Source organism: Aedes albopictus, chromosome 1, assembly GCF_035046485.1.
Source record: "Aedes albopictus strain Foshan chromosome 1, AalbF5, whole genome shotgun sequence".
NCBI lineage: Eukaryota > Metazoa > Arthropoda > Insecta > Diptera > Culicidae > Aedes > Aedes albopictus.
In genome coordinates this window covers 101,807,423-101,879,511 of record NC_085136.1, presented here as the reverse complement: position 1 = coordinate 101,879,511, position 72,089 = coordinate 101,807,423, and the positions used below count along the sequence as shown (strand labels likewise).

The following is a 72,089-nucleotide window of genomic DNA, read 5'->3' as shown; positions in this document are numbered from 1 at the left end:
CGTCTACTGTAGACGCTACAGCTAGCGCTACAGCGACAGAAACATGTTTGTGTATCAAAACGAGTTAGATTATCCATTTACTCAGCATGAGAGAAAAGAATGAAGACTACATATCACTTTGCCTTTATTTGCGAACATTTAATTTTGAATCTCAGATTTTGAACTTTCGTTACATACAACCAGGGAGGGTGCAGGCACGTCAAACTCGAACAAACTACGCCTACCTAACATGCATCGAGCGGGCCTTCCCAAACAACACAATGCGATTTCGCGGGCCACCCCCATCGACAAAACAAACCGATTTCCAAGCAGGATTCGACTAGGCTTCTGGTCGCGTTGCCAGTCACACTAACACACTCGCAAAAGATGAGCAGTAGGCCTACCTTGCCGCATGCGGGTCCCCTGCATACAACTCAGTATTTGACGTATACGGCCTTATGAAAATTGTCGAAATTTCAGAGATTTTGCCCATCCGATACAACATATACAAGCGCACACGCAGGTGCTAAATGTTTCAGTATTTACCCTTGTCATTTTATGTCGTTTTCGTTTTTGATTCAGTTCCAACCTGCACTCAGAATAAATAACACATTAAATTTAAAAGTTCTGCACTTAGATTGTGACCAATTGCTTTTGCACTTGAAAAATGTGTGCAGCGCTATCAAATTTTTGTCGATTCAATCATGATAGAATTTAAGTGCGTCACTTTTGGTTTTTAATCGTTCAGCGCATAGTTTCCATTGGAAAGAATAATACAGCTATTTACACGTGGGATTGATTTTAAAATAGAAATAAATGCCAAATTTGAATAATCAGTGATCGCGCTGGTTTTATTTGTTAAACGAATCAATGCTAAAGCTATTATTGGGGAAGAGCATAAAGTGCCTCGTCGTGCGCTCCGCCAGTTCCTTCAGCGGTTGGGATAATTGCCTCGTGATCCACTATGGGGCCGTCTCGGTGGCCGGATGGTTGTGTTGGCATGACGGAACTTGCGTTGGCGATCACCAGGAATGAACTTACAGACTGTAATCCGGTCATGCAATCCGTTCCAGTTTCAACTTCAGATGGATGTTCGAGAATCCTCAGTTCTTCTTTCCTTGTAGTTCTGAACTCGGTTCTGAAGCGATGGATTCCAATTCTGAAAAATAAATTACCCACTGTTTTAATCACTTAAAAATTTAATGAACGCAATATGTTATAATTACCTCTGAAAACTTCCAATTTTCCGATTATTCAACTAACAACACGTTTTCGAGCAAAACATTCACGCGCCATTGTGTTTTCTTGTGGTCATTCTATCTTTTAAATTTTATGTGCGCAAGATTGTGTGTTATGCTGCTACACTTGAAATGTATTTCAGTGATAATAAAAATCATTTATCTTACTTATAGATTTTATTACTTGCACATAAACGGGCGATTCTCTCTCTCGCCGGCAATCTATGTGGTTAGCGCACATATAATCTATCAGTCAATTAATTTGAGTGTGGGTTGGAACTGGATGAGATCACATGCCGTTTTTCTTTATTATGCAGTTCCAACCTGGGTTGGAACTGGATCAGATCACAGTTTCAACCCCAACCCGACTTCGGTTTCGCTTGTACTAAAGTTTGTTTGACGTTGTTTGTTTACACATTTTCCGCCAATCCAGCTGGGACGGGACCCGTCAGGTGCTAGTGCAAATACGAAACCATTTGCCTGTCAAAAAAGACCACTTCTGATTGGTCGATTTGACAAAAGCAGCGTTGCGCCGCGTTACGTTCGTTTACAAGAGGGCACTCTGTTGTTAAGTTAGCCGTGTTGCTAGTATTCACGGGTTTTTTAAACCTCGTATGATTGAAAATTAACAACTAACAAGATTAATCGTTTTTCTCACTTTCTGCGCTGTTTTTACCCGGAACTTAACATGGTGAAATGAAGTGCAAAACGATACATTATGGGCACAGTGATGTGTATCATTCTGGGCTTCATTTTTACTCATTTTCGAAGAATCCGAAGGTTTGCCGGCAAGGGATGGAAGTCTGTGTGTGAGATCCAAACGAGTAAGATCAGATTGTTTTCAAACTCATTCTTTGAAGTAGAATGCTAAATAAAACTAGTCAACAAGTTTTGATTGATTTGCATATGAAAAGTGTTGGCAACACTAGAGCTAGAAATCCTCTACATAGAGATAAGCGGAAGTTACATATGTCGATTCGGCAACGCTGTTTATTTTGTTTACATCAGCTGCCAACACTTGCTGCAAAGCTAGATGTTCAAACTTTGTGCGTGACTTCGTAGTGGTTCAAGTTGTTTTGTTTACATTTTCTAATTATGGTAGATTTTTTTTTTCAAAATTAAAAAAAAATAGCGGAGCAATCGATGAAATCTGAAATTTATTGCAAAGTGTTAAGCTAAACATGTCGGCAGGAATGAGGCAAGAAGCAGCAATGAAAGTTTTTTCGAGAAGTGCAGCAACAAAAGTTTCGTCATAAGCTTGAGCTTTTGAAAGCAGAATTAATTAAATTCTATCTAGTTACTAAACTTACATATACCGTCAATTTCTCGATACTAAAAATAAATAATTTTAATTTATTTAGTTCGGATTGCAATACCGTTCAATCGACGCCTTCTTACAAACGATCAGCCTGTTCATTTGGCTCACACTTTGACAGTTCTTTCTGCACGATTGGCTTACAATGGCCGCCTCCGCAGATCTCTATAATGTAGGATTACTAACTAGAGCAGCCCCCGTATGAACAGTAACAAAAAGAATAAGAAGGCTTGTACCGCAGACAGACGTTCTAGCTCGAACAAATTTATTCAAATTTTCTATGTAAATTTTCACTAGCGACACCTAGACAACCGATTGCCACAGTGCAGTCGCGAGCAGTTGACAGTTTGAGAAACCACGTGCTTCCAGCCGCTTACTTACCACCCAATTCACCACCCACCGAAAAATAAAATCAAAACAAACACTGTCAAAATCATTCCTACATTTGCGTCACATTCACAAAGATTTCCAAATGCGAGTGAAGTTCATCCAAATGCAGTTTTATTCAAGCAAATCTATGTAACATAAAAGTAATAATGTGTAAAATATTTTACAAGAGTCCTGCGCTAATTTGTGCAAAAGATTTTAGACATTAAATAAAAGTCATTTACTCTGCACAAATTATGTGGAAACATTATTAGCGTGCAACAGGGGGTGGGAAACTCGGCACAATGCGCCCGGCACACTTTCGGCACACTCGCCGGCACATTTATGAAGCAAGCTGTCATCAAACTGGCAACACTTTTTAATTTATTTTTTCAAAAAAGAAAATAATGAAGACAACTTGTATCAACATCCAACACTTTGATAACAAAAAATGCAATTATTCCGGGTGTTGCTATTGCAATCAAATTCCTAATCTCATATATATTCAATCTCTACTATGCAAGACTGGCTTGATGACGGAGTTATCAGAACGGTTTAAAGGCAATCCAAAACGGTACCAAATGTTTAACCTGAGAGAGCTACAAATCCTTTGGAAGATTTGGGACGCATGCATGATTAGAACGAGGCACTGAAGTTGGAGATTTGTAGAGCCAAGGCCATGATATTTTTCATTCCGTCAATTTCTGGGGAAATATTATCCTGGAAAGAACGTAGCCAGTGGAGGATTTTATACACGCAGAAAAAATAATTGTAAACACAATTAAATTCTAGTTCAAATCAACCGATTTTTCAGTTTGCTATACCGACAAACTGATTTCTAGGTTAAACTGAACTGTTCCCATTGTTAGATAATACAAATATTTTCATTTGACGAAATTTTTGACAGTTTGTTAGAACAAACTGAGATTTGGTACAGTAGACGTTCGATAAGTGCAACATGTTTACGTTTCAGTTACCGAATGAAATTCGCTAACTGCAACGACTGACAGCCGTCAAACAGTTGTCAAATGCTGTTGGACGCAGCCAAAATGCAATCAAAAACATCGCAATGCAGCTGTAGTGCATCTGAAAAACATCGCAACTCTGTTGACGTTACGTTTTTGACAGATAGCGGTGCGATAACTGCAAAATTGTTGCACTTAGCGGACTTGCAGTTAAAAAGCATTGCAGTTAAACAATAGAGTTAAAAAACTATAGAGGACGAATGTCGCTGCTGTTCCCTTTGTTCTCCTTCGCAAACATCCCGGGTATCTATCTGTCAAACTGCATACTTTTTCGCTTTGACACTTATATCCCTGTCTATCCCCGCCAGCAAAAGATGTTGCGGCAGCGACGCCAGCGACATTCTTCCTCTATAGTTTATTAACTCTATTAGTTAAACCGTTTGCACCGAGCGAACGTCTACTGTAGTTTCAACATAAAATGACAGATGGTTTTAAACGACTGCACTTTTGGTGCTAACAAAACCGAAATGTGATTGTCTTGGTGACGGTAGCTCCTGCGGCAGCTCGGAAATCTATTTTTAGACACTCGGCAAGCGGATGGAAGCGAGAACGAATAAAAAAGGCAAAAAAGCGAAACCGACCAACTTTTTGAGGATTCTGTCTTGAGTACCAGCGCGTTATCCATCACGGCCAAAACTGCACTTGGAAGTTGGAGTGATGGATTTGCTACACTTTCTTCGTTGTGGCGATGTTGGGGTAAGAATTTTAAAGATGTGTGAGTGCATCCGGGCCATGTTTATGGTCCCCATTTTGTTGAAACAAATGAAGTTTTCATCGTTATATGGAATGATGAGAATTGATTGTTTTGATCGATAAACTCTAAGCAAGAACAAAGAAATATAACTTTGGAATAAGCAATTGCTCAGTTTGAAAATCAACCATGCGTTTTATTGTTTTAAACAAGCCTCTTTTTTCTGCGTGTACGGTACTGATATGTTTGTGCCGAAAAAATCATTGCAGGAATGCCTTAAACGAGGCCTAAGATGCAGCAGAATCAGCGAACTTTTTGGTTTTGATGATAAAGCATCGGACACATCAAAGCGAAATCAAAACAAGAGAAAGGTTGCCAGAGGCATTGATTTAACTGACAGCATAACTGACAGCACGCCGGCACACTTCGGCACATCACCGGCACGTTTGGCACAAAATCAAGTGTGCCGAGTTTCTCACCCCCTGGCGTGCAACAGGTGCGGTCTTTTCCCGCCATCCGGCTGGAAGACGACCGTGGTGACAGTTGTTGGTCGCAACGCACATGTGAGGCAGCGATTGTATATGAACGCCGCTAACGCCATCTGTTCGCTGATTGCCACTTGGCAATTTGTGGCGGCCATGTTTTTTACACAAGCTGCTGAGTCAAACTTGAACGTCTGTCTGCGCTTGTACCAATGAGCTGTCACGTCCCGTCCCAGCAATCCAGTTCCAACCCAGGCTAAAAAAGAAAAACGGCAACAGTTTCAACCCCAACCCGACTTCGGTTTCGCTTGTACTAAAGTTTGTTTGAGTTTGTTTGTTTACACATTTTCCGCCAATCCAGTTCCAACCCAGGTTCAAAAACGAATTCGACATTAGTTTGTATATCAGAAAGAGCAAGCACTTCTAGATTGAGTTTAAATAAGGGCGAAAGTAACATGAGAGAGTTCTCTTCATCGACTCACTCTTCTTCAAATTAAAGTGACAAGATGCAAGTATTGTTGAACTTTTTGGTCATAAATCGCTAGGTTGCGATTGAATTTGCATCTTGTCACTTTAATTTGCAGAAGAGAGAGTCGATGAAGAGAAATCTCTCATGTTACTTTCGCCCTTATTTAAACTCAATCTAGACTTATCTTATAATAATGATACTGTAAATTATAGATAGTAGAGTAAACATAGATCCGTGATGATGAATCCGTTGTATCCAAACGAACTGTCAAAATCTGTATCCAAACGAGCATGACGTCATGATTCCAACAACACCAATGGGGCGCATGACGTCATATTCAACCGTCGCACTCTTGAAAAATACTATTCACACGCTTGAGACATTTCACTCAGCGATGTCCGCGGATCTATGTTTACTCTACTATCTATACTGTAAATTAGCGCGGGCGAGCTGCTGTTAGGCCCTTCTCTAGATTGAGTTTAAAGAAGGGCGAATGTAACATGATCAATTACTCTTCATCGACTCTCTCTTCAAAATAAAGTGACAAGATTCAAGTTTGACTATTTTTTTACGTTTAGACGTAAGATTGCGTCGCAACCTAGCGTTTAATGCCAAAAAATGCAACCATACTTGCATCTTGTCACCTAAATTAGAAGAGTCGATGAAGAAAAATCGATCATGTTACGTTTGCCCTTATTCAAGATCAATCATATTCGTCCTTGGGACAAGACACTGTGCTGGAGAGTACATTTTCCTTCGAGCTCTGAAGACACCAAGTAGATTGGATGCAATCGCGCACTTTTATTTGCGCTTTCGCACTCGTGAAATCAAGTGCGACAGTCCAGTAATGAACAAAATGCGCTATATTTGCGTAATTGCTAATTTTAATACAAAATGCAGTCAATATTACTGCATAGTATCAAATTGCAGGATTGTTTATAATACTTTTTGTTATTTAGGACTTCAAAGCCTGCTTCTGTTATGAAATGTGATGGTTTTCTATAGAAACCCTGATTTTTTAGGCGTTAGGCCCTTTAAAAGGGCTAACTCAAAATTTTGTTTCACGATTTACAAACAAATTGTCCAGAGGTGTGGAAATGATAAAGAAAGAGAATGGCGTGTCAGGTTTTCACGGAAAATCCAAACCTGAGAGAGAGGAGACAGCTCACTGACCTTGGGGCTAGACACTGTGCTGGAGAGTACATTTTCCTTCACAGAGTTGCTCAGAATTCCTCCGGATTGCTCCCGTTTTTGCTTTGGTGTTGCCTGATTCATCGCAAAATCAAAACAATATTGCCCGATATCTCGTCTTTCTTGCAGTTTTAGGGGTGTTTTTCAACAAATTTCGTCGATCATTGGTGAAAAGAGTTACTCAGAATTTCTCAGAGTTACGCTTGTTTGCACAGTGTCTTGCCCCTAGGTTTGACATGCAGATTCAGAATATATTGAGTATATATTTTTAGCTGAGGGTAAAGGCAATCTACCTAGCGCTAGGGGCAAGACACTGTGCAAACAAGAGTAACTCTGAGAAATTCTGAGTAACTCTTTTCACAAATGATCGACGAAATTTGTTGAAAAACACCCCTAAAACTGCAAGAAAGGTGAGATATCGGGCAATATTGTTTTGATTTTGCGATGAATCAGGCAACGCCCAAGCAAAAACGGGAGCAATCCGGATGGGAAATGTGTCAAACTACTGTCACGCACACGCAAACGGATGCATTGTGTGGGGCACTTGACTCAAAATTGACTTCCCGCACTAGTTCCCGCACGCAGCCTTAAAGTTGGTTGGAATGAACTCACTTTTGGGTACTTTTGTTTCTCCGTGTACCTATTTTCTACACGCTAACCCTCAGTTACCCAGATTGGTGTCAAAGCGACCCAGATTGAGCAAAACTGCAGTTACTCTAATCTGAGTAAAGGCACCTTTACTCAAATCTGGGTTACTGATGCTGGTGGCAAAATCTGGGTAACCGATACTCAGCTCCTCCGGGGCCTTGATTTTGTTAATTTATTTCAAATTTAGATTTTTTATGAAAAGTTCCCAATTCCCATGTGCTGTTTACTTACCTGATGCAGAAAAACAGTTCTCCAGAAGATTTTCACTGTTTTTCCGTCATTTATCCTCATATTTGTCGTCGAAACTGTAGGGTTTGTGATGCGGTGAATAATTAAAACACTATTTTTCCATTAATTTTCACCAATCTTTTCTCTTTCTATTTTCAATATACTTTTCATTCCACTCAAAACACAACTTTCCTTTTCAAATTCCGTTTCAAAACTGACTCGTCATCACCTCTGTCCTTTTTCTTTTTCTTTCTTCTTCTCTCCGCACGCCGATCGTACTTCCTTCTTGCTCTCGGACTCTCACAGCGTATACGTATACTATAGTCATGCTCCACACCGTGTTTTGCAGAATTCTCCTATCTTATTATACACTGATACAAAACGTACCGCCACTTTTAGCACTTATAGTGTATCATTATTGATTTCCTATTTTAATATAAATATACATATCAACTATCTATCCTACATCCTCCTCCTCCCCTACTCTTAAAACAATGAAAGTATTGTATGTAATGCTTTTGTACATTCTTCAATTTTTATTATAATTTATCATAGATTGATTTCAAAGTTATATAATATATATGGCATGTTAAAAATATGGGTGTATTTAAAACAAAACAAAAACCTGTGAATAAAAGAAAATAATTATTACATAATAGAAGTATTAATATAAAATAACCGTTATTCAACCTAAACATACTTACATTTTTTATTGGGATTTTCAGGGATATTAAGGCTATGTAAATTTTCTTCCTACACTTCGCTCCTCCATCTCACCATCTCAATGCTCGATTCATTTAATGTTAAATGTTTTCATTACAAATTCTCATCATAACATCTAGTTAAATCATTTTTATCTCAATGAAACTGTCATGGATTAAGATGTTCAGGCTCAATATGTCTAATCAACCATTTAATTCAGAGGATATTCAAATTTAATATTTCTCTCCGAATATTCACTATCACATCTACGGTAAGTGTGCCCATCATTGTGCTAATATTTATTTATTTATTTAATAACTAATTATAATAATTATTATATGATGATTCTCAAAGTATACACACTAAGATTCTGATTTTCCAGCTCAGTAATTTTTTCACTGAATTCAGTATTTTTTCCATCTTTTTACTGAGTTCTCAACAGCAGATTTAACTCGGTACACTCGGTAATCATATTTACCGTTCACCAGTAACGATATTTACCGTACATCTGTAATTTTTGACAGTTCATTTGCAGAGCTCGTTAACTTATTTACAGAGTATTCAGCAAAAGGGATAACCGAGCGTACCGAGTTAAATCTGCTGTTGAGAACTCGGTAAAAAATGGGAAAAATACCGAGCTGATCTTAGTGTGTATGTTGCTATTACTAAAACAACCCAATTGTACCAATTAACTAACACTAAAATATAATAGTGTGAGTTAATTTAAAAATGACTGTACAGTGCCGACTCGTTAATTGGGTGCTCGTTAGATAGGCTGTCTCGATGGTTGGATGTTCACTGGGCAAAATTCAACTAAAAAGCACTGTCAATGTCAAAATCGATGTCAAAACGAATTTGACATCTGACCGCCGTCGCATCGCACCTCCCATATACAAAACGTTTGTGCAAGTATGTGAGTGTTTCGTGACGTATTTCTCGTCACTTGCATTTGTCTAGAGCATTTTTATCAGTTATCAGTTGCCCCGACGAACGAACACGATTCGCTAATCTGGATGCAGTCGTGACCCAACCAACGAATCCAGGCTGTACTACCTAATGGAGAGTGTTAAATCGTCAGTCGAAAGTATGCCATCAAAATTTACTTATTTACTTTACATTTACTTATTTACAACATTTACTTATTTACTTTATTTACTTACAAAATTTACTAAAAAATGTGAAAACTATCGTTTCTCTCTGTTTTCAATAATGAATCGCTTGCACAAACATTAGGTACTAACGCTATGAAGGAAATTATTGGTCTGTAACAAATATCTCTTAAGACAAAGGCTTTCATCATCAATTATTAATACTGGAGCTCGATTTGAATAGGTCGTATGTGCTTTTGTCGATTAAAAATTCGATCAGTTGGATTCGCTTATTGTAGCGAAAACCGTTGAAATTAAACAAAGTTGATACATACAGCAGAATCCTCACAAAATAAGCTTTCCGTTTCATCATTAAAAGTCTCAAAAATGTCTTCCATATTGCTACAATAACTAAAATAAACTGATCGAATTTTATATCGACAAAAGCACATACGACCTATTCAAATCGAGCTCCAGAATAGTATCTCCATTTTCAACTATTCCTTATTTTCGGATCTCAAATACACTATCATTGATTGAGGTGTTCAGGCTCAATGTGTCCAACCAAGTATCGATGCCAGAAAATATTCAAACTTACTCAACGTTGCTTTCCAGAGGTTTTTCTCCAATGGTTCACTACCACAATTATCATTTTATACAAATCTTTTCATCGTGTACTAACATTACAATCTCTATTTCAACTATGCCATATTTCCTGATCGCAAATGCACTATCATGGATTGAGGTGTTCAGGCTCAATGTGTCCAATCAAGTATCGAGTCCAGAAGATATTCGAACGTATTCAACGTCACTTTCCAAAGATGTTTCCCAATGGTTCACTACCACAATTATCACTTCATGCAAATGTTTTCATCGTCAACTATCAATACAATCTCCATTTCCAACTATACCATATTTTCTGATCTCAAATGCACTACCTAGGGGCAAGACACTGTGCAAACAAGAGTAACTCTGAGAAATTCTGAGTAACTCTTTTCACCAATGATCGACGAAATTTGTTGAAAAACACCCCTAAAACTGCAAGAACGGCGAGATATCGGGCAATATTGTTTTGATTTTGTGATGAATCAGGCAACACCCAAGCAAAAACGGGAGCAATCCGGAGGAATTCTGAGCAACTCTGTGAAGGAAAATGTACTCTGCAGCACAGTGTCTTGCCCCAAGTGCACTACATATCATGGATTGAGGTGGATTTTTTCTTTTTAGACCACTTGGATCAAACGCCTCCTCAAAGACTCACCATCCCACTCGAGGGTATGGATAACCTTATCAGATCCACTTGGATCGAACGCCTCCTCAGAGACGCACCAACCAGCTCGAGGGTATGGATTTCCTCTTATCAGATCCACTTGGATCGAACGCCTCCTCAGAGACGCACCAACCCGCTCGAGGGTATGGATTTTCTCTCATCGGATCCACTTGGATCGAACGCCTCCTCAGAGACGCACCAACCCGCTCGAGGGTATGGATTTTCTCTTATCAGATCCACTTGGATCGAACGCCTCATCAGAGACGCACCAACCCGCTCGAGGGTATGGATTTTCTCTTATCAGATCCACTTGGATCGAACGCCTCCTCAGAGACGCACCAACCCGCTCGAGGGTATGGATTTTCTCTCATCAGCTCCACTTTGATCAAACGCCTCCTCAGAGACGCACCAATCAAAACCAGAAAATATTCCTTCGCATTGCTCCGAATCATGCTCCGAATTCGTTGCCACAAATTCATCCATTCGCAATCTCTCTTGGATTGAGGTTATCAAGCTCAATTTTACCAATCAAGACTCAAAACCTGAACATATTTCTTCGCATTGCTCTAAAATCCTTACAACAGATTCATCCATTTTGAATCTGCGATCTAGAAACTCTCTTGAATTGAGGTTTTTAAGCTCAATATTACCATTCGTTGCTACCGATCAAGAATCAAGTATCAAAACCAGAAAATCCATCCATCGTTCAGTTTTTTTTTATTTGTCACAGATTCATTAATTCACAATCTCCTATCTTAAAACTCTTTTGGATTGCAGAAAAACCAGAAAATATTCATCCATATCGTTCAGTTTTTTTTTTTTTTTTGTCGCAGATTCATTCGTTCCCAATCTCCTAACTTAAAACTCTTTTGGTTTGAGGTTCTCAAGCTCAATGTTGCCAATCATGTATCAAAACCAGAAAATATTCATCCACATCGTTGCTACAGATTCATTCATTCACAATCTCCAATCTTAAAACTTTTTTTGGTTTGAGGTTTTCAAGCTCAATGTTGCCAATCAAGTATCAAAACCAGAAAATATTCATCCATATCGTTCAGTTTTTCTTGCCACATGTGCATTCATTCACAATCTCCGATCTTAAAACTCTTTTGGTTTGAGGTTATCAAGCTCAATGTTGCCAATCAAGTATCAAAACCAGAAAATATTCATCCATATCGTTCAGTTTTTCTTACCACAGATTCATTCATTCACAATCTCCGATCTTAAAACTCTTTTGGATTGAGGTTTTCAAGCTCAAAGTTGCCAATCAAGTATCAAAGCCAGAAAATATTCATCCATATCGTTCAGTTTTTCTTACCACAGATTCATTCATACACAATCTCCGATCTTAAAACTCTTTTGGTTTGCACGCTAACCTGAAACTACCCATCGACTGGGTCGATTCGACCCGGATTTTTATGTTGTTAGCAGTTGTCAAAATCCGGGTAACCCGAAAACTCAGATTCGCTGAATTTGGGTAAAGATCTGGGTAATCGGCACTTTGTCACTTTTCGGCTTGAGAATATGGCGGCGGTCAGGAGAACGCTGGAAGCTATGAATGTTTTCGCGAAAAATATGCCGATAAATGACGGGAAAACAGTGGAATTATTCCGGGGAACTGTTTTCCAGTGAATAGCACGTGGCAACTGAGAGCTTTTTAATCAAAATCTAATTTGGAAATAAATCAACAAAATCAAGGCCCCGGAGGAGCTGGGCATCGTTTACCCAGATTTTGCCACCAACATCGGTAACCCAGATTTGAGTAAAGGGGCCTTAACTCAGTTTAGAGTAACTGCAGTTTTGCTCAGCATTCATTCACAATCTCCGATCTTAAAACTCTTTTGGTTTGAGGTTTTCAAGCTCAATGTTGCCAATCAAGTATCAAAACCAGAAAATATTCATCCATATCGTTCAGTTTTTTCTTGCCACAGATTCATTCATTCACAATCTCCGATCTTAAAACTCTTTTGGTTTGAGGTTCTCAAGCTCAATGGTGCCAATCAAGTATCAAAACCAGAAAATATTCATCCATATCGTTCAGTTTTTCTTGCCAAAGATTCATCCATTCACAATCTCCGATCTTAAAACTCTTTTGGTTTGAGGTTTTCAAGCTCAATGGTGCCAATCAAGTATCAAAACCAGAAAAAATTCATCCATATCGTTCAGTTTTTCTTGCCAAAGATTCATCCATTCACAATCTCCGATCTTAAAACTCTTTTGGTTTGAGGTTTTCAAGCTCAATGGTGCCAATCAAGTATCAAAACCAGAAAATATTCATCCATATCGTACAGTTTTTCTTGCCAAAGATTCATCCATTCACAATCTCCGATCTTAAAACTCTTTTGGTTTGAGGTTTTCAAGCTCAATGTTGCCAATCAAGTATCAAAACCAGAAAATATTCATCCATATCGTTCAGTTTTTCTTGCCACAGGTGCATTCATTCACAATCTCCGATCTTAAAACTCTTTTGGTTTGAGGTTTTCAAGCTCAATGTTGCCAATCAAGTATCAAAACCAGAAAATATTCATCCGTATCGTTCAGTTTTCCACATGTGCATTCATTCACAATCTCCGATCTTAAAACTCTATTGGTTTGAGGTTTTCAAGCTCAATGGTGCCAATCAAGTATCAAAACCAGAAAATATTCATCCATATCGTTCAGTTTTTCTTGCCACAGATTCATTCATTCACATCTCCGATATTAAAACTCTATTGGTTCGAGGTTTTCAAGCTCAATGGTGCCAATCAAGTACCAAAACCAGAAAATATTCATCCATATCGTACAGTTATTCTTGCCAAAGATTCATTCATTCACAATCTCCGATCTTAAAACTCTTTTGGTTTGAGGTTTTCAAGCTCAATGGTACCAATCAAGTATCAAAACCAGAAAATATTCATCCATATCGTTCAGTTTTTCTTGCCACAGATTCATTCATTCACAATCTCCGAGCTTAAAACTCTTTTAGTTTGAGGTTTTCAAGCTCAATGTTGCCAATCAAGTATCAAAACCAGAAAATATTCATCCGTATCGTTCAGTTTTTCAGTTTTCCACATGTGCATTCATTCACAATCTCCGATCTTAGAACTCTTTTGGTTTGAGGTTTTCAAGCTCAATGTTGCCAATCAAGTATCAAAACCAGAAAATATTCATCCATATCGTTCAGTTTTTCTTGCCACAGATTCATTCATTCACAATCTCCGATCTTAAAACTCTTTTTGGTTTGAGGTTTTCAAGCTCAATGTTGCCAATCAAGTATCAAAACCAGAAAATATTCATCCATATCGTTCAGTTTTCCTTGCCACAGGTGCATTCACTCATAATCTCCGATCTTAAAACTCTTTTGATTTGAGGTTTTCAAGCTCAATGTTGCCAATCAAGTATCAAAACCAGAAAATATTCATCCATATCGTTCAGTTTTTCTTGCCACATGTGCATTCATTCACAATCTCCGATCTTAAAACTCTTTTGGTTTGAAGTTTTCAAGCTCAATGTTGCCAATCAAGTATCAAAACCAGAAAATATTCATCCGTATCGTTCAGTTTTTCAGTTTTCCACATGTGCATTCATTCACAATCTCCGATCTTAAAACTCTATTGGTTTGAGGTTTTCAAGCTCAATGGTGCCAATCAAGTATCAAAACCAGAAAATATTCATCCATATCGTTCAGTTTTTCTTGCCACAGATTCATTCATTCACATCTCCGATCTTAAAACTCTATTGGTTCGAGGTTTTCAAGCTCAATGGTGCCAATCAAGTATCAAAACCAGAAAATATTCATCCACATCGTTCAGTTTTTCTTGCCAAAGATTCATTCATTCACAATCTCCGATCTTAAAACTCTTTTGGTTTGAGGTTTTCAAGCTCAATGGTGCCAATCAAGTATCAAAACCAGAAAATATTCATCCATATCGTTCAGTTTTTCTTGCCACAGATTCATTCATTCACAATCTCCGATCTTAAAACTCTTTTAGTTTGAGGTTTTCAAGCTCAATGTTGCCAATCAAGTATCAAAACCAGAAAATATTCATCCGTATCGTTCAGTTTTTCAGTTTTCCACATGTGCATTCATTCACAATCTCCGATCTTAGAACTCTTTTGGTTTGAGGTTTTCAAGCTCAATGTTGCCAATCAAGTATCAAAACCAGAAAATATTCATCCATATCGTTCAGTTTTTCTTGCCACAGATTCATTCATTCACAATCTCCGATCTTAAAACTCTTTTTGGTTTGAGGTTTTCAAGCTCAATGGTGCCAATCAAGTATCAAAACCAGAAAATATTCATCCATATCGTTCAGTTTTTCAGTTTTCCACATGTGCATTCATTCACAATCTCCGATCTTAGAACTCTTTTGGTTTGAGGTTTTCAAGCTCAATGTTGCCAATCAAGTATCAAAACCAGAAAATATTAATCCATATCGTTCAGTTTTTCTTGCCACAGATTCATTCATTCACAATCTCCGATCTTAAAACTCTTTTGGTTTGAGGTTTTCAAGCTCAATGGTGCCAATCAAGTATCAAAACCAGAAAATATTCATCCATATCGTTCAGTTTTTTCTTGCCACAGGTGCATTCATTCACAATCTCCGATCTTAAAACTCTTTTGGTTGGAGGTTTTCAAGCTCAATGTTGCCAATCAAGTATCAAAACCAGAAAATATTCATCCGTATCGTTCAGTTTATCAGTTTTCCACATGTGCATTCACTCACAATCTCCGATCCTAAAACTCTTTTGGTTAGAAATTTTCAAGCTCAATATTCATCCATATCGTTCAGGTTTTCTTGCCATAGATTCATTCATGCCCAATCTCAGACATCATGATTTCAATGTCATTTATCAAGACTAAATGCGGCACGTCACAGGTATCACAGACAATGTTATGGTTACTGCGTCACTGCATCAAATCGAAGGTGCAACTTGAAGCACACGTGAAGTTGCATAAACGAAATACATTTGAATCAATTTTTTTTATTGTGCATAATTGAGCTAATTAAAAACTACAATATGCACTGATTCGAATCGAGTGGATACATATAAAAGTAGGTAAAAGCCTAGGGGAAAGACACTGCAAACGAGAGTAACTTTGAGAAATTGTGAATAACTTTCTGTACCTGTGATCGACCAATTTTGTTGAAAAACATCCCTAGAACTGCAAGCAAAGCGAGATATCGGGCAATATTGTTTTGATTTTGCGATAAGTCAGGCAACACCCATATGAAAACGGGAGTAATCCGGAAGAATTCTGAGCAACTCTGTGACGGAAAATGTACCCTTCAGCAAGCACAGTGTCTTGCCTCAAGGTAAAAGCTCAATTATCGCATCCTAGGTCATTTCGGATTTAAACAAGAAGAATGATACCTGTTGCTAAATCTTTATCCATTGTTTTTCAATGGAATCTTTGGGACATTTTATTAAAAATCTCGATACTTTGTTCAGCATATTCACTAGTGCTGTTCCATGTTTTGTGTATGTATATTTGTCATTTATATGTTTATTGTTTTTGACGCTTTAGTCGTTTATTTGTCTATGAAAATGCCATAATAAAACAACTTGTAGGGGGATTAGGGGCATAATGGACACCCTAAGCAAATGCGTATGTTAGGCCTGTATAACAGACAAATACTTAACATATTATCAGTTGGCTTACAACTTTAACTTGTTTTCTACGTATTTCAATCATTTACAGCTGATAGAATGTCATTATTGTGAAGAAATAATGAATTGAAAACCGTGTGTTTTTTGGGGCTGGCAGGAAAGGTACGGGGTGAAATGGACACCCATCGGGGCATAATGGACACCCCTGCATATTTTAAGCTGTATCTTTGAGAATATCGATCAGTTAAGTAACTTGCCAACGGAGATCAATACCACAGATATAATACTCTATCTTGGACGAGTTTACATAACTTCAAAGTTAATTGAATAAATTTTGGGCTAAAATAATCAGATTGATTTTTTCAAACTCTCTAAAACGCCTAACAGTATGCAACGCGCGTACATCCATTTATAATTGCCAGTGTTCATTTTGCCCCGAATAGACTACAACACTAACATTGCTATTTTCAGTAAGTTCTGATCAAAAATATAATACTTTATCCATTGCTAAATCTACGTATACATGTAGATAAGCTAACAATTCACTTGTTTTGTAGTGGGCACTAGTGTGGGACACGCTTGTATGAAAAAAATAAATCCTCGCTCCAGTCGACTTTTTAGATCACATTTAGGCCCCATATGAACTGTACAAAATTTCAGCGCAATCGGTGAAACTATAATTTAGCGCAAGCGGTTCAAAGTTTGCATAGGATTTACTATGGGAAAAGTTACACTTTCAAACAAAAAATCCCGGAGGTCGCCCTTTGTCTCCTTAATTCAAATCGATCAATGCTTCTCGTAGAAATAACATTTACGAAACTTTCCTTCGAAGACCGCAAAACGATTGAATGCTTGTGGAAAAAGTTATTGATTTATTACCTATTAGTGATCCAGCGAAGGGCTTTTTGTTTTGTTTTATCAGCAGCACTGCTGCTGCCGTTGTTGCATGGGGTGGCGGGAGGCATCACCACCCCCAGAAACAGCAGCAGCCAAGGCAGCAGCTACAGTGCTGCTAATAAAATAAAACAAAAAGCCGTTCGTTCGATCACTAATCGGTAATAAATCAATAACTTTTTCCACAAGCATCCAATCGTTTGGCGGTCTTCGAAGGAAAGTTTCATAAATGATTTTTCTACAAGAAGCATTGATCGATTTGAATTAAGGGGACAAGGGACGACCTCTGGGATTTTTTATCTGAAAGTGTAACTTTCCCCATAGTAAATCCTATGAAAACTTTGAACCGCTTGCGCTAAATTATAGTTTCACCGATTGCGCTGAAATTTTGTACAGTTCATATGGGACCTAAATGGAATCAAAAAAGTCGACTGGAGCGAGAATTTCATGTTTGTCCCATACTAGTGGGCACACTCAATCACTCGTAATACCTTATTTGCTGCTGCTTCGAAATTATAAGAAATCCACCATATGAAAATCATACTTCAATTTCAATGATATTTTGGTTATTTCGAAGGAATATAAATAGTACTTTTGAAAAATAGAACAATGACTTGTTCCTTTACACTTATGCATTGAAAGTTTTACATAAAAGTCAACGGTTTCGGCAAAAACAGGGGTGTCCATTTCGCCCCGGGTGTCCATTATGCCCCTAATCCCCCTAATATCTATAATAGTAAAATTAAATAAAAAATGTGTTACTTTATTTTGGTTATTGAAATACCATACTTAATAAAAAAAATATTTCGTTAGAGCGGCCGAAAATGATCCAAATAGCACATGCTTTTCTTCATGTATCGTATACTGCCTATGATCGCATAACTGTCCCATATGAATAAGAAACCCAGCAAATATGGGATTGATATGCGATAATAGGCAGTATAGAGATTGCAAAACTTCCGAATCTACGAAATTATTTTTAACGAACATTCTGTTAACTTTTTTTCATTTTTTTTCCGGATGCTTTTCGAAAAAAATGCAGGAAATAAATAAACAACAATTGCCATTTCAAATTAATAGTGAACTGTCGGATGAATTTTGACAGGTAAATAAACCAAAACAACTTGTATTTTCATGGTCACTAATATTACAAGCGCTAATAATATTAGTGGAAAATCGAGCCTTTATGCAACACAAATTATTAGCACTTGTAATATTAGTACTTGTAACTTGTAGCTAATATTATTAGCCCGATTATGCTACAGGGCCCAGTTCATCATGTTTTGTCAAAATGAAATCTTTAACGGGTTTTACCTGTTGGATATTTTTTCCGCTGTTTGCCCTGAACAGTTCCCATGTTGTCCTGCAGCGCAGTGAGAGAAATATTTTTTGAGAACGTGATTTCAGGTACACCCATATAAAAACATGGTGAAATGAAAGTTTTCAAATGTGGCAGCATATTACATTCTCTTTTGTTACGACACTTTACCACATTTGACCATTTTTGTATGATTGACCCAAAATGAGTGGTGAATGGCGACCTCACGGTACAGGGGATAGACAAAATGATCGGGACAGGTAAAATTTTCCCTTCTCAAAAAATATTCAAATAGCTGTAACTTTTCTAAAAAATTATAAAGTATTCTCAAATTTTTACTGTAAGTGGATCAACTAGTTGTGTATCAGTGGACAAAATTTGAAAAAGATCGGGCTATTCTGCATGAAGTTAAATATAAAGATTCTAGAAAAAGGCATATGACACATTCTACGGGCCCCGTATCATCAATACTCAATTTTCAAAGTTGAAATTTGGCATATTTTTTATAACATTCTGCACTACTCTTGTCATCCAAAAATGTATTCTACATGATATTAATGTGACAACGACGCGTTGCATTGGGGCCGTTATTCCAAGCAAAGAGAAAAACAGTGAAGCTATTTATCATTTTGTCTTTATTTGCCAACATTTAGGAACTTCTCTCATATACAACTCAGTAAGCATTTGGAGCATAAGTCCGTATGAAAATTCAATGTCGAGAATTCTAAAATTTAACCCGACTAGCGTGTTTCTCAGTATTTTCCTTGCAATTTTCACCCTACTGCTACTTGAAGCCAATGGCTTTACGCTCGTCAATGAAGTAGTGAAGACCGTACAGCTTTACAGCGCGAGCTATCGCTAAGACGCACTTTCTCTCCACAAACGAAAATTCAAACGAACGGAAATCCTCACCCATACCAAAACAATCATCTCTGTAGTAATTAATTTTAGCGCTGTGCGTCCAGAGCTCGTCTCTATTCCAGCATAACGAGGCTTCCAGGCGTGCAACATCATAAGAGGTGATGTCGCCGAGCAAACTGGTAGCCGAGAGTCCAAGGAAATTGACGACGCGCATCACATTCACAGGTACATAGCCAATTGTCTCTTCCATCCGATCCCAGAATTTCGCCTGCAGAGCAAAAAGAATGAATTCAGATTCGAATAAAAATTAGGAATTATCCCGCAAATGACATTATTTTAATGCAAATTTCACAAATTATTAGATACTTACAATAACTTGTGCTTTGGGATTTTTGTCCATTTTAATCGCCAACCACACTACTGGTCAATATCACGGAACGATTGCAAAAACTTCACTGTTGCTCGCTCGCTCGGCTTCACACAAGGAAATGAAGGAAACCGGCTACGCTCAAAAATGTGTTCGGCCTGCACATTTTTAGTAAACATCCATGCCGCACATGACTGTGTTGGAAACACACATTTTTTTAAAATTGCTCGCACGCTCACATGAGCATGTATTTTGCAATAATTTCGACATGGCAACCTCACTGGGTTTATAAACCACCTTCAAATACCGAAAAATATTGATAATTTGCTAAAATGTGAGCGTACGAGCAATTTAAAAAAATGCGTGTTTCCAACACAGTCCCTGTGCGGCATGAGCGCTACTCAAAAATGAGAGCTTTTATTTTAGAGAGTGGCGCGCGTGGTTTGTTTTCTGTTTGCGCTGTTTGTTGCTGATGCAGGGCGGAAGCGGATGCTCGATCAAAATTGGCCAGTAACAAACGCTTAACCAAAGAGCGTCAACCGTTTTTCCGGTTTTTCCTTTGATTGAAATCACGCTAAAAGAAAATCTACACGCTAACCTGAAACTACCCTTCGCCTGGGTCGATTCTACAGTTAGTCTAGTTAGGGTTCATTCAAATATTACGTAACGCAAAATATGACAATTTTAGACCCCCTCCCTCCCCCACGTAACAACTTTTGTATGGAAGATTTTGAAATTTTGTATGAAGCGTAACACAGTGCTAGACCCCCTCCCTCCCCTCATTGCGTTACGTAATATTTGAATGAACCCTTAGAGTCTGGCGGACTGTCACTTTCGATCGGAGCCAATCGAGCATGACGTCACGGTGTAGCATTTATCGGTGAGGACAATATGACGTCATGCTCGATTGGCTCCGGTCGAAAGTGACAGTCCGCCAGACTCTAATTATAGAGGTAATCACGTTCAAATGTATGCGTGCCTTTTTTGTAGATGTAGTTGTGAAACTGCGAGGAAAATATTTGCACTCTTGCCCCGGACGTTAGTTTTATCATTATTTACCCGTTTTACCCAAATCGATTGGGTAATATTTGCATATGCAATCTGAGTAGCCTTTCAATCGGCGTGCTCTTTTGTGTGAGGAAAAATTTGCGCTAGTGTTCGTGTGTTGAAATGTCACTTATCTCTATAGGGCAGTGCATGGAATGATCTCCTTCTCTTTCACTCTTACAGAAATATTGTAAACAACAAGGCCACGAAACGTCAAAATCCCATACAAAATCAAAACAGTGCGGTGCCCTATAGGGACTCTAGTCAGGGGGATGACGAAGGGCCAGAATCATCTACCCAGCATTCAATTCAACATGGCGTCCAATGTTTTTGTTTTGATTGCTTAATTCATGGAAAAAATGCGCTGGAAACATCGACACTGCTTCGCTGCTACATATAATATCGTGCAAAGTGATAAGGAAAGAGAAACAATCATCAAAAACAACGATTTCGTTTGGAATGTGTAATTTCTGAAATAAGCACTAGCAACACACGAGCCACACACCCGAAAATCAGGAGCAAGTTAGGGTAAGCCGACCAGAAAGTGGGTACCAAAACGCGCCGTACCAAAAATGATGTTGGGTGGAGCGGCGATGTACCGAGTTTGACAGCCGCGTCACCCCACTGACTCTAGTCGATTCTACCCGGATTTTCATGTTGTTAGCAGTTGTCAAAATCCGGGTAACCCGAAAACCCAGATTTCTTGAATCTGGGTACAGATCTGGGTAATTGGCACTTTGTCACTTTCCGGCTTGAGAATATGGCAGCGGTCAGGAGAACGCTGGAAATTATGGATGTTTCTGTAGGATAGATAGTTGATATGTACACTCAGCCAAATAACCGTAAGATTTCCATAAGGCCCAACTTATGAAACGGCCTTTAAATAATTCATAATGATTCGGATGAATTTCATAAGGTCACTCTATGACGTAAAATCGTCTCACAGCTTCGCTTTTATTCATGTTTAGCAACATGGTATTCTCAAGCGTCGGTAGCCGTGTGGATAAAACACGGGCTCGGTGATCCCAACGTTCATGGATCGAATCCAGTCTGCATCATTTTAAGATTTTTTTGTTCTTTTCATAAGTCTATCTTATGAAATTTGTCATAGCAAGCACGATCAATTTTCATAAGATATTCTTATGTCATCCATAAGAATTAGTTATAGCAAATTTTCATAATGTATTTCAATGAATTTCGCTAGTTTTTTTCGCTGAGTGTATATTTAAATTAAAATAGGAAATCAATAATGATACACTATAAGTGCTAAAAGTGGCGGTACGTTTTGTATCAGTGTATAATAAGATAGGAGAATTCTGCAAAACACGGTGTGGAGCATGACTACGCTGTGAGAGTCCGAGAGCAAGAAGGAAGTACGATCGGCGTGCGGAGAGAAGAAGAAAGAAAAAGAAAAAGGACAGAGGTGATGACTATAGATAGTAGAGTAAACATACACGGAAAAATATTATAACCCAAAGAATAAGTTTTAAAAACTCAAATTTGGCTAAACTGCTTAAAGATTTAACTCAAAGTTGGGTTGTTTTCTCCCTCGCCCCACCGCAATGTTGTCGAAAACAAAGAGAGAAGCACCGACGCATCCGCTGCTCTTCCGTGGAAGAAGCCAAATTTGGGTTTTCTTGAGTTAACCCAAATTTGCGTCATTTGAGGCCTCCGTTGGGTGAAAATATCTTACCACTGGGTTAATTTTTTTGCCGCTCTCAAACGAGAACTACTCACTCACCACTTTCGCTGTTTAACGCAAATTTGAGTAATTCCACGGAAGACCGGGATTGCGTCAAAACAACTTAAATTTGGGTTGATTTGTAGTTCCGTGTAGATCCGCTAAGATGAATCCGTTGTATCCAAACGAACTGTCAAAATCTGTATCCAAACGAGCATGACGTCACGATTTGGACAACATCAATGGAACGCATGACGTCATATTCAATCGTCGCACTTTTGAAAATTACTACTTACACGCTTGAAACATTTTAGTCAGCGGTGTCCGCGGATCTATGTTTACTCTACTATCTATAGTGATGACGAGTCAGTTTTGAAACGGAATTTGAAAAGGAAAGTTGTGTTTTGAGTGGAATGAAAAGTACACGGAAAAATATTATAACCCAAAGAATAAGTTTTAAAAACTCAAATTTGACTAAACTGCTTAAAGTTTTAACTCAAAGTTGGGTTGTTTTCTCCCTCGCCCCACCGCAATGTTTTCGAAAACAAAGAGAGAAGCACCGACGCATCCGCTGCTCTTCCGTGGAAGAAGCCAAATTTGGGTTTTCTTGAGTTAACCCAAATTTGCGTCATTTGAGGCCTCCGTTGGGTGAAAATATCTTACCACTGGGTTAATTTTTTTGCCGCTCTCAAACGAGAACTACTCACTCGCCCCTATCGCTGTTTGACGCAAATTTGAGTAATTCCACGGAAGTCCGGGATTGCGTCAAAACAACTTAAATTTGGGTTCATTTGTAGTTCCGTGTATATTGAAAATAGAAAGAGAAAAGATTGGTGAAAATTAATGGAAAAATAGTGTTTTAATTATTTACCGCATCACAAACCCTACAATGGCGCAAACAGGTAGGTGTAAAGTTTGGAAAGTTGATTTTTATTGTCATTTCAATGAAATGGATCGTCGATGTGTTTTGGTGAATAGCTTGGAGCTGGGACGGGACCCGTCAGGTGCTAGTGCAAATACGAAACCATTTGCCTGTCAAAAAAGACCACTTCTGATTGGTCGATTTGACAAAAGCAGCGTTGCGCCGCGTTACGTTCGTTTACAAGAGGGCACTCTGTTGTTAAGTTAGCCGTGTTGCTAGTATTCACGGGTTTTTTAAACCTCGTATGATTGAAAATTAACAACTAACAAGATTAATCGTTTTTCTCACTTTCTGCGCTGTTTTTACCCGGAACTTAACATGGTGAAATGAAGTGCAAAACGATACATTATGGGCACAGTGATGTGTATCATTCTGGGCTTCATTTTTACTCATTTTCGAAGAATCCGAAGGTTTGCCGGCAAGGGATGGAAGTCTGTGTGTGAGATCCAAACGAGTAAGATCAGATTGTTTTCAAACTCATTCTTTGAAGTAGAATGCTAAATAAAACTAGTCAACAAGTTTTGATTGATTTGCATATGAAAAGTGTTGGCAACACTAGAGCAGCCCCCGTATCAATGAGAGTATATTACAGGTGGGGAAGAAGAAGAGATGGCTATGTATTAGTAAGCAAAGAAAAATGTAAACACAAATAGTGACGTCACTATTTGGCACGCGTTCTTATGGGAGCTCGCTTTGCTTGTAGTAGTGATATGTTTTGCACCAAACACGGATCTCACGCACACGAAGTGTCTCTTCCACACCTTCATTAGACTCTCATTGCCCCCGTATGAACAGTAATAAAAAGAATAAGAAGGCTTGTACCAATGAGCTGTCACGTCCCGTCCCAGGCTTGGAGGTTGGCGGAATCAAAATGGGGGTTCGTGTTTTTATGCGGTCGACGGCAAGGACGGCGGCGGTGCTTTGGTGATGATGCATGTTGTGCACGGGTGTGTGTGAACACCTTGTCTAGTAGCATTGGCGGAGCTAGCTGAGTGAGAGGAAAGAAAAAGCTGTCTCCGCTGTCTGGTAGCTTACAGCAGTTTGATGTGTGTGTGTGTGTGTGTGTGTGTGTGTGTGTGTGTGTGTGTGTGTGTGTGTGTGTGTGTGTGTGTGTGTGTGTGTGTGTGTGTGTGTGTGTGTGTGTGTGTGTTTTTAAGAGGGAGTGTAGCATGGAGCGGAGAACGGAGGATCGAACGTGATTGTTGCGCAGGGTGCTGGTGTGTGATTTACAGGGCATCAGGGATGAATTTTGTGTTATGCCGATAAGATGTTTCTCATCCGAATTTGTTGTGTCTTTTGATTGTTGAAAACTAATCGAACAAGAAGCGCTAAAATACCGTCTACCCCCGTTGGTTTGAACGACACCTCATGCAAACGAACGGGGTTCACTTTTTAATTTGAACTTCTCGTAACCCTGTGGGCATCGAAAAACGCACTGATGGTAACCCTTTTTGCTGTTTTGTTTTGATTCTGCGTTCCGTTTCACCCCGTTCCATGAGCAGAATGACGTTTGAACCATTTTTAGTTTGAATGATGTGCAAATTAGAGGGGGTCAAATTAAAAAGTGTTCAGATTAGATGAGGTCAAACCAACGGGGGTAGACGGTAGCTTTCGTTTCGGGCCTTAAGAACCCAAATCGGTTGATGGACGGCTGAGAAATTTATAATGAACTACCCGGATAAAAACTAACCATAGGGTGTATGGTGAAAACCATTCCTGCACCATACAGTGTACCATCTACAATGAAGTGTATTGTAATGAAATGGTTCGCTATACTATACATTTACATTGGATTTTTATGTAACAATATATTATACTGTTTTTCTTACGTTTGAACCATTCACTTTTCCGAAACATTATTTTTCCGTGAATTTTTAATTATTTCTGGTGTTCGATTTGAATAGATCGTATGTTTGCTGTGATTCCTATGCAGATTCGACCTATTCAAATCGAACACCAGATTTATTCAGTTTAAGATTTTTTCCGTGCTTTGTTTTGTTGATGTTTGTGACTTTTTTGATGCAAAGAAAGGGAAAGAGAAAAAAGTGAATAAGTTGAAACATCAATTTAACCTTTTGGAATCGATTTTTTTCGCCGCTGTCGACGCAACCTCACTGGTGTCGAACACGTTTGTTATGGTCGGTTTCATCGCCGGGGTCATATATGAATATATGACCCCTCCGGCTCCAAAGGGTTAATGCCAATAACATGTTTAAATCAGTGGTAAACCAGATGTCCTAAGAACTGCAGGTCCAAGCAGGGGTCCGAGGGCGGGTCCAAGCAGGGGCTCGAGGGCGGGCTAGGTGTGTAGAGTGCGATGAGAGAAATACGAATGCAATGTAGGCCAACCCGGAAAGATGCAGGTCAGATTACCGTAAATCAGTAGATGAGTTCAACACAGCCTCCTGTCACCGTAATACTGCCCCACAGGAAAATAAGGAGCCAACATCTCTGGTTCCCACTTCCAGCCGCCTCGTTGAACACAATAGCGGCGGCTCGGCGGCTTGGTTCCCCATGATAGCGCAACAACATAATTCCAGGAGCAAAAATCAAAAGCGGCGAAACTTTTTTTCACAACCAATTTTTTTTTACCTTTTAAAATCGTTGGTTTAAGCGAAACATGATTTTTAATTTCGCAATTATTTATTTAAAAATGAAGTCGTAATAGTATCAGCTCGTCTTCGTCACGGGAATAAAGTTTCCATAAAATTTAGAATTGTTATTGACATGATGCAGCCACAGTCAATAACCGATCCTGGATTTTGATGCTGACCTCAAAAACATGACCGCGTGACAGGAGGCTGGTTCAACGCTATTCTTTCTGTATTTGCATTTAGGGGAGTTTTCTCCTCTTCTCTCATGTGAACTTGCCTTCGACCACAATCGAATCAAATGCGGTTGACAAACTTTATCTTTGACGTAGAGCCATCTTTAACATATGGACTGGACTGAACACTGAAATGACTTTTAATATAGGTTCGTCTGCGGGTTCGCTTTTTAACCTAACTTATATTTGAATCGAACTTGACAGTTATCTCATGAGTTGTTTAGTCAAACTTATGCCTCAATATTGCAATAACGGTTAAGCACGCTGTAATGATACTTATGAACCTCGTCACCCACTTCATGCAACTACATTAGTGGTCTACGCGCTCGGCATAGTTCCATCATGCCGCTCAAAGTGTTGCCACAAATAATGCTAAGTTTGCAAAACCCGGTTATCTGGCTGGTGGGGCCTAAGCTTCAACTGTTAATGAAATCAGAGACTACTCAGACTTAGACGTGGGCGATCCTATATATGAAGGGTTATCCAAAACGCTCTGGAGAATTCCCAAAGCGCATTCTAATAAATCTAATAAGCCTAAGATGCCATTAACAGGAGGAAAATGGCAAGATAATATAACAATATATGGTTTATGTAATGTAAAACAATTCAACATAACAAAAGAGAACCATTCCAAAACCATTTGATTAAATGTATAACCAGTAGTGAAATTACAATTAAAAACAATTTATTTACGGTACATTTTATTGTTTGAAACCATTCATGTACCATACAATGTACGGTATATTTAAACCCACGTATCAGTATTTTGAACAATTAATTAACAATAAAATGTATGGTTTTGCAAAAAAATATATATGGAGAAAAATATTTTTTTATATTGTTACGATACTTAACAACCTGTATAATATATTGTAAAAATCTTATTTACAATTCACGGTATGGTGTCCTACATTACATCTTATTGTTTTTGTATTTTTATTTTTACAGTGGTGTCTATTGTAAAAATATGGTTCTAAATAGTACTGTTACAATATAACGTTCGGTTTTTCTACTGTATTTTTTATTCGGGTATGATTCTCCACAGCGAGTTAGTGATATTATTTTCAGCTGAAAGTGTGACAAATCTCTGCCAAATAAAAATGAATTTGTAAAACTATGATCTTTAATTTAAAAAAAATAAATAAAATAAATAAATAAAATAAAACATAAACCCCAATGTAAAGAAAAATGCAATGCATCATTGCATTGATAATGCCAATCTAAAGGATTATTGCATGACAAGTGTGGAATTACTGCATTTCGCATTGCAAATGTTGATATTCAGTCTAATTCGTGCAATGATATAATAGTTTTAAGATTCACTTTACAATCAACCGTTTTTGTAGTTTGATTAACTTTTCCACTGTTGCTTTATTTTTATATCTATTCCTTGACCTGACTAAAAGTGCACTCAGCGAAAAAAACTAGCGAAATTCATGGAAATACCTTATGAAAATTTGCTATAACTAATTCTTATGGATGACATAAGAATACCTTATGGAAATTGATCGTGCTTGCTATGACAAATTTCATAAGATAGACTTATGAAAAGAAAAAATAATCTTAAAATGATGCAGACTGGATTCGATCCATGAACGTCGGGATCACCGAGCCCGTGTTTTATCCACACGGCTACCGACGCTTGAGAAAACCTTGATGCTAAACATGAATAAAAGCCAAGCTGTGAAACGATTTTACGTCATAGAGTGACCTTATGAAATTCATCCGAATCATTATGATTTATTTAAAGGCCGTTTCATAAGTTGGGCCTTATGGAAATCTTAAGGTTATTTGGCTGAGTGTGTAACTAACAGGCCCACGTATGATTCCTCTTGACGGACGGACGGTGATCGAAAGGTGGAAGCAGCACTTCGACGAGCACCGGAATAGCGTGGAGAACGTAGGCACGGGAGACCACGGCAACGTTGGGAACGACTACGCGACTACGCCAATGCAGCAGTGGACTGAAATGAGCTGAGTTACAATTTCTGTGCCAATGGGGCCGTTATTCCAAGAGAAAAATAATGAAGCTATTTACCATTTTGTCTTTATTTGCCAACATTTAGGAACTTTTCTCCTAGCTTCTCTCATATACAACTCAGTAAGCATTTGGAGCATAAGCCCGTATGAAAATTCAATGTCGAGAATTCGAATATTTAGCCCATTCGATTAGCTTGATTCTCAGTATTTTCCTTGCAATTTTCACCCTACACGGAGAAAAATGGATATACATTTTAGCATAATATATAATATATTTTTTTCATTTTAACGTTTTAAACTTTAATCTGCATAAAAAATGTGCATTACATTAATATATAGTATGCACTCCAATGCGTTTCTGATATTTATTTATTTCCATGAATATAGCAACACTTAAGTTATTCTTGGGACTTGAAAACAATTTAGCTCGTCAACCGCCATTGCTAGGAATTGGCTAGGAAGTGAAAATTATCATCTACAATCATTAATAACTTCTGCTACACAACAAGTTACTCGAAAGAAAGCAGTTTATTTCCTGCCTTCGGTTCACCGGAATCCATGGAGCATCACCGACCACGATTTCCATTCACAGTAAGTAAATCTTGCCAATTTTTCCGAATAGACTTAGGATATTGAAATTGTAATACTTTCTCAACAGATTTTATTGTCACCGGAAAGATGGTAGACACCCAGTTGATCCGGAGGATCCCACGGCAAGCCCCACGAAGAACGTACAGGCGGAAGCTTGGGCGGAACATTATTAAACGGTGGTGAGATGATCAAGTTTGCCTCGGTTCCGGATGTTGCTGGGTTTTACTCGCCTGCATATAACCAGTGATTTTTTATGCTGTTATGTATTTATGTTGACTGTATTTTAAGATAGAGGAGATAATAAATTAGTTTTTTTTTCTTTTTTCTGCATCCGCCAAACTTGTTGTGTTGTGCTTTTAGTAAAAAAAAATAAAATCAAATATGCATTGTACAACGAATATGATCGATGTATGCATTCCAATGCATAAACGTCTCTTAGATACGAATTATTAAATCACAAAATATGCATTCCAAGGGGTGGGCAGATCAAATATGGTTTTAGTAAATATTTTATGCATTTTAGCATTTTTGTATCTTACCGTGTACTTGAGACCAATCGCTTTACCAATGGCTGAACTCGTAATTTTGGTTTATACATACCACCGTGAAGTAATCATGACCGTACCGCTTTACAGCGCCAGCTACCGCTACGAGCCACTTTTTCTCCACATTCGAAAATTCAAACGAACGGAAATCCTCACCCATTTCCAAAACACCCCCTTCGTAGTAAGCATCTTTACCGCCTTGCGTCCAGAGCTCGCCGCCTTTCCAGCATACCAAGGCTTCGAGGGCCGAAACATCATCATCGGTGAAGTCGCCGAGCCAACTGGTAGCCGCGAGTTCAAGGACATTGACGACGTTTTTCACATTCACAGGTACAATGCCAATCGTCTCATCCATCCGTTCCCAGAATTCCGCCTGCAGAACAAAAAGAATGAATTCAGATTCGGATAAAAATTAGGAACTATCCCGCAAATGGCATTATTTTAATGCAAATTTCACAAATTATTAGATACTTACAATAACTTGTGATCTGGGCTTTTTGTCCATTTTAATCGCCAACCACACTACTGGTCAATATCACGGAACGATTGCAAAAACTTCACTGTTGCTCGCTCGCTCGGCTTCACACAAGGAAATGGCGCGTGGTTTGTTTGTTGCTCTGCTGCTGTTGCTGATGCAAGGCGGAAGTAGAGTCTGTCACGGAGCCAATCGAGCATGACGTCAATAGCAAGGAACTACACTGAAATAAATTTTGTTGTCGTTTCCACCGAATCCATGGGTAGAATATGAGCCGATGCACACGGGCGGCGCGTCCACGCAGCGTGCACGCAAGTGCGTCCTGAGTTACACACAATCAAATCTGGAGCTCGATTTGAATAGGTCGTATGTGCTTTTGTCGATATAAAATTCGATCAGTTTATTTTAGTCATTGTAGCAATATGGCAGATGTTTTGCAAACTTTCAATGATGGAACAGAAAGCCTGTTTTGTGAGGGATCTGCTGGTTGTATCAACTTTGCTCAATTACAACGGTTTTCGCTATTATGAGCGAATCCAACTGATCGAATTTTTAATCGACAAAAGCACATACGACCTATTCAATTCGAGCTCCAGAAATGGGAGGATGCACACGAGAACGCAACGCTGCCGCACCGCAACCGCGCCGCACCGTGTGCGGCACGCAATGTCAACGCATGCCCCACAGGACCGCTGCGGCAACGCAGCGTGAATTCACGCAGCGTCAATTAACGCTCGTGTGCATCGGCTCTATAAAGACACTACAGTAGACGTTCGATAACTGCAACATGTTTACGTTTCACTTAGCGAACAAAATTCGGTAACTGCAACGTCAGATAGGCGTCAACAACCCATCAATTGACGTTAAATGAACGAAAAATTCATTCGATTGTTCATTTGGGCTAACGTGGCGCACCGTTTTGACAGATAGCGGTGCGATAACTGCAAATTTGTTGCACTCACCGGACTTGCAGTTAAAAAGCATTGCAGTTAAACCGTTTGCACCGACCGAACGTCTACTGTATGGGAACGTTCAAAAATTACGTCCAACATTTGGGGGAGGGGGGGGTCTAGAAAAGTGTGACAGTACGTGTATTGGGTATGAGCCATTTTACGAAGTGACAACAATGTTGATGATGATATTGACTTTTACGGGTTATTGGACGCTACCTCCTGTCAAAATTCATTCATAAAATTGGCTCGTAAAATGGACTATGGGAACGTTCAAAAATTACGTCCATAATTTGGGGGAGGGGGGGGGGGGTCTAGAAAAGTGTGACAGTAAGTGTATTGGGTATAGGAAAAGTGCGTGACAGAGGGGGGAGGGGGGGTCTAAAAACCCGAAAAACGATGGACGTAATATTTGAATCTTCCCTATAGGGAAATTGCTTGACAGAGGGGGGAGGGGGGGCCTTGAAATCCCGAAAAACGATGGACGTAATTTTTGAATCTTACCTATATGCAAAGACACGAAATGTTCCAATTGGAATTCCAAATTTGCTGTCAATGTCGTTCCAATCGAGCAGGAGACCTGTCAAACGCGCTTTAAAAGCAGTTACACGATCAAAATTGGACGCTTGTTATATGTTAATATCCAGTAACAAACGCTTAACCGAGTTAAGATTTTGCTACTTAAGCGTCCAATTTTGTTCGTGTAAATCTAGGTGTAAATTAAAGACACGTATAACCGCTCCCCCAAACCAAGGCGATTTTTGACCGCGACAGCGATTTTTCAGGCGAAGGTATTTCGAAGCCGAACCTCGCATTTTCAAGAGCACAAATTCAGGCCAAACATGTCAATAGGTCCTATCTGCATTTGAGAGACTCTCTTTGTTCACTTTCTCTTTCAGTTATTGCAATGTAATGGTACACTCTTCAACTATTTTTGCAGTACAAATCAAAAGACGATTGTTTTGACCATCGTTCAATGCAAGGAGACAATCATAATACAAATAAACAGCTGAGATATTAACGAAAGAGAGGGAAACCAAAGAGAGCCTCTCTTCTGCAGATAGGACCTTTAGACATGTTTAGCCTGAAATTTCAAAATCGCTCTGGAAAATTGATCGACTAATTTGATCCAGTGAGTGATTAATTGTATAAAATTTCAGCGCAAGGTGATGTTTGGTTTTTCCTGGTTGTGCTTTTGAAAATGCGCTGCATGGCTATGTTCACACACTTGAAAAATCGCTGTCGCCGGCGACAGTCGCGTCGGTTTGGGGGAGGCTTAAAGTGTCTTTAGTCCGCCAGACTATATAGACCAGTGGTGCTCAGGTTGATGTATACCGCGGGCCAAATTGAGATTTTGCGTCCGAGCCGCGGGCCGCAGGATGAAAATTATCGTGAATATTGTATTAAAAGTGTTCTAACTTTTTTACTAAGGCATTTTTAGTATTGGTAAATTTCTAGTAAATTTCTTGGATAATTGCGATAAGTATCTCTTGCACTTCAAGACCTTCAAAGACCTCAGTTTGACCATTGAAAATCGGAAATTCTACCCGATTGTGAGTCATCTGTAGTGACAAATCATTTATTGCTAGTATGGTTGGATTATCTAAACACCATTTTCTAAATTTAGCATCTAACTACAGAAAAAAAAAAAATTGTGGCTACTGTCGCATGGAGGATGTTTTATACTTGGGGCAAGACACTGTGCTGGAGAGTACATTTTCCTTCACAGAGTTGCTCAGAATTCCTCCGGATTGCTCCCGTTTTTGCTTGGGTGTTGCCTGATTCATCGCAAAATCAAAACAATATTGCCCGATATCTCGCCTTTCTTGCAGTTTTAGGGGTGTTTTTCAACAAATTTCGTCGATCATTGGTGAAAAGAGTTACTCAGAATTTCTTTACTCTTGTTTGCACAGTGTCTTGCCCCTAGGTTTTATATAACAAACAAACTATTTGCTTAAAATTATTAAATACCCCCAACTGTATGAATGTTTGACAAAACGAAAGATTTTGTGGGGAGTATTAAATCCACATTTTGAAAAAATAGGTCATTTTTTCAATCTTACTTCGGTAAGACCGAATGTTTCAAAATAATGATAAAATCGACAGTTACGGTACGAGCATAAATAACTTTTTGCACAACTTTTTCAATCATGGAAAATTTTTAAAAGTATTAATGTAGTCATTGAAATGAAACATAAATTTTTCCATAAGATTGAGCATTATAATATTTTTTGATTATTTTGAACGATCAGTAACTTTTTTTCAACGTACTCTACGGGCCGCATTCAAGAGCTTCGAGGGCCGCATGCGGCCCGCGGGCCGCAGTTTGAGCACCACTGATATAGACAGACTCTACTTCCGCCTATAGACACTATAGATTCCATAGACTCGCGAAGGCGAAGACAACTGTAGCCAAACGAACTGTCAGTTCGTGTAGCCAAACGAGCATGACGTCACGATTTCAATAGCGACAATGGATTGCGTGACGTCATATTCGCTCGGTACACTCTAAATTCACGGAAAAACACACTAAAATCGTATTGCTCAACCATGTCTCCGCGAGTCTATGGAATCTATAGTGTCTATACTTCCGCCTTGCATCAAGCAACAGAAAAAACAGCAAACAAACCACGCGCCATTTCCTTGGGTGAAGCCGAGCCATCAGTAGTGAAGTTTTTGCAATCGTTCCGTGATTTTGACCAGTAGTGTGGTTGGCGATTAAAATGTACAAATTGCCCAGATCACAAGTTATTGTAAGTATCTAATAATTTGTGAAATTTGCATTAAAATATTGTCATTTGCGGGATAATTCCTAATTATCCGAATCTGAATTCATTCTTTTTTGTTCTGCAGGCGGAATTCTGGGAACGGATGGATGAGACGATTGGCATTGTACCTGTGAATGTGAAAAACGTCGTCAATGTCCTTGAACTCGCGGCTACCAGTTGGTTCGGTGACTTCACCATTTGTGATGTTACGGCCCTCGAGGCCTCGGTATGCTGGAAAGGCGGCGAGCTCTGGGCGAAAGGCGCTAGAGATGGTTACTACAAAGCAGGCTACAAAGAGGCTTATTTTGATAAGAGTGAGGATCTCCGTCCGTTTAAATTTTCGATTGTGGAGGAAAAGTGCCTCGTAGCGGTAGCTGGCGCTGTAAAGTGGTACGGTCATCACTACTTCACTAAGCGAGATGTCTATGGCTAAACCATGATTACGAGTTCAGCGGAGGTAAAGACATCGGCCACAAGTAGGGTGAAAATATTGAGAAACACACTAACCGTATGGGCTAAATTTTCGAATGAGCCATTTTACGAAGTGACAACAATGTTGATGATGATATTGGTTTTTACGGGTTATTGGACACTACCTCCTGTCAAAATTCATTCATAAAATCGGCTCGTAAAATGGACTATTATCGACATTGAATTTTCATAAGGGCTTAGGGGCCATATTTTTACTGAGCTGTATATGAGAGAAGTTCCTGTGTGTTGGCAAATAAAGACAAAATGGTAGCTTCATTATTTTTCTTTTGCTTGGAATAACGACCCCAATGGCACAAATTGGTACGTTTTCGTTTTTGCGGTGGTGCTACACCGGTGTAGCACTTTTGCACCGAAAATGTTCGTTTTTGATTGGTGATTTGCTGTTGCATGAAGAAGAAGAGCGATGATGTTTTGAAAAATCCCTATCTCTATAACACGGGAAGATTTTAAAATGCCTCTAAAAAATCTAAAACAAAATCTATTTAAAAACGGTTTCATGTACGGTGTTACCAACCGATCACGCGCCTCTGCATATCGTCCATCACGATAGAAGCTGTTCCCAGCTCAAGTGTGTTGCCGCAACTCTGGTAGATGGTATGATTACCTTCAAACGTTCGCACCACAGATCCTGTCAAACGCACCTCCTGCAGCGCTACGATGCCGAACCCGTGGTCCTTCAGTAGATCGGCAAGTATACGGGTGCTCCCAATGAAGTTGGGAGATCGGCAGTTCCACATACCGAGTTTCCAATCGCAAGTCCTTTTTGTTTGCTGGGGTCGTTGCCATCGCTCTCGGTTCGTATTATTCTGTTGCTGATTTTCCGTTACAATGTTTTTTACGGCTGGCTCGCAGGGCCTGACAGCAACCCCCTACTTTCCGGAGGACCATAGTGCACAGTCCCTTCCCTGGCACACGGACGTTGATCAGCCGACTCTAACAACATGGGAATCAGACGCTGTTGTGGGCCGCTCCTTCTGGAGCACAGACGCTCAGGTTTGCAGAGCCTGTGTACACGCAGCGAAAAAACTAGCGAAATGCATCGAAATACCTTAGGGAACGTTCAAAAATTACGTCCAACATTTGGGGGAGGGGGGGGGGGGGGCTAGAAAAGTGTGACAGTACGTGTATTAGGTATAGGTAAATAGCGTGACAGAGGGGGGAGGGGGGGTCTAGAAATCCCAAAAAATGATGGACGTATTTTTTGAATCTTCCCTTATGAAAATTGATCGTGCTTGCTATGACAAATTTCATAAGATGACCTCATGAAAAGAACAAAAAAATCTTAAAATGATGCAGACTGGATTCGATCCATGAACGTCGGGATCACCGAGCCCGTGTTTTATCCACACGGCTACCGACGCTTGAGAATACCATGTTGCTAAACATGAATAAAAGCCACGCTGTGGGACGATTTTACTTCATAGAGTGACCTTATGAAATTCATCCGAATCATTATGAATTATTTAAAGGCCGTTTCATAAGTTGGGCCTTATGGAAATCTTAAGGTTATTTGGCTGAGTGTATTTCTCCTCTCCTCAATGCGGCAGCTTTACGATGCTTGCTAGGGGAAGGACACGCAAGGGGAATAACACTAAACTATATTCACATCCCACATCTTTTACAAAACATATTGCCAAGAATGCCATAAATAAATTTCGTAAAAAATAGTGTTTGTCAAAACAAAAAACACTTTCGGCTTGATTGCTTGAACAGTGTGATTACTTGGCAGTGTTTGACAGTTTAGTTTGGCTGTCGATTAAGGTATACACTAGGGGCAAGACACTGTGCAAACGAGTGCAACTCTGAGAGATTCTGAGTTACTCTTTGTATCGATGATCGACGAAATTTGTTGAAAGACATCCCTAAATCTGCAATTTTCATTCAGCACACGCAACACTTTGCAGTTTGACATTGGTGCCAGATCACACTTTGGCATAAATGGGAGAAATTCTGAGGAACTGTGAGGAATTCTGAACAACACCTCGAACACAGATTTGCTCTCGTTAGATCTGTCTTGCCCCTAGGGTATACATAATCAAAACAAAATCTTTGCAAGTCTACCAGATTATTAGGGCTATGAATTTCTTCAAAACAAACCTCCATACAACTCAATATCATGTCATTTGTGAGAAAGTTCTTCCAATTGTCCTTTATTTATGTTGTTTTTTGTTTTCGTTTTGTTTCAATTTGTTCCATATCACCATCCGCCATTGCTATAATCCCAACCATTCGCGAACAGTTGACTACAATTCACCATTATGTTATATGCAGATATAGATAACTTTTCGTACCGTATTTTCCCGAACTCATGCGATTCCGAAATCTCGACGCCATCGCGTGTCGAATCGAAAGCTAAAACTTCTGAGTTTCCAAAGATCTTTGATTGTTTCTGATACGGTTTTTTCATTGTTGTTTATATGGCAACAGAAGGTTCATAAGTTTAATAATACTATCACTTGGTTGGTTTTTCTTTTCTTGTTTTCACTGGTGATTTTACAAACTGCGGGATGATGGAAGAGTTTTGTTTAGAGATAGTATTCGTATCAAACTATCGCAATGTACAAATGCCTCCAATGCAGTTTTCCATTGCATTGGCGTTGCGAGGATGGTTTTCGGTAACCAAAAAATTAACTTCTATTCGTAAATGTGAAACCATTTGAGAAGGGATGTATGAAAAGAGAAAGCAATTGTTTTTTTCCTCGTGGATGGCGGAAAATCTAAAAATTTCTGATTTAGGATTCATTCTAATAGGTTGGTACTGCTTATCGGTCTAACTATGTCTCAATTTATCTCCTTGATTTTGAGTAGAAGAACAATCAAATTAGCTTTTTTGTTTATTTTCTGCAATTAGGATACATTTAACACTATGTAAAACATGCCATTTTGAATTCCTAGTTAATGCGTTAATGTTAGATTTGACTAGATTGTGTTTCGTTCTTGTTCTTACTATAGTGAGTGCGTGCTAGCTGGGCGCAGATACGACTTTACCCCGTTTGGCGTTATATTTCATAGTTAAACATGTTTGCGTATGCTCATTTTGGTGTATATTGATTGTTTACCAAGGGTCATGACATAAATCCATAAAGCCTGGAACACATAGCGTCCGTTCCGTCGAGGTTTGCGTTTTTCTGACAGTTTTCCCATGGGAAATGTGTCAAACTACTGTCACGCACACGCAAACGTATGCATTGTGTGGGGCACTTAAGTCCATTTTACGAGAGAATATTTTAATGGAAAATAGTGTCACTATCTAGGGGCACGACAGACATAGCGAGAGTATAACTCTGGTATCAACATGTTGCTCAGAATTTCTCTGGATCACTCCTGATTGAATGATATCAGTGAAAAATCGAGCAGTATTGTCCGGTTTTCCGCTTCGTGGAGACGTTTCTGAATAGATTCAAACAAAAAGAGTTACTTAAGATTGCTTCCGAGTTGCTCCGGTTTGCACAGTGTCTTGCCCCTACGACCATACTGTTTCTGTCCAAATCTGTCTCTGAAACGCGGAAAATTGGGCAATGCCGTTCGATTTTCTTCTGGCATCAGACAACACGTTGGGAGAATGAGAGTAATCCAGAGAGATCCAGAGGAATGGTGAGCAACACTTTGAAAACAAATTTACTCTCGTTATATCTGTCTTGCCCTAGGGGAACGACACTGTGCAATCCGGAGCAACCCTGAGTAACACTTTTTGTTCGAATCCATTCAGAAACGTCTCTTCGAAGCGGGAAATCGGGCTAGACTGTTCAATTTTTCACTGGTATCAGGCAACACTTCGGGAAAACCATAGAGTGATCCAGAGCTATCCAGAGGATTTCGAAGCAACACTTTGATAACAGAGTTACTCTCGTTAGGCTGAGAGTGACAGATTCGATTCCCGGTCGATCCAGGAACTTTTCGTAATGGAAATTTCGACTTCCTTGAGCATAGAGTATCTTCGTGCCTGCCACACTACATGTATACACATGCAAAATGGTTATTGACAGAGGAAGTTAGGAACCTCGTTAGGAACTGTGTGGAACTGCTCATAAAACTCTAAGCTGTGAAGTTCCTTCTTCTGCTGAAGGTAGCCAAGCTCCAAAGGTATTTTCGATGGCTTTGGGTTCTCCAAACCGAATCATTCCCGAGCTTCAAGATAAACTGTTTTTTTTTTATTCAGCTGGAATCCGTTACCATGCCTCTTGATCGACGCATGGACACCGTGAGTAACGTTCTGAGGGTCACCTACTTGGCGACGGGAGCAAAGACCTCGTTGAAGTCTACGCCGTATTTCTGGTTGAGGCCATGTGCCGTACGATGTCACCTTTTTTAGCCCTGCTTTGATTTGCTGCCGATGGCTTTGAACCCACTGCTGATAGTGTTCTACCATGTACCAAGTGTTACTTTCAGTCTACGCTCGATACTCGCCGTCCATTAAGCAGTTGAAAGAGAAACACAGGCCTGTCACTTGCATATCCAGCTGGTGGTTCCACCGGTGTACAAATTCGGTATTGGACTCCCGATCTTCTCTGATTTGGCCCCAGTCAGCATCCGTGGATCCAACCAGATCATCTGCCTTCGCTTCAGCCACCCGTTCCAGTCGTTTTGGGTAGGACAACTTGTTTTTCGGCTAAGGATGGAGACGGCCGCCGATGTGTCCGGTCTTCTAGTGGTGTTCACCAACACATAGAGCAGTTACGTCCTAGGGGCAAGACACTGTGAAATCCGGAGCAACTCTGAGCAATCCTGAGTAACTCTTTTTGTTCGAATCCATTTAGAAACGTCTCTACAAAGCAGGAAATCGGGCAAGACTGCTCTATTTTTCACTGGTATCAGGCAACAGTTCGGGAAAACCAGAGTGATCCAGAGGAATTCGGAGCAACACTTCGATAACAGAGTTACTCTCGCTGTATCTGTCTTGCCCCTAGTCAAGAACCTTTTGAACCCAAACAATCAGTTATTGTTTACATCGCATATAAATACTCCTGAACATGAGCATTCGTAAACCAAGAAATAACAATATGGCGACTGTTGTACGTCCTAGGGGCAAGACACTGTGAAATCCGGAGCAACTCTGAGCAATCCTGAGTAACTCTTTTTGTTCGAATCCATTCAGAAACGTCTCTACGAAGCGGGAAATCGGGCAAGACTGCTCGAGTCTTCACTGATATCAGGCAACACTTTGGGAAAACCAGAGTGATCCAGAGCTATCCAGAGGAATTCTGAGCAATACTTCGATAACAGAGTTATTCTCGCCGTATCTGTCTTACCCCTAGTGTACGTCCTTGTTTAAATTTGTCATTCCTAATCACAGCAGGTCAATGTTATGTAGTCTGGATTTTCTTCGCAGAACATAACACCAAACGGGGTAAATCCGCCGGAACATATGGGCTAAACAACCATTTAGGTAACGTCGATTATCTACTGCTATGCTAACTGTTCGCAATTGCTAAACTAAAAACTAGTGCGCCCATCTACTACCACCTAACTTAAACCTACCTCGCAAAATAGATTTACTTTTTTTCACAGAGAGAAAAAAATACCAATAGGAAAAAACAGACTCAGTAAAGATTAAAAAAATGAACAAGTTGAGAGCTCTAGAGCGAGTGTCTATCTCGAGAGAAATCTCCCAAACAATAATTGTCAGTTTCTCCTTCAGTAACGAATGGCCTCATCTTTGGCGTTCACAAAAGTTGCTACTATACCTATTAGCTATCATAGAAAAAGTGGGTGTGTGAGAGAGAGAGGGGGAATTAGAAAACAGGACTATCACCTACTAAATTGCCTACACCACCGTCGTCTGGACTAGACGCGCAATCGCTCTATTTCGAGGTGAAATCAGGCCAATAGTTAATGTAGTACCGATGGGTGGTACCCTCGAACAGACGATCCAGCCAGTTGGGCAGCCCGTCGAGGAGGTTCTCCTCGAGCAGGATCTTCGGCTCGGAGATGTCGGACGTGCTGGTCTCCGAGTCGGAGCTGTCCATCCCCAGGAAGGCACCGGCTTCCGGGTCCGAGGGCATCGTGCTCAGCTGCCGGGTCATCTTCATCATGCGCTGGAACGGGAAGTGTGCGGGGAAATAAAATATATAATTATTCAATGTGTTTGATTATCAGTGCAATAATAGATGCCCCTAGACGCGGTGAAGGATAGGTAGCGCGTACCTGAATTGAAAGAATCGACCTTATTGAGGTATTTGGAAGAAGCGGAATACGAGGAAATGGAACTGCTGTGCCGTTCCTAAGAAACACGAAAGTTCTACCAGAAGCTCAACGCATACCGCTAAGGTTTAGTGCCGCAAACCGAAATCTGCTGGGATGAGGACGGGATCTTGATTGAAAGGTGGAAGCAGCACTTTGACGAGCACCTCAATGGCGAAGAGAATGTAGGCGCGGCGGATCAAGGCAACAGAGGAATTGGCTATGTTGGTGCCGCAGAGGACGGGAACGAAACAACTGCCACGCTGAGGGAAATTAAGGATGCCATCCACCAGCTCAAAAACAACAAAGCGGCTGGTAAGGACGGTATCGCAGCAGAACTAAACAAGATGAGCCCGGATAAGTTGGTCACCTGTCTGTACTGGTTAGTAATCAAGCTCTGGGAAATCCTTGGGGTAACCGAACAGCTACCGGAGGAGTGGAAGGAAGGGGTAATCTTCCCCATTAACAAGAAAGGCGGCCATTTGGAATGTGAGAACTTTCGAACGATCACCATTTTGAGTGCCGCCTACAAAGTGCCATCCCAGATCATCTTCCGTCGTCTGTCACCTAAAACGAATCAGTTCGTGGGAAGTTATCAAGCCGGCTTCATCGACGGCCGGTCGACAACGGACCAGATCTTCACCGTACGGCAAATCCTCCAGAAATGCCGTGAATACCAGGTCCCAACGCATCACCTGTTTATCGACTTCAAGGCGGCATACGACAGTATCGACCGCGCAGAGCTATGGAGAATCATGGACGACTTTTCAATTTCGCCCTGGAAGGAGTAATGCGTCGAGCCGTTACGATTTTTACGAAATCCGGCCAATTTGTTTGCTTTGCGGACGACTTTGCGACTAGATACCGCTAGAACATTTGCAACCGTGGCAGAACCATCCCACCCTCACTCACCTTGGCACCCCGGTTCGACTCCGGATGTTTGGCGTGGTACATACAGAAGTACTTCCGGTGTCCGTTGAGCGCTATGACCGTCCCGATGCAGTTCCTCGGGTTGATCTTCATCTCCCGGGACTCGGACAGCGATAGCCTCAGGAGTTCCGCATACCAACCGATTCCCTTCTCGATAAGCATGTGGGCGAACATGAGGGTTTTGTTCCTACGGGTGTATAGAGGAAAAAATATATTTTGGAAATCACGAGGAGAATCGTGAAGATCTTCATACTTCCGGTAAGGCCACACCGCTTTGTGGAAGGCCGGAATCAGCTTGTTGCGGGACTGCATGTCCGTCAGCAGGACGATCGTCCGGCAGCCGGGTTTCAGCAGCCGGACCAATCCGTTGTACTTCTCCGCGCGCAGCTCATGAAGCCGCAACTCCGGAACATAGTTCTGAACTTTTCCTGTGAAGAAAAGGTTTCTTAGAAGACACGTTCTCAGAAAAGTTAGCCGAAATCACGTACCGTTTTTGTTCTCCGGCGATTTGGACTGCTTCTTTTGGATGTTTTCCTCCTCGATTCGGACCAGATAGGACATCAGGTAACCGGCACCGAGGATGAAGGCGATTGTTCCCACCACGGACAAAGCCGGTAGGATATGTTCCTGGCCCAGGTTCTCGGTCATGTATTCGAACGCCAGCAGGACCTTGTTCAGGATGCGGATCACCAGTCCTTGGGCGTGCTCGTCTAGGAGGTCCTGTAGAAAATAACAAAACAAAAAAAAAACACTTATTAGAAGACGAAAAAAAATCGCCGAGGCCCTTAGCGTAGTGGCTACACGTTCACTTCATAAGTGGATGGTCATGGGTGACCCTCTTCTGAGCATATGCTCTAACGGACCCGGAAACTTGGATATCGGCTAACGGCAACTCATAATGAACCCCCCATCGGACTGGAAAAGGAACAAGAGCCACACACAACATCCTCGTGCTCATCGTTCTACCATGGACTTATCCACCGATGAACCGAATTCATCGCGGTCCGAGAATTTTGACACTAGAGCGGGGCCGTTCCAATCAGAATTGGACGATTCTGATTGGAACAGACCCCGCTCTAGTGTCAAAATTCTCGGACCGCGATGAATTTGGTTCATCGGTGGATAAGTCCATAGACGAGTGCACCGATGAACTGAATTCATCGCGGTCCGAGAATTTTGACACTAGAGCGGGGCCGCTTCCAATCAGAAGTGAACAATTTCAAATCAGAATTGAACAATTCTGATTGGAAGCGACCCCGCTCTAGTGTCAAAATTCTCGGACCGCGATGAATTCAGTTCATCGGTGCACTCGTCTATGGACACGGTAGAAAAGTGATAGCAGCGCAAAGGCATTCAGTTCGATATAGTGGAATTAGAGAAGAATACATTTAGGCGCTGTAGTGACCGTCCAGTTCCAAACTGTTCACGACCGTTTGAAACAGTCGACGTTTCAAACGGTCGGTGAACGGTCGCTGACGGATTTGACAGCAGAAATGAGCGAGAAAAATTTCGCGCGCAAACGCGTATCTAAAAACATTCAATTGGTGAAATAAGGACAGCTGAACGGGCGCCAACTGATTCCTTGATCAGCTGTTGCCGGCAGCCAAGCCGCCAGCTTTTTGACGCGGAAGTCGGGGGGTGTTCAGTGTCGTGTCCGGACGGACACTTTGGCATTCCGGGCCAACCGATTCCGCCGGCCCAAACTCTACGCGAACGAAGAAGGAAGCAATGATGCAACCTACTCATGCGAAATACTTTACAAGACTGACGTTTCATTTCATGTTGATCGTTTGCTTTGTTTATCCGGTGGTGCATCACCGCTACTAATGATATATGCCCTATGTATCTTTTTCTCAGTATCACTCTCAACCCCTACATTCAGATGCAATGTTTATGAATTAATAAATATGTGAGGATATTTTTTGCGCGATAAATGTTTTGTATTTTCTAAAATAAGGTGTAGTAAAGGCAATTTACATAGTAACCAAGATAATTACCTATGTTTGAAGTTCTTAAGACCTGAATGTTTGGAATAATGATGTGCTCGAAACCAATTTGCTGATTGAACGATTTCTATAGAATACATCGAGAACCCCCTCGATATTCGACGACTGTTCTGAACAGTTTCACAAACAGTCGGGATAATCCAACTTTGAACAGAATACACAATACAAAAAGTGTAAGTACAGCTTCCAATTGGAATCGCTCACGCAGTGCCCTAGTGGACAAAAGAGCTGTAAATTAGGTTAAGTAGTTGAAGAATTAAGACGAAAAATTAAAACTACAGGGTTAAACCCGGTTTCACAAATTAGACCAGACTGATTTGCATTCTTCTGTTTGTACTGTATTAATCGACCAACTTTGGTTCGCAAATGTGGCGATTCGATTCTCCAAACGCCGCATCCACACCGGGTTTTGTGAGCTGGGGCCAGTGCGACCTGTGTCATCTACTTCAGTAAACTGTAGATGTTCGATGTTCTGTCATCATCATCATCGGTCAGGCTAAGGCCGGGGTGGCCTCTGCTGTACATTGTAGCCGCCTCCATTCCACTCGGTCCATGGCTGTTTGTCTCCAGTTCCGCACTCTGCGTAGGGTCCGCAGATCATCCTCTACTTGGTCGACCCACCTAGCTGGCTGCGCTCCACGTCTTCTTGTACCGGTCGGATGACTCTCGAGAACCATTTTAGTCGGGTTGCTATCCGACATCCTGATGACGTGACCCGCCCACCGTAGCCTCCCGATTTTCGCGGTATGGACGATGGTTGGTTCTCCCAGCAGCTGATGCAGCTCGTGGTTCATTCGCCTTCTTCAAGTCCCGTCTTCCATCTGCACTCCGCCGTAGATGGTACGCAACACCTTCCGTTCGAAAACTCCAAGGGCGCGTTGGTCCTCTGCACGTAGGGCCCATGTTTCGTGCCCATAGAGGACGACCGGTCTAATCAGCGTTTTGTAGATGGTTAACTTCGTGTTACGGCGAACTTTATTCGATCGTTCTGCGGAGTCCAAAGTAAGCACGATTTCCTGCCACAATGCGCCTCTGAATTTCTCTGCTGGTGTCGTTGTCGGCGGTTACCAGTAAGCCCAAGTACACAAATTCTTCAACCGCCTCGATTTCATCACCGTCGATATAAATTCGGGGTGGCGGGCGCGGTGATTCCTCCCTGGAGCCCTTTGTCATCATGTACTTTGTCTTCGACACATTAATGACTAATCCGATTCGCCTGGCTTCACTCTTTAGTCCGATGTACGTTTCCGCCATCGTCTCAAATTTACGAGCAATAATATCAATATCATCGGCAAAACCAAGCAGCTGAACGGACTGAAAATCGTCCCACTCGTGTTTATCCCCGCTCTCCTTTTTACACTCTCTAAAGCAATGTTGAACAGCAAGCACGAAAGACCATCACCTTGCCGTAACCCTCTGCGAGATTCGAAGGGACTCGAGAGTGTCCCTGATACTCGAACTACGCACATCACTGGATCCATCGTCGCCTTGATCAACCGTATCAGTTTATCCGGGAATCCGTATTCGTGCATAATCTGCCATAGCTGTTCTCGATCGATTGTATCATACGCCGATTTGAAATCGATGAACAAGTGATGTGTGGGTACGTTGTATTCGCGGCATTTCTGCAACACCTGGCGGATGGCGAACGTCGGGTCCGTTGTAGCGCGTTCACCCATAAATCCAGCCTGATATTGCCCCACGAACTCTCTTGCAATCGGTGATAGTCGGCGGCATAAAATTTGAGAGAGTATCTTGTAGGCAGCGCTCAGTAGTGTGATCGCGCGGTACCTCCCGCAATCCAACTTTTTATAGATGGGACACACGATACCTTCCATCCATTCCTCCGGTAATACTTCCTCCTCCCAAATCTTTATAATGACCCAGTGTAGTGCTCTCACCAGTGCTTCTCCAGAGTATTTTAGAAGCTCGCTTGGTAGTTGATCTGCCCCAGCGGCTTTGTTGTTTTTCAACCGGCCAACCTCCTCCTCAATCTCTTGGAGGTCAGGAGCCGGAAATCTTTCGTCCTGTGCACATACTCCTTAATCTGTTACCACGCCACCTTCGGTACTTGCAACGTCGCCATTGAGGTGCTCATCGTAATGCTGCCGCCACCTCTCGACCACCTCACGCTCGCTCGTGAGAATATTCCCGTGATTATCTCGGCACATGTCGGCTTGTGGCACAAAGCCTCTGCGCGAGCGGTTCAGCTTCTCGTAGAACTTCCGTGTCCTTAGCGCGGTACAGCTCTTCCATCGCTTCGCGATCTCGTTCTTCCTGCTGGCGCTTCTTCATTCGGAAGACTGAGTTCTGCCTGTTCCGCGCCTGTTTGTAACGTGCCTCATTCGCTCTCGTACGGTGTTGCAGCATTCTCGCCCATGCGGCATTCTTCTCGTTTTTTCAACTGTTCACATTCGCCATCGTACTAGTCGTTTCTGTGATTCGGAGTCGCGAAGCCTAGTGTTGTAGCCGATGTACTACCTATGGCGGATCGGATGTCCCTCCAGCCATCTTCAAGTGTAGCTGCACCAAGCTGCTCTTCCGTTGGTAGGACCACTGCTAACTGCTGCGCGTAGTCTTGAGCCACTTCTACGTTACGCAGCTGCTCGATGTTGAGTCGCGGCGTTCGACTTCGACGCGTGGTGATAACTGTCGATAGTTTTGAGCGCATGCATACAGGGACTAAGTAGTGATCCGAATGTATATTCGCACTGCGGTATTTGCGGACATCTCCACTCGGGAAGCACGTTTTGGCCTGGACTACGCTTGATCTGCTATGCTTTAAGCCTTTGGCAGAAGATAAAGTGATACCCCTGGTAATGAATTATGATAGCTGCGTGGTCACCAAAAACGTGCAAGAAAACCGGGTCCTAGCGTAGCCTGATTCCTGGTATACTGGTTAGATTCACGTATATTCTGAGCAGTCACCACGGCTGAGATTAAATACAGTAATGCTCTTTTTCTGATAACCATATTGTAGAATTTCTTTTCGTTTATGTTTGGCATCCGGTTATGTTCTTTCGTTGAACATTATCTATAACGACCCAATCATTTCGCAAGAGCATTCAACCATTGCACATGGGTGTGGAGAACATATTATGAAACATAATGACATAAATTATGTCAAAAATCCAGAAAAAAAAACATGGAACATATGGTGAAATCTGTAGTTGTCAAGGAAAGGCACCTACCGTCACTTCCGCCTCGTAAGTCAACGCCTCGGACGACCGCAACAGCCGCTGGATCGCACCGTCCAGCTTCTGCTTGGTGTTGTTGTACTGGAGCTCGTGCGTTTCGTTCTCGATGCTCCTGTTCAGCGACTCCATGGTGGCCTCGTGGACCCACTCGTACTTGATATGTTTGGCGTCCTTGCGCCAGATGATGACCACTTTCAGCATCGTCTCCTCTAGCTTGCTGTGCTCGGCCAGGGCACTGATGAACTCCGTTTGCTTTTCCTGGTAGATGTACGCGAAGCGGACCCGCTCCGGACTGTAGTTGGACTCCATGGCGATTCGGCGCATCGCTTGTCGGGCTTCGTCGTGCGTTGAGGTGTTCTCCGTGACCAGAACCACGCACAGCCGTTTCCGGGGGCGGTTCCATTCGGCTGGGCAGACACCTTCCAGCATGGCTTGCGAGGATAGGCGTGGAAGAGCTAGGTATTTGTTGACGGAGATGATGTTGTTCAGCGTGGACGTCGGAATGTCCGACATCGAGATGGACGCCACCGGACGGGTGGAGTCTTCGTTGAAGATCAGCAGCGTGTCCAGCGAAGGATGCACCTGCGGAAAACGAAGGGGAAAGTCACATTAATACGTAAACGGCGATGTCTGATGGAAGCCTAGAAGTAATCCTGACATAAATTCTTAAAGCAAACCCAGGTGGAATCAGGAATTCATGACAAAATCCTGCAAGAAATCTCTAGAGGAATTTCGGAAAGAATCTCTGAAAGAATTCCGGGAAGAAACCTGATGGAAACCTAAGAGAAACCCCCAGCAAAATACCTGGATAAAGGACTACAACCCAACTCACCTTGTATCGCTCCTGAATGTGTTGCGATTTGGGCGAGTTCAGCTGCACGAACCCGAATGCCACCCGTTCCCGGAAGTGGAACGCCGTGATCAGATAACGAAGCCGTGGCTGCGACCGGGGTTCCATGATCAACGCTCGAACCCGGTTGTCGGACCACCCCTGAAGGAATCCATCGATCGAACCGTCATCAACCGGCGGCAGCAGTTTGTACGGGAGCTTTTGCCGGATGAAATCCACGACCCGCTGCGTATTGTACACGCTCTCTTTGTAGACGTAGTTGTGTCCGTCCAGAACCATGATCACGCAAGGCAACGAATGAACGCCCACCTTCCTGACCAGCTGATTCTCGTGGCCGGCGTTGATCGTCGCAAAAGTTACCCCGAACGGCTCCAGCGTATCGATCATCTTTTTGAAGGAATTGGCCGCCTTCATACAGGAGAAACACCAATCCGAGTAAAACATCAGGATCTGCGGCGTGTGGTGACTCTTCGGGACGATATTCGTTTCGTAGTACTTGGACGTGATCGATAACCGATGGAACAGACTGATGTCCTGATCGTGGAAATTGAAATTGTGCCCGAAGAACTGCTCGAACGGATCCGGGAAGCGCCCATAGCTGCTGTAGTCCGGACGTTCCTTGTACAGATGGGCATCCTCGTTTGTGATGCCGTACAGATCGTAGGCCTTCCGCCGCTCCGAATCCGACAGCAACTCATACGCTTGCTTAATTTCTACAAACTTCGTTTCCGCCTCCGGGTGGTCCGATTTGTCTGGGTGCCTAAAACGATACAAAGAAAAATACATATACACTAGCTTGCAACATTTAAGTTTTTTTTTCTTCAAAAAAAAACCCTTTTAACTAATTATTGAATATCAAGTTACTAAAAAATCATTCTTTGTAACCCGCTACCAGCCCTGCAACCTAGATCAAAATAATCGATTATTTTCTTCCCTCATCCACCCCACCCCTTTGCACCAACCCACTTACCATTCCTTAGCCAGCTGTTTGTACGCTCGGCGAATGTCCTGCAGGGTGGCATGTTTCGTAACGCCAAGGATTTTGTACGGATCGGTTCCGGCCGCTGCCTCCGATGGTTGTATCCCGACAGTCAACAACACCACCACACCACAAAACACCAGCATCAACATCTCTGCCGTCGATCGGCGGCCCTTCCATTGTGGGCAAAAAATGTTCATCTTTGCCCGCACTCCGCCTCAGGGGACTGGTCCTCACGAAATCCAACACTCCGCGGTCAGTTACACATAAATCGACACCGTCCAGTACTTAATCCAACCTTGGCAAATAAAACTACAGCAGTTTAATCTTGGAAATCACTAGTTTGCAGCTACAATTTTTCACTTTTTATAGCCTTGATGGGCAGAAAATTTTCCAACCCTTCTGCTTTTCTTCTGCGGAGATCCTCGCATCGTACGACGCACGCACACACAAGCAAAGTCGAGCGAGAACATCAGACGGAAATAGTGACGTTTCCTTTTGATGTTCTTTTCTGTGTGTGTCGAGATTTTCGCTGTTTTGCTTTGGTTTGGATTTTCGTATGAGTGACCCTTCAGAAAGATCTTCAGCAAGGATATGTTCAAGGTTTATAATAAAGAAGGTACGTTATCAAATTTAAGGTTGAAGCTGGGTCTCGCAGACTGACTCAATTTGCTCTCTCAGCGGGAGCCAAAATCGGGAGCCAAACATTGCAGATGGAGGTTAAGTTCAACTATAGACACTATAGATTCCATAGACTCGCGGAGGCGAAGACAACTGTAGCCAAACGAACTGTCAGTTCGTGTAGCCAAACGAGCATGACGTCACGATTTCAATAGCGACAATGGATTGCGTGACGTCATATTCGCCCGGTACACTCTAAATTCATGGCAAAACACACTAAAATCGTATTCCTCAACCATGTCTCCGCGAGTCTATGGAATCTATAGTGTCTATGGGTTCATTCAAATATCGAGTCATGTACAAGACACTGAAGACGACCTTACAGTTGAGGTCGAAATACGTATCTGTCAAAAGATGCAAATTCTTAGTGGAATTCAAAGGAACAGTACTTAACGCGATTTTCTTTTTATTTACAGATATTCCCCTAATCATCATCATTCAAATATTACGTAACGCAAAATATGACAATTTTAGACCCCCTCCCTCCCCCATGTTACAACTTTTGTAGGGAAGATTTTTAAATTTTGTATGAAGCGTAACACAGCGCTAGACCCCCTCCCTCCCCCCATTGCGTTACGTAATATTTGAATGAACCCTATAAGTTCAACCTGTGTGATCGATTAGAAAGTATTTATTGTAATATCTGGAGCAACATTTGAAAAGGGCCCAAGAGGTCTTGTGCCTTTTTTGAAAACACTCCGTATGGCATAACAGCAGCCCGCCCACGCAAATGAACATCGTTTCCGAAACATCGATGTTCGCCAAGCGGTTGGAAACTCTGACAACTTGTGTGAAACATCCGTTAAACACATCTAAAACACCTTTCGACACCTTTCGACACATTTCAAATGGACTACCATGATTTTTTTTTTCTATTTTTCTGGACGATATTTTTGTTTACATTTTCAGATTCGCTGGCTTGTGGAAATCGGAAAATTTCGAAGTGGTTAAATCTTTCTAAATCCAAATTAAAATACAGTGCCGATTCGCTCGTTGGCTGCTCGTTAGATGAGCTGTCTCGATGGTTGGATGTTCACTGGTTGGGGCAAAACCCAACTAAAAAGCACTGTCAATGTCAAAATCGATGTCAAAACGAATTTAACGTCTGACCGCCGACGCATCGCCCGCATAATCACAAACTATAAATGCAACGTTTCTCATTCAGTAGATGACCATTATCAATTGTCTTTTAATCATTTATCAGGGCCCTGTACATAGGCGAAACTACTGGGGGTGCCGGGGGTGCAAGGCACCCCCTAGAATTTTAATATATTGCTGTGAGATATGGGGAGATGAATAATGAATGGATGAACTAATGAATATTTGTTTGTAGTGCACCCCCTGGCAAAAATATGTAGTTTCGCCCATGGCCCTGTAGCATAATCGGGCTAGTAATATTAGCTACAAGTTACAAGTTACAAGTACTAATATTACAAGTGCTAATAATTTGTGTTGCATAAAGGCTCAATTTTCCACTAATATTATTAGCACTTGTAATATTAGTGACCATGAAAATACAAGTTGTTTTGGTTCATTTACCTGTCAAAATTCATCCGACAGTTCACTATTAATTTGAAATGGCAGTTGATGTTTGTATATATTCTGCATTTTCCGCGTAACATCCGGAAATAACTTCATTTAAGGTACACCGGGGCAAGTTGAAACGGGTGGGGCAAGATGAAACAGCGGGTTAACATGATGTTATCCAATGATGGTAAACAGCTCGAGTGCCATAACACATATTTTTTTTTATTAATGTGTATTTTAACTTATAGCTAATTCTACACTTCCCATAACACATAGTTTTTGATTCAAACAATCTTTTGGCGAAAGAAAAAATTCTAAATTGTATTGGAATCTATTTCAAAACTTCGCGTTTCATCTTGCCCCACCCGTTTCAACTTGCCCGGTGTACCTTATTCCGAAATTTTGCATTCTTTATACGATAGATGAAGAAAAGCATATGCTGTTTGGATAATTTTCGGCCGCTCTGACGAAATTTTTTTTTTTTACAAAATATGGCACCGCAAGTACCTAGATTTTTAGTAAAAGGTGGTAAAATGTCATAAAGATTAAATAGTACTGTTTGAAAAACAATGTATGTATAAAGATTTAGCAACATGTATTATGCTTCTTGTTAAAATCCCAAGTGATCTGGGATGCAAAAATTGAGCTTTTACCTACTTTTATATGTCGCAACTCGGTTCGAGTTAGTGTATGTATATTGTAGCTCTTGATTAGCTTAATGATGCGCAATACAAGCAATTGATTCAAATTTATTTCGCATCTGCAACTTTACCTGTGCTTATGCAGTGACCATAATAAGCAGAAATTATATTTTGGATACAAAGTGTACATCAACGCAATTTTCTCTTCAATGAGTTTCGAATACATACTGCCAAATTTAATTGTCGAAAACTGGAATTAAGGTTGACATGTTAGATAAATAATATCTTTTGAGTTCGTCAAAATGGTAAATCGATATATTCAAAACTAAATATGACTTCTGCAATACTTTAAATCTAACTTGTAAATTATTTTACAAGACCTTTGAGACTTGTAATCAAAAGTACAAGTCATAGCTAATATTTTATACTTGTAGTTTGTTTATGCAACATACACTTGTAAATTCTACTAATAATATTGGTCCATCCGACTTGTAGTATTGGACTTGTAACTTGTACTTGTAGTATTTTTATGCAACAGAAAATTATAAGTTACAAGCTACAAGACTAATATTATTAGTAAATTTTTCATTCATTTTCATTTTTGCTACAGGCCCCAGATTGTCGCGGTTAACAGTAAGCTTACCACTCTTTGTACATATTCGCCAGTTTGTCAAATGGTAAGCCGCCAATTTACAGTATGTGGAATAGGCGGTTAAGATAGGTTACCATATAAAATCGCTCGTTTTCTCGAACAAAATTTTCGCAATACAGTAAATCATACGGTCAATATACTATCCAGTTCTTTTGGAGAATGCACTGCATAGCGAATGGTTAGAGTACAGTTTAACCATAAATTTGGAAGAAAAAAGATTAATGTACGTGTAACTAGTGATTTATTGTTCTCTATGGTAGCACAACTGTAAACCGTATTGTAGTCATATAGCTATAAACAGTATATTGTACTGTTCTTTTCTGTTAGTACCGTAAGAGAAAAAGAGAAACAAGGAACAAATTTGATGAGAATTCATGAAACAAATACTTTTATTAATGACACCTTGATATATACTTTATAATCTCCTACGCCTAAATTGAGTCCCGCTGCTTCTCCAACTCCTCCGTAGTTTGTTTTTCGCCGGTAGGCTCATGCCTCGTTGCTGGTGCGTCTGGATGTTGCGTTGGTCTCCGGTATGGATACCGCCGATGAGCACCTCCGGGTGAAAGTCGGTTTCGGCTACGAGAAAAAATGTACTGTAAGTTTCGGTTGGATAGACGCTATTTTTCGGTAAGATAAAAGACTTACCGCTAACAGCACGTCAGCCGCTTCTTCTGGTACCACTTTCCGATTAACTACGACAGATATTTGTCCAAATCTGAGATCGGAACAAAATTGCCATCTGGGTTTGATGCTACCATTTTTTTTTTTTTTTGCTTTTTTTTAAATGGTCATCACAGATTTTAGCCGATTTTCATTGATTCACGAATACCGATGCGTGTAACTGTTAGTCATATTGTTCAATACCAGTAACACATGGTGAAACGCATGTGTGTAAGTGTGTTCCACAGAATATGCACAGTTTCACATAAGGTGATTGAATACTTCCACCATTGAAACCACCATTGAAAGCGAGCTTCCATCTCTATACCATTCAACAATATCTACACAGCATCACATGATGTCACCAATAGATATGGAATGCATATACCGTGGTTTAAAGTTGAATGCGAAGAATGTCATATTCTTTGACATAAAAGCAACTGTTTATTATTCATTAACAACAACAGATAAAAGAGATTTACAGTTTGGAGATTAAGACAAACTTGTGTGGGTGCGAAAGAGCTCCCAATGCTTATAGTGTAATAAGAGCTGAACAAGGGCTAACTTCCCTGCTGCGTTGCCATCCCTAGAGGTGCCCTACGGGTGAGCCCTCATCTACAGCTGCCGTCATGCTGTTGCCTCCTTCTGTATCTTTCGGTCAACGAGGTAAGACGTGTGATGGCTTTCGTTGGCTGGGTGATTCCTCTTCCAGATTATTGCTCGGAATTGCACAAAACTGTAAATCTCTATGCGGGACGTCTGTTTGTCTGTGGAATTACCTTCTCTATTCTTCATGCCACCGTTGCACTTTCACCCTTTCGCTCTTCACCGAGAAAAAAACATTCCCCGATCAAATGCGTCTTTTCTACTGCGATGACGGAGACTGGTGCCAACAAATTACTGACTCTGGCCACGAGCTCTCCTTCAACTCTGATTTCTACTCTGAAACACTGCACGACGATGGCCACATGAGCACTGGACTGCCGTTCTACGCCCAATTGTCCCATGTTATATGGGAATCCCATATAACATGGGACAACTATGCATAGAACGGCAGTGGAGGAATTCACTTCGTTGCACTGAAAGGAGCCTTGCAGTAATGACAAGCACAAAAATGTTTTTAAATTTACCATGGCAAAACATGCTCATCGACCCACCAACGCTTCTTGTGTGCGTTTTGTTTCTTCTCACATCAACCGGTTCGATAGCTGAGTGGTAGCGTGCGAGCCTGGTGATGTCAAGATTCTTGGTTCGAATCCGGTTGCCAACAGAAACTAAACTTTTTTTAATTGAATGTCGAGTCCATGGTAAAATTGAAAACATAATTCTGTTGAATTAAAACGAAACTCAGTCTGCACAAATTTAGTGGCGTTGTGCATTTAAATTGACCCTCAGAATAGTAATTTTCACCGCAAGCCGCCGTTCAGTGTGGAAAACGCGAATGGTGTCTCGTTTCGCCTTATTCATCGCCCATGACCATTTTATCTTGGAACCGTTCTCCGTAAAAGTTGGCGACGTTCCGGCCAGTTTGAGATCGCTTTTGTGAAATCCGGAGCAACTCTGAGCAATCCTGAGCTACTTTTTTGTTCGAATCCATTCAGAAACGTCTCCACGAAGCGGAAAATCGGGCAAGACTGCTCGATTTTTCAAAGGTATCAGGCAACACTTCTGGAAAACCGGAGTGATCCAGAGCTAACCAGAAGAATTCTGAGCAACATTTTGATAACAGAGTTATTCTCGCTATATCTGTCTTACCCCTAGGGGTAGGCGCAATTTGTTTCCAGTTGACAGTCAGCTTATATCCCTGGCTCTCAGTGATTTTCCAGAGATGCGCGCGCGGTGAGAACTGCTCGAATTGCAACAGCCCCTTTATAACTATCCTGAGTTGCGCAGGAGCTACGCCCCTGTTGGTTCAGTATTAACTCCGACAACAAGCTTCATCTCTCCTCATGTTTGACGTTTCTCCGGTCTTTCGCTGTCATCCGGCGCTTCGTTTTTCTCGCTTGCCTCATCGCATCACACCCCCAGCAGCAAGTCATTTCCACTCATTTTCCTTCCTGTGCGGTCGCCGGGAATCGAAGAGACAGCTTCTGCTGCGGCCATTCTTTTTCTTGTGGCAGCATTTTGCAATTCTGTATAGTGCGAACTAAGTGTTTGTGTTTATGTGTTGTAAAGTTTAAGACGTGAAAGTATCTTATCAAACGCAGAAAAGGTGAGTTGAACGTTCCCCTAGATTAGAAATCCTACACGTCAGCCATCCGGCCGGGATGGGGGGGACCGTCGTTCAGATATTTTCAAGGGGCGTTTTTTTTTTTTGCTATATTTCCATTCACAGACAGAATGCTGTCCTCAAAACCGGTTCTCTCCGTCGCGCTGGTAGCAGCGGTGGGATGTTTGCTCAGTGCCGGACTGGTCCGGGCTCACGATGAGGACACCGCCAGTGTGGCCCTCACCAAGGACACCTTCCAGTCGGAGATCGACGGAAGCAACTACTTCGTCATGTTCTTCGCACCTTGGTGAGTAGAGTGCGGGAGGATAAAGGGGAGATTACCGGTGATTTTGGTGCTTAATTGAGATCACCGAAGAAAACGATGGAAGAACACAGATTTTTGTCGGTGATGGGAAGAGGAGCAAAATGACTATTTTTAGATACGCAGACGGGTTCGGGTGTGTCCGTGTGCGTGTGAAGCTCATAAATAATGTCCACATTCGGGAACTTGCAAAAATAAATGCACACAGGTGTCATCTCATACTTCACACCGTCAACATCCTCTCGATGGAGATGATTCTTTCGTGAGGGTTCAAACAATCACAGTAGCCGGCGCAATGATCGCTCTTATCTGCTTGCTAAAAGCAGAACATTTACAGCGGTGCTTATCATCTAAGCAGCAGGCCATTATCATCTGTGTACGTAAAATGTAATTGTGCGGCTCTTGGTTGAGCGTGGTGCGCTTGCGAGTAATAATTGCCGTTTAGCGACGGATGGGAAGGGCAAGGAAATACACATTCCCTCATCGCCAGTCCGCTTATCATCACCAGTTTTGAAATTACACTGTAAACGTTGTTATTGTCACACTTCCGATGGTCGAAATTTCTTATCTGTTATTAAGTTCTGTATTGCTATATGTAGATAATAGAAGGTAATAGCAAATAACTCAGTGGGCAGCGTGTGATGACTAACATGACAAGATTCCAAAGTGACAGTCATTTAACCAATGGTCTTGTAGGTCTTTTCTTTTTCGTATGGCCGCTATCGTTTTGAAAAACACTCTAACTCTGGACTCCCCTAATAAACATGTATTATAGACTAGCGATTGGGTGAATGATTGTGTGATTCCGTGTATTTATGATGAAGATGATAGCCCGAAAGGGTTGTTAAGCACGTTGTATCATATTTTTTCTATTAGGGTCACTTGCGTGCACGCTGCGTGGACGGCGCACCCGTGTGCATCGGCTCTTAACCTTCCGTTAGTCGCGCGGTTGATCACCACCACCAGCACCACGATGATGCAGTGTTGTGTATCATGAGCGACTTTTTCCTACGTGTCGAGCGCGGCTATCGAAGGGATAAGGACTGTTCAATTTATACGGACAAGTTTGCAAGGCTATAAAAAGAATACACACACAAGTTTGTTCCGTTTTTGTCAACACAGTTTTAATTGACAAAAACGAAACATTTTTTTTTGTCAAAATATTTTGCAATTCAATAGGTCTAATATGTTTAAGTTCATTTATTTACTACTAGCTGTCCCGGCAAACGTTGTCTTGCCAAGCTGTGGTGGTTTGACAACTGTTGAGCTCATAACATCAAAGCACTCTAGATTGGTTTTATTTCGACGGTGTTGCTTTCCTTCCCAGCTCATGAAAAATCAGTACTTTATCAATTTTCTTACTTTTCTAGTTGATTTTTATAACTTTTTTTTTATATATGTACATATAAACACAGCCACCATGAATACAAATCGAACCGTGCAAGAGTCACGCTGATCGGTTCACCCGTTCGTGAGTTTTGTTGCCTCAAAGGGATTTCAAACTCATTTTTATATATATAGATATAGAACTAGCTGTCCCGGCAAACTTCGTCTTGCCGTTTTGTTGTGGTTTGACACTTGTTGAGCTCAAAGTAGCACCGCACTCTAGATTGGTTTATTTCGATCGTGTTGATTTCCTCCTCAGCTCATGAAAAATCAGTACTTTATCATTTTTTTCACTTTTCTGATTGATTTTCGTAACTTTTTATACATATAAACACAGCCACCACGAATACGAATCGAACCATGCAAGACTCATGCTGATCGGTCCACCCGTTCTTGAGTTTTGTTGCCTCAAAGGAACTGCAAACTCATTTATATATATATTATTATTATTATTATTTCTTTATTGATATTTATGTAACGTAAGGTTAACCCTTTTTAAAATGTTACAAAGTGATGGAATTCATTTTATGACAATCTATGCCTTAATTAATCTATGTTCCTGAACCCGATTCCTTTAACTCTTTTACTGCACACGTTCTAGTTCTTCAAGAAGACCCTTTCTGAAAACGGATATAGAAGATGATGACTTGAGGTTAGGGGATAAACGATTCCAATAATGAATGCCTCTCACAAACAAGGATTGACCATAGTAAGAAGATGAATGATGGGGTATTATCAGGCTCATTGTCCTCGTATTTCTCATAAACTGAAGCTTATTGTAAAGATAGTATGGTATTTTATTTTTAATAATTGTAAAAATTTGCAAACATGATCTATAACTATAAAATTTTGAAAACTGGCAACCTAGTAAAGCATCTTGCAAATGGGAAACGTGAGAGTACCTTGAAAGATTGAAAACATATCTAACACAGGCATTAAGTGCCACTCGGAGTCTATTAAGAGAAGAAGTTGAAGCATTACTATACACAAAATCTCCGTAGATAAAATGTGGCAGAATTAAAGACTTAAATAAATTGATTTTCATGGAGCTGTCAAGGTGTCTGGTAACCAAATTTAGCTTTTTTAGAGTACCATAAATTTTTCCACACTGAGAGTTTACAAAAGCATCCCATTGTAAACTCGAAGTGAATAAAACTCCTAGATTTTCCAATTTATCGAAAAACTCAACTCTTTCTCCATCAAAGAAAATCAACGGTATTTGAGGCGGGTTCTTGAGCTTGGTAATAAGCATAGCCTTGGTTTTCGCCGGATTTACAGCTAAAAGATTTCTTTGCGACCATCTCAATATATTATTAAGGTCATGATTAATTTTTCTAGCCATATCATGCGTATCAACATCACCAGAGGTACACAGGTATATTTGCACATCATCAGCAAACATATGAATAGAACAAAACTCTAAATTAGCAGGTAAGTCATTAATGAACAAAGAGAACAAAAGTGGCCCCAGCACAGACCCTTGAGGTACGCCAGACTTGATAGATCTAAATTCAGATAGGACTCCATTATGCAACACCGCTTGTTGACGATCGCTTAAATATGATTCAATTAGTTTTGCAGAAGGCAAAGTAAAATTAAATTTATTCAATAACTTCTTCACTAGTTTGGAGTGTGAAACCCGATCGAAGGCTTTAGCAAAATCTATAAGCAGCAGGATAGCTATCCCTTTACGGTCAATTGCACATGCAATGTCATCATGAACTTTGATCAACGCGGTGTTTGTACTATGCCTACAACGGAATCCTGACTGATAGGGATGCAGAAGATCATGATCAACAATAAACTCGGTTATTTGAGATTTTATGAGTTTTTCAAGAACTTTTGATAATGAACTTAAAATGCTTATTGGACGTAAGTTGGAAACCGATGAACTGTTAGCTTTCTTTTTGATCGGAATTATTTTGGAGGTTTTCCAAGCACGTGGAAAAATAGAGGTGTTGATTATGCAATCGAATAAAAACTTATAAACAGGTAAAGCAAGTGGTAGAAGAATTTTAATGAACCTAATGGGAATGTTGTCCAAACCAACAGCGTTGGACTTAATAGAAAAAATAGCGTTAACGATGTCACTCTCTTGAAACAAATTAAATTTAAATCCATCAGAAGGACCAAAAAGTGGATCTATTGAGGTATCAGAAGTAAAATTAGAAACAAAATAATCATTTATTTGATTTGCATTTAAACCATCATGATCTGGAAAACTAGAACTTTTCGAAATTCCCAATTTTTTAATATTATTCCATAACTGTTTGTTAGGTAAGTTCACATTTAAATTTTGCTTGTCGTAATTAATTTTCGCGTGCTTTATTAATTCATTCACAACATTTCGAAGGCGTTTATAAGTACTTTTATCCACTACAGTTTTTGATCTTTTCCATTTAGCATATGCCAGGTTTCTATTGATTATGGCATAGGAAATATCATTATTAAACCAAGGGGTTCTATTTTTCTTTTTGCGACGCAACGGTATATACTCATCATGTAATTTAAGAAAATGATAATTAATGAAATCAATCATTTCATCAGGGTCGTCCATGCAAAAATAAATATTCCAGTCAATATCATGGAAACCTTCAAGTAACGCCATAGAATCAAAATTCACGTAGTCACGGTACAAAACAATATCTTCATTTCTATTGAATGATAACCGCAAAGAACAAAACACTAAATCATGGTTTGATACACCAGGCATCGAAAGCTGATCCTGTTTGGCAACAACGTCATGTGCATCAGTTATAAAGAGGTCAAGCAGAGAACATCCTGTTCGATGAAAATACGTTGGTTCAGAATTGACACACATGTAAGACATAGAGTTTAACATATCTTTAAACCTGCGAACACGAGAAGAAAATCTTAGCAAATCCGTATTGAAGTCACCTAGAAAGAAGGAGCAATCATAGTTAAGAGTACAGTTTTCGAAAATGTCGTTCAAAACATCGGTGCAATCAACGCCCGGGGGATTGTAAACTACTCCAAGGAACACTTTATCGTATCCAACTCTAATTTCAATATTGAGATACTCAGTACCTTGCTCAGTACCATAAAAATCATTAGCTGAACTCTGCGACAAAGACACTACTTTATAAGACAAACTATTCCTTAAATAAATACAAACACCTCCACCATGTCTATTTCTATCATTCCGAATGATTTTGTAGCCTTCCATACTAATCATTGCGTTACTAATTGAATCATTCAGCCATGTTTCGATAAAACAAATGATATCAGCTTTACTATCTTCAAAATTCAGCTTGAGTTCATGAAATTTCGAGAAGTTACGAGCGGTTAAGCTTTGGACATTAATGTGACAAATATTCAAATAATCAGGTTTCAATGCAGCATTGAGAACAATTCGTGGTATTACATTGTTTGGAGAAGCATTACTAGTGGAAAAATTAGCCATTATCCAGATTGATGAACGATTGAAATTTCAAAACTGATCCCCCCATCAAACCCAAACGATGTGCAGCATCGAAGTTAAAGGAAACAAAACTACTAACTAAAAATATACTCATTACAATATTTGCGTCTAATGTTCATTGACGATGAAATAATAATAGCACATAACAACAAGAGAATTGCGAATTAGCAGCTCCTACCGGAGAACAACAACGGTAGCAATAAAAAGGAAAACTTCTAAAATAATCCAATTCATCAGAATTTAAAAGCTTAGAATACTCAGCAGCGGTAGCAGAAGCAGCAACAGCAACAATCATCTATGCGAGGACGTCCACAGCAACAGCAACAACAACGGCAGAAAGTGATCGAGAGAGATTCCAATTGGATCACTACGGCATATAACTTTTAGGAGTGGAATGATTCATGGAAAAAGAGGACGGACTCATGGATGAACTTAGGAAGGAGAAGAATAAATTATACGGATAGGGTTGTGAGCTTATAACTTTTAGGACTGGAAGAAGTCATGGAACTATTAAGGAGGGATTCATGGATCAATTTGGGGAGGAAGAAAGAAAAACTAAGTGGAAAGGTTTGACGGTGCACCAGTCATAAGTTGGTTGATGTCGTTGATCGGTTCGGCTCCAGATCCATTTCCCCGCTGAATGTAAACGACCCCATTGCGAGTATACACCTTGAGCAGCATCCCTTTCTTTTTCATTTTTATGGCTTCAGAACGAATCTTCCTAGCTTGCGGCGTAAGATTCTCGTTCAGATACACTCTGTTGTCACTATCGAAGCCTATATTGCGAAGAGACAAGCTTCTTGTTTTGAGATATCGCGCATAAAATTCATCCCTGGCATTTTTGAATGCAAACTGGCAAACAATCGGAGGGGTTGAGCCAGGTGCAATAGGTAGGCGCATTAAACGTTTGAGATCGACCAACGGCAGATCGGAATCTTCGTAGGCAAGGCATTTAGCGATGTTTCGGAACAGCTGTTGCAAATTTTCGTTGATGATGTATGGGACACCAGAAACAAGCACATCATTACACTTTTCGAAACGATCCATTCGATGAACTGTAGACTTGAGCCCATCTCGCACCTCCGTGACCGCCAGAGACAGTTTGTTGATATTGTCGGTGCATTCAGCTCTGAGGGTGTACAGTTGTTTTTCGACTGCGGAGATTCTGCTTTCAACTCTGGAGATACTGCTGTCGATTTTTGCTTCGATTTTGGTGTTGGAGTCCTCAAACATAAGTTGAATTCTGGTCAGCATATCGCTGTGGCCGTCTTCCATAACAGAGGGCTTGGCGAATTCGTCTCGAGGTCGCTTCGAAGAGTTGCCATCGGTGTTCATTGAAGACGTAGATACCGAACGTGTGATCGGTTTGTTTTGCAACATCTCACAACGGCTGTCAAAAAGCTCACTGTCAAGCACGTCACAATAGTCACTTCTTTGTTCACAGAGGATTCTGAAGGGGCAATACGACGTACAATGCTATCTTAGATTGTTGATAAAAAAACGTCGAAAACTGATCACCGGGTGATAAAAACCACTACTTTTCAACAATTACACGTTCAACACTTCCTTATTAGTCGTTTGGAAGACAGTCGGTGCTTTTAAACGGCTCGTAGCAGGTAAAAAATCGTCAGTTGAACTCAGACTAATTGCACTGATTACACAATAGCGTTCATCCCTTCAGGAACATGAACATATAGATATAGATATAGATAAAACACATTCCTAAAGCAAAATTACGCAGATTTCTATAAATTTCAGTTGTTCGGCGACATCTGTTAGCACATCTTAGTTGCACAGTTTATATTTCAAGACCAACAATTGAAAAGGCCGCATCAACATTGCGTAAACAAACACGTTTCTGTCGACTTAGGGTCTTCTGGAATCCACCCACGCATCTCACCACCATTAACAGAAAGCTTGATGTTTGCGCTTTCTGTTAGTGGTGGTGAGGTGTGTGGGTGGAGTTCAAAAGGCCTTAAGTCGACAGAAACATGTTTGTTTACAAAATGTTTATGTGGCCTTTTCAATTGTTGGTCTTGATTTGACCATTTTTTAACTGATGTCGACAAGAGGTTTCCACCTGAGACGTTTTCACCACATTTTTGGGAACTTATCCCATATCCGCCCAGAGTCCAATTCATAGGACAGATACTTTTTTTCAGAAAAGATGTTCTCCGCCCACATGCATTAGTATGGGACTCGCTTGTATGGAAAAAATAAATCCTCGCTCCAGTCGACTTTTTAGGTCCCGTTTAGGTTTCAGATGAACTGTACAAAATTTCAGCGCAATCGGTGAAACTATAATTTAGCGCAAGCGGTTCAAAGTTTTCATAGGATTTACTATGGGAAAAGTTGTACTTTCAAATAAAAAATTCCAGAGGTCGCCCCTTGTCTTCTTAATTTAAATCGATCAACGCTTCTTGTAGAAAAAATCATTTATGAAACTTTCCTTCGAAGACCGCAAAACGATTGGACGCTTGTGGAAAAAGTTATTGATTTATTACCGATTAGTGATCCAACGAACGGCTTTTTGTTTTGTTTTATCAGCAGCACTGCTGCTGCCGTTGTAGCATGGGGTGGCGGGAGGCATCACCACCCCCAGAAACAGCAGCAACCAAGGCAGCAGATACAGTGCAGCTAATAAAACAAAACAAAAAGCCGTTCGTTGGATCACTAATCGGTAATAAATCAATAACTTTTCCCACAAGCGTCCAATCGTTTTGCGGTCTTCAAAGGAAAGTTTCATAAATGATTTTTCTACAAGAAGCGTCGATCGATTTGAATTAAGGAGGCAAGGAGCGACCTCTAGGATTTTTTTGTTTGAAAGTGTAATTTTTCCCATAGTAAATCCTATGCAAACTTTGAACCGCTTGCGCTAAATTATAGTTTCACCGATTGCGCTGAAATTTTGTACAGTTCATATGGGACCTATATGGAATCAAAAAAGTCGACTGGAGCGAGGATTTATTTTTTCCATACAAGCGTGTCCCATACTATTATACAGCCAGATACATTATTCTTGTGAATAGTGAACTAGCAGTGATTAAAACACGTCTGGTTAGAATGAACGAACAAACACGAATGATATATTTTCTCTATTTCTAAATGACATCAAATAGCCATAGGCTACTACGACCGTTTCCGTTTCTTCTTCAACACTCCTCCTAAACGGCAACAGTCAGTCCAATCAGCTTGGCCAACTTCTCCAGTCTTGTGCGCGCCAACGGCTTCGTTAGTAAGTCTGCCACCATGTCCTCGGATGGACAGTACACGCACTCAACTTCTTGCTTCTCGACGAGGTCCTTAGTGAAATGAAATTTCGTTGCGATATGCTTCATTTTCCTCGTCAGTTTCTCCCTCTCCATGATCTTCAGGCAACTTTGGTTGTCTTCGTGGATAACTACCCGCTGCTCATCGTTCAGCTCCTGCAGCAGTAGCTTCAACCAAAGAGCTTCTTGAGCCGCCTCCGCAAGCGCGACGAATTCGGCTTCCGCTGTTGATAATGCCACACACGTTTGTTTACGGCAAGCCCAGCTTACCGTTCCTCCGTTAATCTTGAACGTAAAACCGCTATGGGACTTCCTGTCGTCGCGATTCTCCGCCCAGTCAGCGTCGGAATATCCGGTGATAGTACCGGTCTCACCTCTTCTGCTCAGTCGTAATCGGTAATCGGCGGTCCCCTTCAGGTACCGTACCACACGTTTCAGCTCGGTCCAGTCCTCTTGCGTGGGTTGATTCGTCTTCCTGCTCAAGATGGATACCGCAGTCGAAATGTCGGGTCGAGTGTTGACAGCTATGTACAACACTTTCCCGATCAGCTTCTGATATTCAGTGTTGGTCTCTAACGGTGTCCCCTCACTGTCGCTCTTGATGTATCCAGGGTCCAACGGTATTTTAGACGCCTTGGCTTCCGCTAAACCGCTTGATTCCACCACCTCTCGGATGTACTTCCGTTGACTCAGGAAATAATCGCCATGCTGATCCTTCTCTACTTCCATACCCAGATAATAACGAATATCACCCAGTTCGCTGATCTCGAACGACTTCTTCAGTTTCCTTGCGAGCGCTTCAATCATCGTTGGATCTTCACTCACCACCACGAGGTCATCGACGTATACAAGGACATAACACCATCGTCCTTTCACCTGCTTCCGATACAGGCACGGATCGGAATCACATCGTTGGAATCGCTGTCGTACCAGTTCTTCATGTAGCTTCTGGTTCCACGCTCTTGCTGCCTGCTTCAGACCGTACAAGCTTCGGTGCAGTCGGCACACTTTGCCTTCGCTTCCTCTTTGTACGAATCCACATGGCTGCCGCATGTATATCTCCTCCTCAAGATCGCCATTCAGGAATGCGGTCTTGACATCGTATTGCTTCACAGTCATGTTCTTCTTCGCCGCAACTGCCATCAACGTTCGGAAGGTGGTTTGTTGTACCACCGGAGCAAATACTTCATCGTAATCCGATCCGTATTGCTGGCTAAAGCCCTGTGCCACCAATCGAGCCTTGAACCGCACAATTTCTCCGTTGATGTCGCGTTTCATTTTGAACACCCATTTGCATTCTATCGGTTTCCGTCCTGGAGGGAGATCAGCCAACGTCCAGGTATTGTTGGCATGAATCGACTCCAGTTCCTCCGCCATTGCCTTTTTCCAGCTCTCTGCGTGCGGCGACGCCATCGCCTCCCGGTAGTTCTGCAGTTCGGTATTCCCTCCGATCGTGGTCGTCCTTCGGTCCGAATTCGTAGCCAAACATTGGTTGGGATCGGGTCTGTTGTCCATCTCGTCAAAACCCTCGAAATCGCTGGAATCGTCCGACCTGACCTGAGAAATATTTTCTACGGGGAATCGTTTGCCTTGCATATGAAAATCTTTGTACTTGCCTGGTAGTACGTGCTCCCGTCCGTTGCGCCTCAACACCTGTGACTGAGCAGGTGGATTTGAAGATTTTCGCAGAGGGAGCACAGTCACGTCAACTATAGTATCGGTAGAGGTATTGTTGATGTCTTCATCTTCCGTTATCTCATCATCAGTTTCGTACGCTGCTTCATCAATGCCTTGGATGATGGGAACGTTTGGAGTTTGAACTGAAGCGCTTCCGAAGTCCACCGGCACCACCGTGCGATGCTGCCTAGCCGGTAGAGCACACCCGCCAGTGCACTCATCGATGAAAGTCACCTCTCTGCTCTTCAGGAAGCACTTCGTACTGGGATCGTACAAGCGGTAGCCCTTCGTCTCCTCCTCAAATCCGGTAAATACGCATGGTCTCGATTTTGGGTCCCACTTTCGTCGCTTCTGCTTGGGCACTTGCACCATGGCCTTCGTTCCAAACACCCTGACGTGGGAAATATCAGGTTTCTTACCGCTCCAGACCTCTTCAGGAGTCAATCCGTGACCGCGAGTGGGAGACCGATTCACAAGGTAAACCGCCGCTGCCGTTGCTTCTGCCCAGAAGGATTTCGGAAGGTCTGCTTCGAACAGCATGCAACGCGCACGCTCCGTAATCGTCCTGTTTGCACGTTATGCCAGCCCGTTCTGCTCGGGCGTGTAATCGTTGGTGGTTTGGTGCCGTATTCCCATCTGCTTCAAGAAACTTTGTAATCCATCATTAATATTCTCCTTACCATTATCTGTCCTCAGGATCTTGATTTTTCGTCCGCGCTGGCGTTCCGCCTGCGCCTGGAATTCCTTGAATCGGCCGAGGATCTCTTCTCCAGATTTGGTGTTCAGGAAGTATACGAACATCCTACGCGAACGATCGTCAATGAAGGTCACGTAGTAACGGCTGCCAGATGGTGACGGTACCTCCATTGGTCCCGCTACGTCCGAGTGGATCACTTCCAGCAACTCTTCAGCTCTTGAACCGCTCTTGCTGAACGGTATCCGGGTCTGCTTCCCCATAGGACACACCGTGCAATCGTTATGCCCCTCGCTCGAAATTTGCATGCCGCGCGCCACACCACCGGCCAATTTCTTCACGCTGCTGTAGTTGAGATGTCCCATCCGCTTGTGTCAGGTTTCAAGCGACGCACTTGCGGAACTCAACATTGCTTGAACTGGCTTCCTCACCTGCGCTAGCTTGAACAATTCGTTCTCAATGATTCCGGTTGCCACCAGATTCCCCGCAGAGTTGAAGATTTCGCAGCCGGTCGCTTGGAATACGATCTTGAAGCCTTTCTTCACAATCTGAACCACCGACAGAAGATTTGTCGACAGATCGGGAATGTACTGCACGTCCTGGACAGGAATACCATTTTGTCCACCCTGGCAGGCCGGATAAAGGGTGGCAGTCCCACACGCTTCAATCTGCATCGTTTCCTTGTTGGCAGCTACAACGACCCCGCTTGCTTCACGCACGTCTTCCAGCAGCTCCAGATCCCTCGTCATGTGCCTAGTTGCACCCGAATCCAAGTACCACTGGTTTGCCTCCTGGCCGTCAATCGTCGAAAGCACGGTACAAAAGGCATCAGCTTTCTTGCTTTCTGATTTTTCCGGACAAAACTTCGCGATGTGGCCAAATTTGCTGCATTTTCTACACTGCGGGCCTTTGGACTGCGCCGAACTTTTTCGGTTTTTCACGTTGCCATGGAAATCTTCTGATTTTGTTTGGGACTTACCCTTAGCAACGAACGATGTTTATTCACTTGGCAACTGTTCTTCCTGCATTGCAGCAAAATTGTCTTGATGGAATCTCCTGTTATGGCCGTCCCCGAATTCTTCAAGGCCATGACCATTGGCTGGTACCGCTCCGGTAGCCTGGCCAGCAGGAGTACTCCGACGAAACGTTCCGGGATCGGAAACCCAATCTCGTTCAATTGATGGCACGTTGAAATCATCCTGTTCGCGTAAGCCTCCATGGTTCCGCAGGATTCCAGATCGGTCCGAATCAGCTTGTAAAGCAATCCAACTTCTCGCGTCAGGCCAGTTTCCTCGAACGCCGCGTTGAGCTTCATCCAGGCCTCCCGAGCTGTCTTCGCGTCCCGTACATGGTAGTAATTGGCCGGTTCCAGGAACAGGATAATCTTCCCTTTTGCCTTCTTGTCCTTCGTAGCGTCCACCGCCTCGAACGTTCCATCTTCCTCCCTCTTGGGTTCGACGGCTTCCCAAAGGTCCTCCACTTCGAGATAGGTTTGGACGACAAATTTCCAAGTAGTCCAATTTTCTCTGCCGACCAGCCGTTCGATTCCGGGATTCGAATTTGCCATCTCTAACCGTTACTCTGGGCCGAATAACCTCTTGTGAAGAGTGAACTAGCAGTGATTAAAACACGTCTGGTTAGAATGAACGAACAAACACGAATGATATATTTTCTCTATTTCTAAATGACATCAAATAGCCATAGGCTACTACGACCGTTTCCGTTTCTTCTTCAACAATTATCAATCCAGACGAAATTGGAATTTGGTACGAGCATCCGACTCCCGAAGAGAAAACTCGAAGTTCGCTCGCACCAAATTCCGGATTTCAACTGGATTGATAATATGTACGTGAAGCTTCAGAACGGAACTCAGGATAATCGAGTCCAAATTTTGTATGTGAAAATGCATTCTCACGGACCTGATTGTTTTCAATCCATAAAACAAAGGGGTTGTCGCGACGTTGTTAAGCCCAAACTGAAAATACAAATTTCATGTACCTATTATACGCAAATAAGTTATCAAGTTTTCAAACCTCGCACGGCGGGGAAAGTGTTTAATCAGTATAACGGTTCGGATTTAAAAAAAAAACTCTTCTTCAAAATATGTATATGTAGCGCGTTTAAATTTGGGGGCTAATTTTTCCCGCGACGCACTACACTCAGAAATGAAATAAAACTTTGTTTGATTTTATTCGATACTTTTTTGTTTTTTCTGCATTTACACTACGCTTAGTTTAAGAAGTATACTTAAGATGATTGAAAAGTTATACTACAGTAAAATAACATGAGATTATTTTACGCGTTGTATTCAGCAAAAGCAAATCAAAATTTCAATATGTCGGACCACTAACGGCAGGAGGAATTCATCAAAGCTACAAAAAGTTCCGAGATTGTTTGTACCGATTTCACAATCGGCAGTCCAGGTTTTACTACCGCGGTGCTTGAAGGCAGTTATAAAAAGGTATTTTTTTGCAGTATTATCGCCAAGCGGTGTTAGCTTAGAATTGAGTTTTTTCAGACACTTCCGTGGGTACGACCGGTCAGCACGATTCCCCAGGAAAAGCTCCAATCAAGAATATCAGCGGAAATACTCTTAAATAAGAGAGAACACATGACAACGGAAGTATCTGAAGCTAAAAATCTTCATCCAGCTCCTAATATTGCTGCTGTGAAAAAGGGGAACCTGAATGCCGCCGGCACCGAGATGCCATTTTACGCAGGGATCTTACTGGCCACGGTTTCCATACTGCCAGAACTGGGGCACTATACCGAGGACGGAAGCCAACAAATCGGTGAACACATCAGTTGAAATCTTTTTGAAACCAAACCAGCCAAGTGGTCATCTACGACGGTGGAAATTTCCTGAAGAACACCAACCTGGCTCTGATTATCCGAGAAGTCCTGTGCTGCTGATCCTGACAATTAGAGATGGTCTAGGAACAATTAGAGTGATCTAGGAACAATCGCTTAACTGTATTGCGCGAAATTGCTTTGTATTATTTGCTGAATAAATTTAATAGTTTTTAATGTTTATATTTTTTAAATTTTTCTTAAGAAAACAAAACAAAACAAATTCTAGTCAAAATTAACCCACCATCAGTCGCTTGCGTGTACTGAGTACACGCATCTCAGAAAAATGCAAAAAAATAATCGAAATTCGCACCAAATTGAACCGGGTGTTGGTCCTATTCCTAGATCCACTCTTCTTCTTGTTAGTAAGGCAGAAAAAAATGAAAAAAATGCACACTCAGAGAAAAATCTAAACTAAATAGTTTAAATCCTAGACTAAATCACTATTCGCCTGGTTGACCCCAGACTCCGTTTATGTGCTGGATATACAGGCTAAGTATAACTCCGATATACACGTATTCTAGTATAAGTGCGGTCTATCGCGCCTAGTTTTACCAGGATTTAATTTAAAATGTATGGAAATTGTTTTGTTTTTGTTCTTTTTCTAGAGGAAAAATAAACATTCTCGCAACTGCAACTTTATTCAATTAAATAAATAATAAAATCTTAGAATCTAATTATAAAATATGTCAAGTGAATCCCCGGAAAACAGCATCGCGATAACGGTGACATCCAGGACCTTCTCTTCTGCGGCGACAGCCTTGTGCAGCATAATGTCGACGTCGGAACGGCTGCTGGGTAACAGCTACCGGATACCCATACCGTCCGCCAGGGCGTGGGCCATAAATCCGATCGTGGCGGTCAGAAGTTGCACTTCCTGTGGCGGAAGGATAGGTACCTGTTCGGAACGATATATGACACTTTTTAGAGCACTTCCAACGAATACAAAGCAGTACTCACGACCTACCTCGGACATTAGCACAATCTGCGGATTTCTTTTCTACGGATCTCCGTCTGGATGTTTCCGAAATCGGTTGTACAACGGGGAATCCTGCGGGAAAACGCTGACAATGGTCTTTCAGATGATTGCGTGCGTGGGCCGGTGGTATGGTTGGTAATGGAGTCTGCAGCAAAAAAAATACTAAATCTTAGCCTGTGCCTTTCATGTTGAACAAATACTTACCATTTCTCGATAAAATTCAGTGGAAATCGTCGCATGACTAAATTTCAGTATTGCAGGAAAATTCATTTGCCGTTAGTGATTCAAAGGGGAAAACAGTTTTCTTCGACGCGGCGAACAACATAGTGTTACTTAAAATAGTCTCGTATAACTCTGGCTCAGTTTAACTTTTTAGACTAATCAAGTATATTTGTTAAACTAAGCAAAGTGTATACCGCAAGTAAACAAAAAAGGCTTAAAAATTAAGAGAAGGAAGTTTTGTTTCATTTCAGAGTGCACGGAAAGTACTCGAAAAATACGTAATTCTAACCTCACATTTTGAATGTGTACTCAGTACACCGGCGCGACCGCTGGTGTAACTTTTTTGTGAACCAGACCGTTACACGAGCGGTCGCGTCGTGTACTCAGTACACGGCATACGCTTTCAATTATGGTTTACATGCTTTACTAGATACAATGTTGGTGTCTTCAGCAAAAATGTCCAACTGGATAATGCGCGTCTGATAGTGGACATGTGGAACCGGTCAACACGATCTGGTCCTGTCCCGGGTGTCGAAATGGCCCTCGCGGGAACCTGTTTCGTGGACATTTCAGTTATGGCACCAAAACTAGGCATGCGACGGCTCTATCTTCATGATTTTCCATATCCACTATTTTGGTAACCATGAAAATGACCAGTGACCTCCCTGGCCAACCCGTGGTCATCGGAATGTGCCCTAGAGGAACCTGTTTCGAGGACATTTTGACCATGACACCAAAACTAGGCATGCGACGGCTCTATCTTCATGATTTTCCATATCCATCATCTTAGTAACCTTGAACCTGACCAGTGACCTCCCTGGCTAACCCGTGGCCACCGGAATGTGCCCTTGAGGAATCTGTGTCGAGGACATTTTGACCATGACACCAAAACTAGGCTTGTGAAGGCTCTATCTTCATGATTTTCCATATCCATTATTTTAGTAACCATGAAAATGACCAGTGACCTCCCTGACTAACCCGTGGCCACCGGAATGTGCCCTGGAGGAACCTGTTTCGAGGACATTTTGACCATGACACCAAAACTGGGCTTGCGACGGCTCTATCTTCATGATTTTCCATATCTATTATTTTAGTAACCATGAAAATGACCAGTGACCTCCCTGGCGAACCTGTGGCCACCGGAATGTGCCCTGGAGGAACCTGTTTCGAGGACATTTTGACCATGACACCAAAACTAGGCTTGCGACGCCTCTATCTTCATGATTCTCCATATCTATTATTTTGGTAACCATGAAAATGACCAGTGACCTCCCTGGCTAACCCTTGGCCACTGGAATGTGCCCTGGAGGAACCTGTTTCGAGGACATTTTGACCATGACACCAAAACTAGGCTTGCGACGGCTCTATCTTCATGATTTTCCATATCTACTATTTAAGTAACCATGAAAATGACCAGTGACCTCCCTGGCCAACCCGTGGCCACCGGAATGTGCCCTGGAGGAACCTGTTTCGAAGACATTTTGACCATAACACCAAAACTAGGCATGCGACGGCTCTATCTTCATGATTTTCCATATCCATTATTTTAGTAACCATGAAAATGACCAGTGACCTCCCTGACTAACCCGTGGCCACCGGAATGTGCCCTGAAGCAACCTGTTTCGAGGACATTTTGACCATGACACCAAAACTAGGCTTGCGACGGCTCTATCTTCATGATTTTCCATATCTATTATTTTAGTAACCATGAAAATGACCAGTGACCTCCCTGGCGAACCCGTGGCCACCGGAATGTGCCCTGGAGGAACCTGTTTCGAGGACATTTTGACCATGACACCAAAACTAGGCTTGCGACGGCTCTATCTTCATGATTTTCCATATCTACTATTTTAGTAACCATGAAAATGACCAGTGACCTCCCTGGCCAACCCATGGCCACCGGAATGTGCCCTGGAGGAACCTGTTTCGAGGACATTTTGACCATAACACCAAAACTAGGCATGTGACGGCTCTATCGTCATGATTTTTCATACCCATCATCTTAGTAACCACGAAAATGACCAGTGACCTCCCTGGCTAACCCGTGGCCACCGGAATGTGCCCTGGAGGAAACTTTTCGAGGACATTTTGACCATGACACCAAAACTAGGCATGCGACGGTTCTATTTTCATGATTTTCCATATCCATCATCTTTGTAACCGAAAAAAAAACTGCGAGTGACCTCTCTGGTTAACCCGTGGCTACCAGCCATGCATGGGCTCTATCTCCATGATCTTCATCGTCTTTTTTGTGTAACGTCCATACTGGGGCAAAGCCTGATACTCAGCTTAATGTTCTATGAGCACTTCCACAGTTATTAACTGAGAGCTTCCTTTGCATATGATCATTTTGCATGTGTATAGCGTGTGGCAGGCACAAAGATACTCTATAACGAAGAAAGCTAAGAAAAAATTCATTACAAAAAGTTCCAGTACCGACCGCGAATCGAACCTGTCACCATCAGCATGCATATACTGAATAATCACGCCTTCACATCTGTGGATAAAGTGGTTTTCTATCGTCATGATGTTTCATGTACATCATCTTTGTAACTGTGAACAGTGCCAGTCATCTCTCTGGTTAACCTCTGGCCACTGGAATTTGCCCTGAAGAAACCTGTTCCGAATACATTTTGCCCATGGCTCCTCATGTTTTTTCACCATCGTTATTAAAATAGGACCAGTGACCTATCTGTCACACTCGTGGCCACTGGGGGTAACGGTTACCAAG

General features: G+C 41.5%; 4 protein-coding genes and 1 long non-coding RNA gene across 6 annotated transcripts in view; 2 read left to right on the top strand and 3 right to left on the bottom strand.

The window, feature by feature from the left end:
- Positions 1-16,054: 16,054 nt before the first annotated feature.
- Positions 16,055-20,267, bottom strand: LOC109409499 (uncharacterized). The gene is made up of 2 exons (XR_009996358.1): positions 19,728-20,267; positions 16,055-19,625 (listed from the first exon to the last, which is right to left on the bottom strand). It is a non-coding gene; the product is annotated as an uncharacterized LOC109409499 (long non-coding RNA).
- Positions 20,268-29,318: 9,051 nt separating this feature from the next.
- LOC115256564 (uncharacterized) lies at positions 29,319-30,005 on the bottom strand. Its single transcript, XM_029855306.2, has 2 exons — positions 29,793-30,005; positions 29,319-29,690 (listed from the first exon to the last, which is right to left on the bottom strand). Exons 1-2 carry the CDS (start codon positions 29,820-29,822, stop codon positions 29,334-29,336), a joined length of 387 nt encoding a protein of 128 aa, XP_029711166.1. The 5' UTR covers positions 29,823-30,005; the 3' UTR covers positions 29,319-29,333.
- Positions 30,006-33,102: 3,097 nt separating this feature from the next.
- Positions 33,103-34,307, top strand: LOC115256631 (uncharacterized). Its single transcript, XM_029855466.2, has 2 exons — positions 33,103-33,495; positions 33,596-34,307. The coding sequence occupies exons 1-2, from the start codon at positions 33,466-33,468 to the stop codon at positions 33,941-33,943; spliced, it is 378 nt and encodes a 125-aa protein (XP_029711326.1). The 5' UTR covers positions 33,103-33,465; the 3' UTR covers positions 33,944-34,307.
- Positions 34,308-36,121: 1,814 nt separating this feature from the next.
- Positions 36,122-48,607, bottom strand: LOC109398410 (dnaJ homolog subfamily C member 16). The gene is made up of 7 exons (XM_019670763.3): positions 48,136-48,607; positions 47,148-47,925; positions 46,310-46,897; positions 41,601-41,832; positions 41,366-41,540; positions 41,095-41,299; positions 36,122-40,037 (listed from the first exon to the last, which is right to left on the bottom strand). The coding sequence occupies exons 1-7, from the start codon at positions 48,342-48,344 to the stop codon at positions 39,804-39,806; spliced, it is 2,421 nt and encodes an 806-aa protein (XP_019526308.3). The 5' UTR covers positions 48,345-48,607; the 3' UTR covers positions 36,122-39,803.
- A 5,731-nt stretch (positions 48,608-54,338) lies between these two features.
- Positions 54,339-72,089, top strand: part of LOC109398402 (thioredoxin domain-containing protein 5 homolog) — a 199,336-nt gene continuing 181,585 nt past the window's right edge. Inside the window, exons 1-2 of one of the 2 annotated variants that reach the window (XM_019670752.3) lie at positions 54,339-54,520; positions 54,644-54,824. In XM_019670752.3, the coding sequence (XP_019526297.3) occupies positions 54,649-54,824 (176 nt within the window). In that variant the 5' untranslated portion in view covers positions 54,339-54,520; positions 54,644-54,648. The remainder of the gene's footprint in view (positions 54,521-54,643; positions 54,825-72,089) is intronic. The other variant, XM_062845117.1, reaches the window with a different exon arrangement.

Coding starts and splice junctions, on each gene's coding strand:
- LOC115256631 (XM_029855466.2), top strand. CDS start 33,466: ATGTACAAATTGCCCAGATCACAAGTTATT. Junction 33,496..33,595: donor TGCCCAGATCACAAGTTATT/GTAAGTATCTAA, acceptor TTTGTTCTGCAG/GCGGAATTCTGGGAACGGAT.
- LOC109398410 (XM_019670763.3), bottom strand. CDS start 48,344: ATGAACATTTTTTGCCCACAATGGAAGGGCCGCCGATCGACGGCAGAG. Junction 46,898..47,147: donor ACATTCAGGAGCGATACAAG/GTGAGTTGGGTT, acceptor CGTTTTCCGCAG/GTGCATCCTTCGCTGGACAC. Junction 41,541..41,600: donor ATCGCCGGAGAACAAAAACG/GTACGTGATTTC, acceptor TTTTCTTCACAG/GAAAAGTTCAGAACTATGTT.
- LOC115256564 (XM_029855306.2), bottom strand. CDS start 29,822: ATGGACAAAAAGCCCAGATCACAAGTTATT. Junction 29,691..29,792: donor AGCCCAGATCACAAGTTATT/GTAAGTATCTAA, acceptor TTTGTTCTGCAG/GCGGAATTCTGGGAACGGAT.